This window comes from Lepidochelys kempii, chromosome 11 (genome assembly GCF_965140265.1).
Source record: "Lepidochelys kempii isolate rLepKem1 chromosome 11, rLepKem1.hap2, whole genome shotgun sequence".
Taxonomy (NCBI): domain Eukaryota; kingdom Metazoa; phylum Chordata; order Testudines; family Cheloniidae; genus Lepidochelys; species Lepidochelys kempii.
The window spans coordinates 75,900,807-75,970,617 of record NC_133266.1 but is presented as its reverse complement, the minus strand read 5'-3'; the positions used below and the strand labels follow the sequence as shown (position 1 = coordinate 75,970,617).

The 69,811-nt window shown below is 52.7% G+C and overlaps 2 protein-coding genes, 1 long non-coding RNA gene and 2 other non-coding genes across 5 annotated transcripts; all 5 read left to right on the top strand.

The window, feature by feature from the left end:
- The first annotated feature begins 967 nt into the window (after positions 1-967).
- TRNAL-CAA (transfer RNA leucine (anticodon CAA)) lies at positions 968-1,049 on the top strand. Its single transcript has one exon. It is a non-coding gene; the product is annotated as a tRNA-Leu (tRNA).
- Positions 1,050-8,288: 7,239 nt separating this feature from the next.
- LOC140895270 (small ribosomal subunit protein bS16m-like) lies at positions 8,289-16,368 on the top strand. Its single transcript, XM_073304716.1, has 5 exons — positions 8,289-8,388; positions 11,844-12,016; positions 14,608-14,638; positions 15,026-15,286; positions 16,106-16,368. Exons 1-5 carry the CDS (start codon positions 8,289-8,291, stop codon positions 16,219-16,221), a joined length of 681 nt encoding a protein of 226 aa, XP_073160817.1. The 3' UTR covers positions 16,222-16,368.
- Positions 16,369-23,153: 6,785 nt separating this feature from the next.
- Positions 23,154-23,235, top strand: TRNAS-CGA (transfer RNA serine (anticodon CGA)). Its single transcript has one exon. It is a non-coding gene; the product is annotated as a tRNA-Ser (tRNA).
- A 1,256-nt stretch (positions 23,236-24,491) lies between these two features.
- LOC140895344 (uncharacterized) lies at positions 24,492-25,935 on the top strand. Its single transcript, XR_012154175.1, has 2 exons — positions 24,492-24,570; positions 25,446-25,935. It is a non-coding gene; the product is annotated as an uncharacterized lncRNA (long non-coding RNA).
- A 6,024-nt stretch (positions 25,936-31,959) lies between these two features.
- LOC140895343 (uncharacterized) lies at positions 31,960-36,133 on the top strand. Its single transcript, XM_073304782.1, has 3 exons — positions 31,960-32,027; positions 33,846-34,321; positions 34,698-36,133. Exons 1-3 carry the CDS (start codon positions 31,969-31,971, stop codon positions 36,116-36,118), a joined length of 1,956 nt encoding a protein of 651 aa, XP_073160883.1. The 5' UTR covers positions 31,960-31,968; the 3' UTR covers positions 36,119-36,133.
- The last annotated feature ends 33,678 nt before the right edge of the window (positions 36,134-69,811 follow it).

Here is a 69,811-nt window from a genome sequence, read left to right as displayed (position 1 = left end):
GTAGCTATTCTGTGGCTGGCTACACAGAGATTCATTCTCCAGGCCCCTCAATTCAGCATTTTGCAGTGGCAAGAAATTCATAGTAAAATACAAAAATAAAATAAATCATGATTATTTGGGGAAAAAACCTGTTTCTTTCTTGATGTGAAAAAGGAAAGTTCCAGCAGCTGGAGGACACGTCTCCTGACCTGGAAATCAGACCTGGTTATTGGTGCCAACAAACCAGTGATCTGAAGGAGACTGTGAGGAAAATCAAAGGTACCGAGAAGGGAGCTAGGTGGGGAAACTGAGGCACGCGTCTGGGACTTTCGAAAGTGACAGGTTCTGACCAATTAGTTGCAAGAGACGCGAACATAAAAATGAAACAAATCAGAGTGAACCAATAAACCATAATTTCTGACTTAGGGGAAGAGGCTGGGGTGGGGGGGCTGGTGGGTGGGAGAGTAGTTTTCCAAGGCAACAAAAATAGCAAACGGTTCATAATCTGTAGTCATTTGAATGTGATTCATTTTTCCACTGAGAAGTTTCTCTGAAGGAATGAGAAATCCAGGGTCCAGGTGAAGGGAGCCGTGTCCCATTCTCCCTGCTGACAGTCCAGTCATGGCTTAGTCCTGTTTATAAAGAGAGACAAGAGACAATAAAAACAGGGGAATCGAGCAAGACAGTCAGGACAGGGGAGGATAAAGCAGGGAGGGGCAGAGCTGGGCTCTAACTCCCTGCGTGACCTTGGCCAGGTCAGTGAACCTCTCCCTGTCTCCCTTTACAGTGGGGATAGCAACAATTACAGGCCCCACAGGAGGGGGTTGGTTTGATGTTTAACCACATGGCTAAGCAATGAGAACCCCAAATCCCCTTGTGCTTTGGGAGCCAGGATTCCTGTTTGAATTCTGTGTTTCTGAAGACTTCAGGCCTGGGCACTGTGATTATTTACCAGTTTCTTGGGCCTTAGGGGGTCACGTCACTCACAGCTGTGAGGGCCGAGCGGTTAAGGCGTTGGACTCAAAATCCGACCGGGTTTCCCTGCGCAGGTTCAAATCCTGCTCACTGTGTTTTAGCCACACTTGCTCACCAGGGCAATACATCTCCACCGACCCTGGGACGCTCTCCATACACTCCCCACCCCAGGTAAACCCTGTTCTGCTCCTTTCAGGGGGATGCCTGGGATGGTGCCTCACGCTGTTTCCCTGCGGTCTCAGCTCCCGAGGCCTCTGCCCCTCACCCAGTGCCTCCCGACTCAGCCCCACCCCTGGGTGCTGCTCCTCTCCTGAGAGTGGAAGGAGCTGAGCACGGGCAGCCCGTATAAGAGGCCAGGGGAGGCTGAGCCTCCCCCAAAAGGCCGTCCATGCGGGGGGGAAACGCTGGGGATGTGGGGGGGGTCTCCCCGCCGGAGGCCCGTGGCCCGTGGTCAACTTACGAGCGCTGGAAGCGAAGCTCCAGAGAAGTGGGGGCCCCGCCTGCACCCCGCTCCCCTCTGCCTCTTAGCCCGATGCCCTGCTCTTGCTCTGCCTCTTCCCATCCCCCCTCCGCCTCTTCCCCCAAAACCTGCACCCCACCCCCCCTCGGCCTTTTCCCCCGCGGCCCCGTCTTCTCGTGCCTCTTCCTGTCCTGTTTCACCTCCTTCCCCAAGGACCCCACTGCCCCCCGCTCACCGAAGACAGAGAAAAGGGACGGGTGCCTGGCCCCATGGCCCCCGGTAGCCCCACTTCGGGGAAAGGGGTGGAGAGGAGCAAGCAGGGGGTGAGTGGAGTCCTGGGGGAAGAGGCGGAGAGGAGCGAGGGGCAGGTAGGGGGACCTCGGGGGCCAGAGGAGTGAACAGTGGGGGGACGGGGCCTCGGGGGAAGAGGATGACCGGGGGCGGGGCCTCTGTGGCAGAGCCATGCTCTAGGCCCCGGTGGCCCCCCAACTTCTCGGGGTCATCTGAAACCCAGGATGAAGGTGACACAGGGCCTGGTTCCTGATTGGGCTAAGATTCCATAACACCGCTCCCTTCCTGGCAGTGTGAAGGGGCTGGACAGGGGCATAAAGCCCTCCAGACATGGCCGGAGACAGGGAAAGGGCCGTCAATGCGGAAGAGAATCAGGCCCAGAGTTAGACAAGGGGTGCAGAGAATATTCTGGAATCAGGTCATTGCACTTCACCCTTGCTCGAAATGCTTCCTGTATTTTCTCCATTTCACTCCCTGACTCTCGATCTCTGCCCCTTTCCCCGTTTCGTCCTCAGAATTAGCACGTTCAGCCAGTTAATCGCAGCAATCCCGCCATAAGACGGCAGCCTGAAATCTCAGCTCTCCCCTGCCCCACGCACGAGACCTGCTGCCAGCTGAACTGGAGAAAGAATGGGGAACGTCTCTGGCAGAGGGTGTGAAACAGACACCCGGAAAAGGTGAGTTTTCACAGGGATTTCCTCAAATTAGGAGAAACTTGGGGTGCCAGTTAGTGTCCAGAAAACCCTTCAGGGATCAAACAAACCAAGGCCCAGCCCACCCCGATCTGGGCTCCACGTGGGAGTGAGCAGGGGGCTGCTGAGACACACACAGACTGCTGGGCATGCACGGACTGTGGCTGGGGAGGGGGCTGCCAGACCTCCCTCGGGTGACCAGACAGCAAGTGTGAAAAGTCGGGACGGGGGTGGGAGGTAATCGGAGCCTATATAAGAAAAAGACCCAAAAATCGGGACTGTCCCTCTAAAATCAGGACACCTGGCCACTCTAGACCTCCCCCACAGACTGCCACTGAGTGAGTGGGGGGCAGTTGCACAGACCTGCAGTGACCACACGGATTGTGAGGTTTGCTCCCCTCCTGTCTCCAGTGGGGCTGAGGTTTCTCCCTGAGCCTGCTGAGCCCTGTGGCCCTTCCCAGCCATGCCCGTGGGAGCAGAAAACACCGAGAGACCAGGCCGGGGAGGTCATATGGTTTATTGGACCCGCTTCTGTTGGGGAGAGAGACCAGGGCCTGAGGATGAGCTCTGAGGAGCTCGAAGGCTTGACTCTCCCCAGCAGAAGTTGGAGAATGAAAGAGATCCCCTCCCCGCCTTGTTTCTCTAATCTCCTGGCACCAACCTTGCAAACAGAGAACTCTGAGGCAGTTCAGTGCTTCCGACCGAGCCCCAGGAGCCCGTATGTAACACGGACGTTGCATTCATTCAAACAGTGCCTAGCGCAGCTGGGGGACGGGCTTCAAGCTGCTGCCAGCCACAGCCCCTTCTGTGCCCCAAACCGGGGGCGACTGCGCCTACCGGCCAGACCCCTCTGTTCCAGAACGGAGGTGCCCTTTGGTCTCTCAGCCCGGCGCTCTCACACAACCACAGCAGCTCCAGTCACCAGGTCCCCTCTTGGCGCAGTGGGAGGGGGCAGCAGGACAGAGCAGGCAGGCCACCGAGGGGGAACTGTACTCCGGGAAGCCGTGACTCTGTCAAGGATTTAGGTGTCATACCGGGCAAGCCACTCAACATCCGCTCCTGGTGCGATACTGTGGGGAACAGGGCCAAAGCCATCAGTGATGACGGGGGGATTTTCTTGGTTTTTCAATGGTTTGCGTGCCTCAGTTTCCCTGGGTGCTGTTTGTTTAACGAGGTGGCACTGGTGGGAGAGGTAGTTTGTTGTTACAGAGGACCAGCGGTGATCTCTCCTGTCAGTTGGGCCCTCAGGCAAAGGCCTGGAGAACGGATACCCCAGCGACTGGTGAGCGGGAGGCCCAGCTTGGAAGTCACAGCCAGGTCGGGCCAGTAGTAGGACAATGGGCTGAGGAGAGAAGACCCGGTGACTGCTTCCAGCCAGGGGGAAAGAAAAGAGGGAGGAGAGGAGAGGCTGAGATAGAGGAGACCCAGGCAGCCTGTTCACCTGGGACAGAAGACAAAGGACACAGGCTTGTGGGAAGGTGATATCGGACGCTTAGCTGGAAGGAGGGAGCTTCTGGACTGGGGAGAGAAAACAGCCAGAGCCCACACGGGTGCAGGAGAGACCTAGATGGACTGTGCAGAGGAAGATTAGGCCTGAGGCCCTGAGAGTTTCCTGTGCTGTGTTCAGACGCTCAATAAACCCCTCTCTTTTACGCTGGCTGAGAGTCACGGCAGTCTCGAGATCGGGGTTGCTTTCTTCCCTCTGGGAGTAGAGGCCCCAGGGGTCCAGAGTGAGGGGACTCCCTGAGGGGGCCGACGGCAGACAGGCATGCTCAAGGCTCAGAGAAGAGGGGTTGCAGGAGGCGGAAGGGCCTACGGCTTAACCCTCGAGAGAGTGGATCTCCGAGAAGGGCTGTCACACGGAAGGGGGTTCCTCCCAAGGACTGTACGAGGCTGAGAGAGAGCACAAGTCCTGTGAGTCCGTGACGCCATCCATGGATAGATAAAGAGAGGATGGAAAGGGAGCTGATTCAGCAGTGGGGAGACTGACACTGGAATATTGCATCCCGTTCTGGTGTCCACATTTCAAAAATAACGTTAAAAAAAACTGGAGAGGGTGCAAAAAAGAGCCATATTTGAGGGATGGAGAAGACTTATAAGGAGGGATTGAAAGACTCAGTCTGTTTAGTTTTTAAAAAGATGGAGAGGTGAGCTGATGGCAGCCTGCAGTGCCTTCGCTGAGAGAAAACACCAAGTATTTAAAGGGCTCTTTAGTCTTGCAAAGAAAGGCAGAACAAGAACCAATGGCTGGAAGCAGAAATCAGAAAAATACCATTAGAACAAGGCAGAGATTTGTAAGAGGGAGGGCGACTCATCACTGGAACAAACTGGCAAGAGAAGTGATGGATTCTCCATCTCTTGATGTCTTCCAGTGAAGACTAGATGCCCTTCGGGAAAGTGCTTTCATCAAAAAGCAGCTCTTGTGACACACGGGAGGGCTGGGAGATGCAGGGCGTCATATTAGATGCTCCAATGGTCCCTTCTGGCCTTAAGTCGACTAATTTATGAAAAACTGGTGGTTTATTGTATAGCCGGCTCCATCCCCCGACTCACCAGTCATTGAGTGCGGAGATCCAGGGGCAACAACTCCAAGCTCCAAGAGGCTGGGCAGGGGCAGGACATCAGCTGGGAGGGGAGGGGTGGGGGGGCAGTGACATCACTTTTGCAGGACCTCAGCCCATTGGGCAAAGGTGGTGGGGAGGGGGTGACCTCACAGAGAGACCCTGACATCAGCGGGGCAGGGCCGAGGTGCAGGGCCAGGGCAGTCGCTGAGACCCCCCCGGCTTTGCTGCCGCACGTCTCCTTCTCCGGGTCTCCCCACGAGGACGGGGAGAGAATTAGGATTCACGTCGTAGCATGAGGAGGAGCCTCTGTGGAGTTTTCTCCTTTCCTACCCCTGGTTGTGCCAGAAAACGAACGTCCCTTGGACAAGGTCGGAGGCTGCGAGAGGTTTCGAACCTGTTGGGTCTGATGCACCTGCTGCAGGCAGAATTCTCGGCACAGAAAACACTGGCTTAAGGGGGCAGAATGTGATTTCCTACCGAGCGCTTTGACGCTTGGAATCACTGGGGACCTTGGGGTTTATCCTTTTGTGTTTCCCTTTTCCTCTTTCCTCCCTCCTTTCTCCTCTTCTCTTGCTTCTTTTTTCCCTGTTTCCCTCTCTCTCCCAAGGAGGGGTGTCTGTGGAGGGTGGGCAAGTGGGGGTTGCTCTCATCGCGGGAGGTCCTCACAAAGAGGTGGGTCTGGATCTGAGAGCGATCCGCTCTGATGGTGACCTGGCCGTCCTGTGGGACCTCTGGTGAGACCTCTCAGCTGCCCGCCCCTCAGAGTCTCAGGGCTGGTTGGCCGAGCGGGGGCTATCGACAGCGAGGAGACTCAGGTCCTTTTGGTCTCGTTTCAAATCAGGCAAATAAGTCACAATCAATGCAACGTATGGGATTAATCTTGCTGCTTCAGGGGCGGAAGAAGGCAGGGTCTTGGGGGAAGGGGTGGAGTGGGGCGGGGTCTGGGGCGGAGGGGGGGTTGCCCCGGGCCCGCACCCCCCTCGGGGCGGCCTTGGCAGCAGTATTGGTCCCACCCCGCGGCAGTGTCTCTCTGAGGTGTCAGAAGTGCTGTGAGCAGATACATCCGGGCTCCGTCTGCCCCCAGGCCTCGTTGTGCTAGGAAAAGACTCAGGGTATGTCTACACTACGGAATTAGGTCGAATTTATAGAAGTCGTTTTTTTAGAAATCGGTTTTATATAGTCGAGTGTGTGCGTCCCCACAGAAAATGCTCTAAGGGCATTAAGTGCATTCACTCGGTGGAGCGCTTCCACAGGACCGAGGCAAGCATCGACTTCGGGAGCGTTGCACTGTGGGTAGCTACCCCACAGTTCCCGCAGTCTCCGCTGCCCATTGGAATTCTGGATTGAGATCCCAATTCCTGATGGGGCTAAAACATTGTCGCGGGTGGTTCTGGGCACATATCGTCAGGCCTCCGTTCCCTCCCTCCCTCCCTCCGTGAAAGGAAGGGCAGACAATCGTTTTGCGCCTTTTTTCCTGAGTTACCTGTGCAGATGCCATACCACGGCAAGCCTGGAGCCGCTCAGCTCACCGTCACCGTATGTCTCCTGGGTGCTGGCAGACGTGGTACTGCATTGCTACACAGCAGCAGCAACCCATTGCCTTGTGGCAGCAGACGGTGCAATAGGACTGGTAGCCGTCATCGTCATGTCCGAGGTGCTCCTGGTCGCCTGTGTGAGGTCGATCAGGAGCGCCTGGGCAGACATGGGCGCAGGGACTAAATTTGGAGTGACTTGATCCGGTCATTCTCTTTAATCCTGCAGTCAGTCCTATAGAACCATCTTATGGTGAGCAGGCAAGCGATACGTATTGCTCGCAGTCCTATTGCATCATCTTCTGCCAGGCAGGCAAGCGATGAGGATGGCTAGCAGTCCTATTGTACCATCTTCTGCCAAACAGCCATGAGAAGTGGATGGCATGCAGTCCTTCTGCACCATCTGCTGTCAGCCAAAGATGTAAAAGATAGATGGAGTGGATCAAAACAAGAAATAAACCAGATTTGTTTTGTACTCATTTGCTTCCCCCCCTGTCTAGGGGACTCATTCCTCTAGGTTACACTGCAGTCACTCACAGAGAAGGTGCAGCGAGGTAAATCTAGCCATGTATCAATCAGAGGCCAGACTAACCTCCTTGTTCCAATAAGAACAATAACTTAGGTGCACCATTTCTTATTGGAACCCTCCGTGAAGTCCTGCCTGAAATACTCCTTCATGTAAAGCCACCCCCTTTGTTGATTTTAGCTCCCTGAAGCCAACCCTGTAAGCCGTGTCCTCAGTCGCCCCTCCCTCCATCAGAGCAACAGCAAACAATCATGCATCTGAGTTGAGAGTGCTGTCCAGAGCAGTCACAATGGAGCACTCTGGGATAGCTCCCGGAGGCCAATACCTCGAATTGTGTCCACAGTACCCCAAATTCAACCCGGCAAGGCCGATTTAAGCGCTGATCCACTTGTCAGGGGTGGAGTAAGGAAATCGATTTTAAGAGCCCTTTAAGTCGAAATAAAGGGCTTCATCGTGTGGACAGGTGCAGGTTTACATCGATTTAAAGCTGCTAAATTCGACCTAAAGTCCTAGTATAAACCAGGGCTCAGAGCCCAGGCAGCAGACCCAGCATCCCGACCGTGGGACGGTCTCACCCTCTGGATCCAGCCCCCCTCCATCCCCATAGCCCTGGGGCTGCTGCCGCTGTGTCTGTGTGACCCACCCTGGGAAGGGGAGTGCCCCACAGCTCTGGGCTGGAGAACCCTCCCTGGGACCAGGCTGGCTTGGGGGATCATTAATGGGGCTGAGAGCCTGTCACCCCGAGGGCCCAGCTAGGACCTGGCCCCAGCTCTGACATGGCCCAAAGCCTGTCCCGTGTGAGGGGGGCCCAAGGGCCTGTGGGGAAAGAGCTGAGTGTCCCAGCCCAGGCCCTCGTGGGGCAGTGTCCCGGTCCCAGAACCCCCACCCCACGGGGAGTGACCAGGCCCCTTGGAGGCTGAGAGGAGAAGCTGAGAAGAAGCTGGGCCTGGAGAATGAGCCCCTCGCTCATCCCCGGGAGAAGCCCCTCCAGGCCCTTGTAGGGAACGTGGGGCTGGGCCAGGTGTGAGGGGAGCTGGCCCTGCCTGGGCTGGGTTTTCTCTCTGGATGGAGAGAGGCCCCCAGTCTCCAGGCTGGCCCCGGCAGATTGTGCAGGCAGTAAATTCCCTGGGCAGCAGAGGTCACGGCCCCGTTAGCCCTGCCTGTGGCCCAGCTGCCACCCACTCCCCATCTGGCTCTGGGGGGCAGGAACTTAGAGCAAAGGAATGGGAGGAATAAACACGCTCATGTCTCTGCAGGGATGAGAAGGCCATGTCTCCGCATCCGGTGCCCGAGTCCCCTGAGCTGGAAAAGAGAATCCGGGATTTCCCTCAAGAGAACAATCTCCAGGGGGCTGTGACGGGATTCCTGGGTAAGGGGCGCTGCTGGGGGTTTCTCTCATTGTATTTGAGCAGGGCAGGGGGAGGGATTTGGCCCAGCAGGTTGGGTTATTATCAGTTCCTGTGTGCCCCTATTACTCGTGGATCAGAGCTTCATTCAGAGCACTGTGACTGCCCAGCCCAGAGGGGCCCAGATCCTGGGAGAGCCCTTGGGGTCCCAGCTTCCCTGGCTGCTCAGAGCAGAGCCCAAAGGGGAAGATTTCAGGAGAGCAGATAATTCATAATCATGAATCTGTGCGCCCAGTGCTGTCTCCTGCTCTCTCCCTGGCTATCTGAGCGCAGGGGCGGGTGCTCTTGGTTAACAGGAGATGTTATCACGGATTCTCATCCTCCCTGACTGACACCAGCTGAGCATCAGGGCCCTAGTGTTTAAGCACTTTGGGCCACACTTTCAATGGTATTTAGGTGTCTGGTGGGAACCTCCAAAGCACCTAACTCCTATGGACTTGCCTAACCTGCTTCAGCCCTTTTGAAAATCCCATTCTCCGGGCTGTTTCCCTGCCATAGGTCTGGTGCTCTTGAACAGTCCCTGGGAGGAGCTCTTTAGTGTGGCAACCCCTTAAGGTCACACCTTGATTATCATGCACATTGTCACTTTGGATGAGCTATTACCAGCAGGATAGTGAGTTTGTGTGTGTGTGGTTTTTGGGAGGGGGGTGAGGGGGTGAGAGAACCTGGATTTGTGCAGGAAATGGCCCAACTTGATTATCATGCACATTGTGTAGAGAGTTGTCACTTTGGATGGGCTATCACCAGCAGGAGAGTGAATTTGTGTGTGGGGGGGTGGAGGGTGAGAAAACCTGGATTTGTGCTGGAAATGGCCCAACTTGATGATCACTTTAGATAAGCTATTACCAGCAGGACAGTGGGGTGGGAGGAGATATTGTTTCATATTCTCTGTGTGTATATAAAGTCTGCTGCAGTTTCCACGGTATGCATCCGATGAAGTGAGCTGTAGCTCACGAAAGCTCATGCTCAAATAAATTGGTTAGTCTCTAAGGTGCCACAAGTCCTCCTTTTCTTTTTGCGAATACAGACTAACTCGGCTGTTACTCTGAAACCTGTCATTATGCAAGGCACTGCATTTAGCCGTATGGAGTGGAAATCTATCAACTGCATGAAAAAACTTGTACAGATACAGACAGACATCATCTTCCTTTCCAAATGCAAACAGATGGACATCGTACCAAAAGGACTGAAGGTAAAAAATCCATTACAATCTACATACCACACAGACTATGCCGACAGCTTGTGCCCCACGCTCTCAAAGAAACTGCGGAATCACCTGATCAACATCCTCTACAGCAAACAGGGAAAGATTAAGAATGAGCTCTCAAAAATGGATACTCTCATAAAAAACCAACCTTCCACACAAACTTCCTTGTGGCTGGATTTTACTAAAACTAGACAAGCCATTTACAAGGCACACTTTGCTTCTCTACAAAAGAAAAAGGACACTAAACTTTCTAAACTACTACATGCTACAAGGGGCCACAGCAATGGTTCCCTCAACCCACCTAGCAATATTGTTAATCTATCCAACTATACTCTCAGCCCAGCAGAAGCAGCTGTCCTATCTCGGGGCCTCTCCTTCTGCCCCTCCACCCCCACGAACATGATACAGTTCGGTGGTGACCTTGAATCCTATTTTCGACGTCTCCGACTCAAGGAATATTTCCAAAATACCTCTGAACAACATACTAATCCACAGAGGTCTCCCTACCAACACTACAGAAAGAGGGATTCTCGGTGGACTCCTCCTGAAAGTCGAAACAGCAGACTGGACTTCTACATAGAGTGCTTCCGCCGACATGCACGGGCTGAAATTGTGGAAAAGCAGCATCACTTGCCCCATAACCTCAGCCATGCGGAACGCAATGCCATCCACAGCCTCAGAAACAACTCTGACATCATAATCAAAAAGGCTGACAAAGGAGGTGCTGTTGTCATCATGAATAGGTCGGAATATGAACAAGAGGCTGCTCGGCAGCTCTCCAACACGAGTTTCTACAAGCCATTACCCTATGATGGCACTGAGAGTTACCAAAAGCAACTACAGCATTTGCTCAAGAAACTTCCTGAAAAAGCACAAGATCAAATCCGCACAGACACTCCCCTGGAACCCCGACCTGGGATATTCTATCTACTACCCAAGATCCATAAACCTGGAAATCCTGGCAACAAAGCCCGTTGCCAACTGTGCCCACATATCTATTCAGGGGACACCATCACAGGGCCTAATCACATCAGCCACACTATCAGAGGCTCGTTCACCTGCACATCCACCAATGTGACATATGCCATCATGTGCCAGCAATGCCCCTCTGCCATGTACATTGGTCAAACTGGACAGTCTCTACGTAAAAGAATATATGGACACAAATCAGATGTCAAGAATTATAACATTCATAAACCAGTCGGAGAACACTTCAATCTCTCTGGTCACGCAATCACAGACATGAAGGTCGCTATCTTAAAACAAAAAAACTTCAAATCCAGACTCCAGCGAGAAACTGCTGAATTGGAATTCATTTGCAAATTGGATACTATTAATTTAGGCTTAAATAGAGACTGGGAGTGGCTAAGTCATTATGCAAGGTAGCCTATTTCCCCTTGTTTTTTCCTATCCCCCTCCCCCCCAGATGTTCTGGTTTAACTTGGATTTAAACTTGGAGAGTGGTCAGTTTGGATGAGCTATTACCAGCAGGAGAGTGAGTTTGTGTGTGTATGGGGGTGGGGGGGTGAGAAAACCTGGATTTGTGCTGGAAATGGCCCACCTTGATTGTCATGCACATTGTGTAAAGAGTTGTCACTTTGGATGGGCGATCACCAGCAGGAGAGTGAATTTGTGGGGGTGGGGGGGTGGAGGGTGAGAGAACCTGGATTTGTGCTGGAAATGGCCGAACTTGATGATCACTTTAGATCAGCTATTACCAGCAGGACCGTGGGGTGGGAGGAGGTATTGTTTCATATTCTCTGTGTGTATATAAAGTCTGCTGCAGTTTCCACGGTATGCATCCGATGAAGTGAGCTGTAGCTCACGAAAGCTCATGCTCAAATAAATGGGTGAGTCTCTAAGGTGCCACAAGTCCTCCTTTTCTTTTTCCAGGGAGGAAAGTCACCTGGCGTCACCGCCTCCTGACTCTGAGTCTCAGAGCCTTCAGCACCCCTGCTTCACGTCAGCAAGTCCACCTGAGCTGGACACCCAAGGGCGACTTGTCGGCCCCCAGGGAGCCATGTCCCCCCACTCCCTTCCCCCGAGTGACTCCCCACCAGCACTGTGAAAGCAGGGGGGTTATTACAGGGCAGCCAACAGGCAGACGCGGGCCAAAGCGGGGCCACCCGCTGCTTTCCAGCAGACCCTGAAATCTTTTGATTGTTTCATTACGAGCAGGATTGTTCCTAGTTTTTATTGTTTTCTCCGAAGTCTGGACCTTGACGGTGCCTCGGCCGAGGCCGAGTGGTCCCCAGGCAGCGACTTCCCGCGGGGGCCGACGGGAAAAGCGGCCGCGAGACGCGGGCGCGCACGGTGCAGGCGCGCTACGGCTCGGTCCCGACAGCGCCGGCGGGACTCGACCCGCTGCCGCGCTACGGCGGCCCGTGAGGCCCGGATCCGGGGGGTTCAGCCGGCGTGCGCGGGAGCGGGGGGAGGAGCCCAGCCGGGCCTGGGAGCGCCACCCCTCCGCCACGTAGCCGCGCGCCGGCCACGAGAGGGGGCCGGGGTCGAGGCCGCCCTGATCCGGCGGCGGGAGCGGGGCCAGCCACGGGGCGGGCCGCAGCATAAAACCAGCGGCTTTGAGTTCCCGACCCCCCCCACACCCAGACACCCACAGAGAGACCCCCCACACCCCCTACACACAGAGACCGAGACCCCCCACACACAGAGACCCTGAGACAGAGACCCCCCCCCCACACACACCCCCACAGACCCAGAGACCCCCCCACACACAGAGACCCAGAGACAGAGACCCCCCCACACACACCCCCCACACAGACCCAGAGACCCCCCCACACACAGAGACCCAGAGACCGAGACCCCCCCCACCCCCCCCACACAGACCCAGAGACCTCCCCACACACAGAGACCCAGAGACAGAGACACCCCCACACACACCCCCATACAGACCCAGAGACTCCCCCACACACAGAGACCCAGAGACAGAGACACCCCCCCACACACCCCCATACAGACCCAGAGACTCCCCCACACACAGAGAGACACCCCCCCACACACAGAGACCCGCACACACGTCCTGTGAACCGGGAGTTCTCGGCTATTTCTTAAACCACGGGCAATTAGCAGCAAGATTTGAGGAGTCCCTGAACTAGTTAATATCCAAGAATAACAATTACTGCAACCCAATCAAGGAATTTTCATAGTGTGTGTACATATAGACACACACACACACATATATTGGGGCTGTCAAGCGATTAAAAAAAATCACGATTAACTGTGCGGTTGTACAACAATAGAATACCATTTACTTTAAATATTTGGCATGCTTACATTTTCAAATATATTAATTTTAATTACAACACAATACGAAGTGTACAGTCCTCAATTTATATTTATTTTTGATTACAAATATTTGCTCTGTAAAAAACAAAAAAATTGTAAAGATTCTTAAACCTTGGGCCGAGCGCTGTTGCTGTTTTTAGAAATCTCACATTGGTACCTTCTTTGCGTTTTGTCAAATCTGCTGTGAAAGTGTTCTTAAAACGAATATGTGCTGGGTCATCTTCCAAGACTGCAGTAACATGAAACATATGCAGAATGCAGGTAAAATAGAGCAGGAGACCTACAATTCTCCCCCCAAGGAGTACAGTCACAAATTTAATTGATGTCTTATTTTTTTAACGAGCATCATCAGCATGGAAATATGTCCTCTGGAATGGTGGCCGAAGCATGAAGGGGCATACGAATGTTTAGCATATCTGGCATATCTTGCAACGCCGGCTACAAAAGTGCCATGGGAACGCCTGTTCTCACTTTCAGGTGACATTGTAAATAAGAAGCAGGCAACAGTATCTCCTGTCAGTTGTAAACAAACTTTTGTCTTAGCGATTGGCAGAATAAGAAGTAGGACTGAGTGGACTTGTAGGCGCTAAAGTTTTAAACTGTTTTGTTTTTGAGTGCAGTGATGCAATCAGAAAAAACCCAACTGCATTTGTTACACTTTCACAATAAAGAGTTTGCACTTCAGTACTTGTATGAGGTGAATTGAAAAATACTATTTTTTTGGTTTTATCATTTTTACAGAGCATATATTTGTAATAAAAAAATAATAATATAAAGTGAGCACTCTGCACTTTGTGTTCTGTGTTGTAATTGAAATCAGTATTGAAAATGGATCAAAAAATATATAATAAATTGCAACTGGTATTCTATTGTTATAAGCGTGATTAATCGCGATTGATTTTTTTGAGTTAATCGTGTGAGACAACTGTGATTGACAGCCTTACCGTACATATATAAAATAATACCAAATCCTCAGAACACCAATATAATGGGGAAACTAATTCTTACCTTAAAATGACAAGTGATTTTATGTACTCATGTGGCACTTGTTGGCATTGCCATAGCAACAAAGCTATTGAAACAGAAAAGCAGGCAGGGTGCGGCAGTGAGGCTGATGCCTAGCAGGGCTACCGGGGGGGAAAAAAATCTTTTCATTTTGCCTGTGCTCCTAAGAGGTTGAAAGTTACCTAAACCCCAAAGCATAAAAGTGGGAGTGGGGGCAGGTGCTTTGAAACTTCCATTCCCAGGATCGCCATGGCACATGGGTCATGAGAGACAGAGTCTACAGGCGCCAGGGCAGGGCTTGCAACTAAACTCCCATGTTTCCCTCAGGATTTTCAAACTACACTGGACCCTCACTAGAATGTGGGATTTGGGATCCATGCCAAATCCCCCATTCTAGCGCGTACTGCATTACAGTGGGGACCACGTTACAATGAAAGTTAATGACGGTTACTAAATTTGGGATCCGCAACCACGTTCTATCAGAATTTGTGTTCTATAGACGCGTGTTCTAGCGAGGGTCCGGTGTATAACTTGCAGGTTCTCGTCTCTGTCAACTCAGGCTATGTCTACCCTATAGCACTTACAGCGGCACAGCTGCAGTGGGCTAGCCCCTTGTTCTGTGTTCGGGAGTGGCAGGGATTCCTTCATGGTCTTCTTCCTCTTTCAGGTGCTTTCAAGGGTCATCATGGTGCACCTTGGTAAGTGCAGACAGGGCTTGTTAAGGGTTGCGTGCACACCATGTTGTACTGACAGACCCCAGTTTCTGCATCCCTCTAAATCAATCACAGTTAGTGGAGAATGTGCAGCCTTCACCGCTGAACTCTCTTAAGGGTTGGTAGAGCAAATCTGTCATCTTTATTGTAAATAAATTGCTGTAAGACCTCAATGTCCTGGCAAGGTACAGACTTCGATTCCATCATGAAGAATAATCTATTGTTGCTGCGTAAGGGAAGGTTACAGCAGTTTTCTTGATTTTTAAATGAAACCAAGCTTTTCTCTAAGGCCTTTGGAATTTTTTGGCTCGACGTCTATAGGCATCTGTTTATAATCAAATCGATTGTGACACCTGTTGATCTTCCCTTCAGCTCATCTCCTTATGAAGAATTATCATGGAGGACACGTAGCTATCCGATTGGCTCTTGGTGGTTGTGCCAACAGACCCTTCTTCCGTATAGTGGCCGCATATAACAAGCGAGCACGGGACAGCAAGTATTTGGAGCAAGTGGGCTGCTATGACCCACTCCCAAATAGCCACAATGAAAAGCTTGTTGGCTTGAACATCGAGAGAATCAAACACTGGATTGGTTGTGGAGCACATGTCACAAAACCGGTTGAAAAACTTCTAGGTAACTCAGTGTGTTTTCCAATCTGAACTATTTGCTTATGTCTCTTAAAAGACAATAGGTTTTCCTTGGTGATCCTCCGCATACTTGGAGTACCAAAGACTCTTTCTTCATTTCTTTGCATGAATCCTTGAGAATATGTATATATGCAGTCACCCTTCTTTTGGCCACAGGAAATGGGATGTTTCAGAGTCGCAGCCTTGTTAGTCTGTATCCGGAAAAAGAACGGGAGGACTTGCGGCACCTTAGAGACTAACAAATTCATTTGAGCATAAGCTTTCGTGGGCTACAGCTCACTTCATCAGATGAATAGAATGGAACATATAGTAAGAAGATCTATCTACACATACAGAGAATCATGAAAAGGTGGGAGTTGCCATACAAACTGTAAAAGGCTAATTAAGATGAGCTATAATTTGTTAGTCTCTAAGGTGTCACAAGTACTCCTGTTCTTTTTGAGGAAATGGGAACGGGTCTCATTTATGGAGAGGCTGAGCTGGCCAAGACAGCAGTAAAAGGCACTTCAAGCCACTAGAGGGTTAGTGAGACAGACAATTACTCTCACTTCTTAAAAGTCTCATTAACTATTGGAACAGTTGACCGAGGGTTGTCGTGAATTCTCCATCACTGACAATTTAACTTGAGATTGCATGTTTTTCTGAAATATATATGCTAAGAATTATTTTGGGGAAGTTCTATAACATGTGTTATATAGGATGTCAGACGAGATAATCACAGCGCTCCCTTTTAGCCTTTGAATCTGTGCGTCTAGAACAGTCATATTGCAACTCCAGCTATAAATATCAATAATCTTTCTTTCAGGTCTTTCTGGATTTTTCCCATTGCATCCTATGACAATCACAAATGCAGAAAGATTAAGGAAGCGAAGAGCCTTGAAAGCCATAACAGCTTCTGAGGAAGAAACTCCAGGTGACTGATAACATCTAACTGAACTGAATTACTCAAAAGATTACTGTACAGACAATGATCAGAACAGTGTGCCAACTAAAAAGGACAATATATTTACTACAGGCAAAGAAATGATAGTGGATGTCAATTATTTCATAAGAACATTAAAGTATTTTGAAGCTTTAGGAGTCCTCAGACAAGGATTCTGATTGTCCTCATTTGTTAATTACTTCTTATTTTTCACAAATTATTAATCTTTCATGTTTGTCAAACTGCAATTACTTAGGCCCAGATCCACCAAGGTAAAATTTAGGCTCCTAAATTCCACTGAACTCCAATGGAATCCAAGAACCAAAATACCTTTGTGCATCTGGGCCTTCCAGATTACAGCATTCATACAAACTGAATACAAACTCCCGTTTTCTAAATAGCTCTATTGTGGAGGTAGAGAGAACGTTACTGACTGTCGTAAGAGTCTAATGTATAGGAAGTTGTGCTGGATCAATGAACAGGTGAGGATGCACCTGGAGGCTTCCTTCTAAATGTCACCTTACCATTACTTAAGACAAGCCACAGTTGGTTTTTAATTTTACAGTGAACTATTTCAAGATTTTTGTTAGAGGAGGGACACTCAGACCTGGCCACTGTTGCTTCTTTATTTTCACCCAGTGAAGCTGCAAATAGTGTAAGCGGCAGAAAATCCTTTTTTCGGTGCAGGGGTGCAGCACAGAATGTGACACGAATTACTTAACCACACTACTGTTCTTCCAGAAGGTATCCCACAGAACATGACCACTCTACACATAGCAAATACTTGGATGGTTTTATACCTTTCTCCCTGAACAGTATTTGATCAAACATTATACATGCGTCCAGCTAAAACAATAATTTAAAAAACCAGGAATTACTACATGATGTTCATAGATGATCAGCCACCCATAGCAGCCATTCATATTCCAGCGTGTTAAGCACAATAAGAATTGAGCTATGTTCAGAGGCAGACGGCTATCCCTGTTACTGGGAGGAACTCGCACATCATTCATTCTAGAGTCTTCCATCCACATTCTAACTCGCTGAAATGTCTTAGGTAAGGCTTGTACCATCCCCGAAGATCACCAGCCTCAGACTCTGGTAGACCAAACAAAGCCACTGAGTTTGAGTCATAGAACCATCACCCCACAAGCCTTAATGCCAATCAGTGCAAATCTCAGAATTGATGATGGGGAGCACATGAGATCTTTCTCAGCCCACACAGTGCAGCGCATCACCCCTTTTAAAGCACTCGACGTAACAAAGCTGAGACACGCTCACTGGACGATCACAGTATCCTGCTTATTTAAGAAGAGCACAATACAATAGACCACTCTAGTGCTGACAGAAAAGTCGCCTTCCTCAGCTGTTGCTCCAAGATGGCAATCTGCTGCTGTTCCTGCATGTGAGGAAGTTGGTGGGGCTCAAAAGGAGGGCAGCTCACAGCAAGAGAAATGGCTGAGAAGAGCTAGGCAAGTTAGAGGCACTTGAGATTCATTGCCGGCCTGTGTGTTGCTCCCTTTGGCAGCACACCCATGAGGGTGCGGGGAGAACCATGGAAACTCAGCCAGCTCTCACTTGCCAGGCAGCTGGGAATTGGTTACATTTTTAATGGAGAAGTAAAATCTGAGCAAATGTATACATGGAACCAAAGAAAAATAAGATCTTTTGGGTGATACCTGAAGTCCTGCCTGAAAAGGTTCAGGCAGACATGGCTGGTTTGGATTTTGCCTATTAGTACATTTAAACCAGGGGTTCTCCGAACACATTTTTGGTGGCCTCGGACTGTGACCCACCAATTCTTCCTGGTGGCCGCATTGACACTTTTCCCTAAAATACGTAACTGTAGGAAAAACAAATAAATATGCACAGACACGTGTCCAAATCCTTGTAATTGATTGATGTAGGGTTTTTTCAGACTCACAAATAATATGAAAAATTATATTTGTATGTTGAATATTGCTTTTCGCAGCACACTCAGTAGCTAGCTGGGAGTTTGTGAAAAGTGATATGAACAAACATACAAGTATCACTTTTCACAGCCTCCCAGGTGGCTAGTCAGTGTGCTGTGAAAAGTGATACTTGCATGTTTCTTTGTTTCGCTTTTCTCAGCAAGCCCCAGGTTTGGAGAGGGAGGCAGCAGGGGTCTGGGGCAATGGGGGGGATAGAGGTGGAACCAGGGAAGGCAGTGGGGGCTGGGGGCGATAAATGGGGGTTCGGGGAGGCGTCGGGGAGAATGGTGAGCCCTGCTACCATATGGCTGGATAAAATCATATTGTTGGTGTAATGCAGGAAGTCAGATTAAAAAACTCACATTAGTCCTGTCCATGGAATCACTGCACTGGAAGGCCCGTCCTAGTCCCGTCCCCTGCACTCAAGGCAGGACTAAGTACAGTAGAACCTCAAAAATACGAACACCAGAGTTACAGACGGACCCGTCAGCCAGACACCACGTGGCCCCAGAAGTACGCAGTCAGGAAGCAGCGGAGACGAAAAACAAAAAACCCAACAAATACTGAGCTGTGCCGGCATGGCATCGTCCAGTTCGGCACATCGGGGCTGCCTTTCCCCACCCCCACCCACGACTTGCCACGCGGAAGGCCAGCCACGTACAGGTGAAGACGCTGAGGTTCACAGGCACAGCTGTGAGCTCCCGAGAAGGAGTGCTGGGGTCTGCACTAGCCACAGGGGCTGTTTCCCGCCTCTGGCTGGGAGGGGGACAAGCCTGCAACCTTAGTCTCAGTCCAGGAAAGAAGCTCCCTGAGGTGCTGCTGGAACCTGGCCGCGAGCGTCAGCTGCTGGAGCCCGGACTCCTGCCCGCCTGCCGCGCTCTGGAGGAGCGGCTGCGTTTGAAAGGGCCCCGGCCTGCACTGCGCACCCACTGGTGCCAAAGCGCCCCTGGGTGCCTCACGCATCACCCTTGCAGTCAGGGGGCGAGAATCAGAAACTTGCCGGGCAGCCGCTGCAGAGTGTGAGCCCCCGTTCCGAGCACTCCGCCCTGAGGAGCAGCCCATAACGGCTTGGGCAAAGTTACCAACAACCTCCATTCCCGAGGTCTCCGTAATTCTCCTGTATTATCTAGACCAGGGGCTGTCAACAGGCGAACCACGGGCCAAATCCGGGTTGCCAGATGCTTTTGAACGGACCCCACAAACTTGTTATTTACATATTATCGTTATTATTATTTTTTTTAATGATTTTCTCTGCAGTCTGGCCCCTGACTGTACATTGATGAAGAATTTGGACTTGACAAAAAATAATTGACTACCCCTCATCTAGACCATCCCTGAGCGGTGACTGTCGATCCTGCTAAGAACCTACAATGACAGAGATTCCACAACCTCCCTAGGTAATTTGTTCCAGTGCTTAACTATGCTGGCAGGAAGTTTTTCCTAACGTCCAACCTAAACCTCCCTCGCTGCAATTTCAGCCCATTGCTTCTTGTCCTGTCCTCAGAGATTCACAAGAACAATTTTTCTCCCTCCTCCTTGTAACAACCTTTTATGTACTTGAAAACTGTTCTCATGTCCCCTCTCAGTCTTCTCTTCTCCAGACTAAACAAACCCAGTTCTTTCAACCTTTTCTCGTCGATCATGTTTTCTAGACCAGCGGTTCTCAACAGGGGGTTCGTGGCCCACTGGGGGTCCATGAACCCTTTCAGGGGGGCTGCAGGGCCCCGTGGCTAAAATCCAAAGCCCGAACCCCAGCACCTCCCGCAGGGCTGAAGCCGGGAGCAGCAGGGCTGAATTCTGGAGCCCCGAGCCCCGGTGCTCCCCAAGGGACAGAAGCCCTGAGCCCATGGGCAGAGTTGGGGGAACACAGGGGTGTTACCCCCCCCCCAAACTACAGTGCAAGAGCAGGGCAGTCCTGGGGTAGCTCCACACACCCCCTCCACCACCTCCTCTCTCCACCCCCTGGCTAGGTCGGAGGTGGGAAGCCAGAGTCCGGCAGCGTGGGACAGCTGCTGCTCTGACTGGTGCCATGGAGCAGGCAGCCCCGTCTCCTGCTGCTGCAGGGGGTTGAAGCTGCTCCCCTTTGCTCATGCAGCTGGTAAGAGCTGCCTGGGCGGGGGAACCCGGCTGCTTTGTGGCTGGCAGAGCCCTCAGGGTACAGGGAGCGCAGGGGAGCCCTGAGAGCACACAGCCCCTAGCTACCTCCTCCCTGCACCCTGAGCTACCCTCTGCCCACACACAGCCCCTAGCTACCTCCTCCTTGCACCCTGAGCTACCCTCTGCCCACACACAGCCCTGAGCTACCTCCTCCCTGCACCCTGAGCTACCCTCTGCCCACACACAGCCCCTAGCTACCTCCTCACTGCACCCTGAGCTACTCTCTGCCCACACACAGCCCCTAGCTACCTCCTCCCTGCACCCTGAGCTACCCTCTGCCCACACACAGCCCCTAGCTACCTCCTCCCTGCACCCTGAGCTACCCTCTGCCCACACACAGCCCCTAGCTACCTCCTCCCTGCACCCTGAGCTACCCTCTGCCCACACACAGCCCCTAGCTACCCCCCTCACTGCACCCTGAGCTACCCCCCTGCACACAGCCCCTAGCTATCCCGTTCCCTGCACCTCAAACTTTTTGAGCTGAGCCCCCCCACCTTTGAGTTATAATTTTTGGTTGTAGGCCCCCCCCAAGTCCAGACAGGCGGGTGGCCTGCTGAGTTGAGTCAGGCAGTGGATGTAGCATACCCTTCCCAGACCCCGACGTTGGAGCTGGCTTGAGCCTCACTGGCCCCTGCCCACCCAAAACAGAAGTCAAACTATACCTATGCAAACTTGTTTTCCCCCCTTTCCCCGGCCCAGAGCCTCCCCCTCCCACACTGGGCCCTGGAGATTTTAATGGCATGTTGTGGGTGGCCTCAGAAAGAAAAAGGTTGAGAACCCCTGTTCTAGACCTTTAACCATTTTTGTTACTCTCCTCTGGACCTTCTCCAATTTGTCCACATCCTTCCCGAAATGTGGCGCCCCGACTTAGACACAATACTTTAGCTGAGGCCACATCAGCATGGAGTAGAGCAGAAGAATTACGTCTCGTATCTTGCTTACAACACTCCTGCTAATCCTGCCCAGGATGAGGTTTGCTTTTTTTGCAAGTGTTACACTGTTGACTCATATTTAGCTTGTGGTCCACTCTGACCCCCAGATCCCCTTCCGCAGTACTCCTTCCTAGGCTGTCACGTCCTGCTCTGTATGTGTGCAGCTGACTGTTCTGTCCTAAGGGGAGTACTTTGCATTTGTCCGTATTGAATTTCAGCCTGTGAACTTCAGACCATTTCTCCAGTTTGTGCAGATCATTTTGAATTTTAATCCTATCCTCCAGAGCACTTGCAACCCCTCCCATCTTGGTATCATCCGCAAACTTTATCAGTAAAAAGAAAAGGAGGTTTTGTGGCACCTTAGAGACAAACCAATTTATTTGAGCATAAGCTTTCGTGAGCTACAGCTCACTTCATCGGATGCATACTGTGGAAAGTACACAAGATCTTTTTATACACACAAAGCATGAAAAAATGGGTGTTTTCCACTACAAAAGGTTTTCTCTCCCCCCACCCCACTCTCCTGCAGGTAATAGCTTATCTAAAGTGATCACTCTCCTTACAATGTGTATGATAATCAAGGTGGGCCATTTCCAGCACAAATCCAGGGTTTAACAAGAAAGTCTGAGGCGGGGGTGGTGGGGGATAGGAAAAAACAAGGGGAAATAGGTTACCTTGCAGAATGACTTAGCCACTCCCAGTCTCTATTCAAGCCTAAGTTAATTGTATCCAATTTGCAAATGAATTCCAGTTCAACAGTCTCTCGCTGGAGTCTGGATTTGAAGTATTTTTGTTGAAATATCGCAACTTTCATGTCTGTAATCGCGTGACCAGAGAGATTGAAGTGTTCTCCGACTGGTTTATGAATGTTATAATTCTTGACATCTGATTTGGGTTCATATATTCTTTTACGTAGAGGCTGTCCAGTTTGACCAATGTACATGGCAGAGGGGCATTGCTGGCACATGATGGCATATATCACATTGGCGGATGTGCAGGTGAACGAGCCTCTGATAGTGTGGCTGATGTGATTAGGCCCTGTGATGGTGTCCCCTGAATAGATATGTGGGCACAGTTGGCAACGGGCTTTGTTGCAAGGATAGGTTCCTGGGTTAGTGGTTCTGTTGTGTGGTGTGTGGTTGTTGGTGAGTATTTGCTTCAGGTTGGGGGGCTGTCTGTAGGCAAGGACTGGCCTGTCTCCCAAGATTTGTGAGAGTGTTGGGTCATCCTTCAGGATAGGTTGTAGATCCTGAATAATGCATTGGAGGGGTTTTAGTTGGGGGCTGAAGGTGACGGCTAGTGGCGTTCTGTTATTTTCTTTGTTAGTCCTGTCCTGTAGTAGGTGACTTTTGGGTGCTCTTCTGGCTCTGTCAATCTGTTTCTTCACTTCCGCAGGTGGCTTTGTAGTTGTAAGAAGGCTTGATAGAGATCTTATAGGTGTTTGTCTCTGTCAGAGGGGTTGGAGCCAATGCGGTTGTATCGCAGAGCTCGGCTGTAGACGATGGATCGTGTGGTGTGGTCAGGGTGAAAGCTGGAGGCATGTAGGTAGGAACAGCGGTCAGTAGGTTTCCGGTATAGGGTGGTGTTTATGTGACCATCGTTTATTAGCACAGTAGTGTCCAGGAAGTGGATCTTAATCGCGTCTCTGCTAAGGCTGCGTCTACACTCCCCCTTGTGTCGGTAGAACGTATGTGGCTCGGGGAGTGAATAAGCCACCCCCCGAGTGACACAAGTTACACGGACCTAAGCGCCGGTGTGGACAGTGCTATGGTGCTGGGAGAGCTTCTCCTGCCAACATGGCTACGGCTGCTCGTTGAGGGTGGAGAGCTCCCTCCCGTCAGCTTCCAGCCGCTCCAGTAGAGACTGCCACTGGGGGCCACGTCACTCACAGCTGTGAGGGCCGAGCGGTTAAGGCGTTGGACTCGAAATCCAATTGGGTTTCTCTGCGCAGGTTCAAATCCTGCTCACAGCGAGGCCTGTGTTTTAGCCACACTTGCTCACCAGGGCAATACATCTCCACCGGCCCTGAGACGCTCTCCATACACTCCCCACCCCAGGTAAACCCTGTTCTGCTCCTTTCAGGGGGATGCCTGGGATGGTGCCTCACGCTGTGTCCCTGCGGTCTCAGGCCTCTGCCCCTCACCCAGCGCCCCCCGGCTCAGCCCCACCCCTGGGTGCTGCTCCTCTCCAGAACGTGGAAGGAACTGAGCACGGGCAGCCCGTAGAAGAGGCCACAGGAGCCTGAGCCTCCCCCAAAAGGCCGTTCATGCGGGGGGGAAACGCTGGGGATGTGGGGCGGGTCTCCCCTCCGGAGGCCCGTGGGCCCGTGGTCATCTTTCGAGCACTGGAAGCGAAGCTCCAGAGAAGTGGGGGCCCCGCCTGCACCCCGCTCCCCTCTGCCTCTTAGCCCGATGCCCTGCTCTTCCTCTGCCTCTTCCCATCCCCCCTCCGCCTCCTCCCCCAAAACCTGCGCCCCACCCCCCCTCGGCCTTTTCCCCCGCGGCCCCGTCTTCTCGTGCCTCTTCCTGTCCTGCTCCACCTCCTTCCCCAAGGACCCCCCTGCCCCCCGCTCACCAAAGACAGAGAAAAGGGACGGGTGCCTGGCCCCATGGCCCCCGGTAGCCCCCGTTCGGGGAAAGAGGCGGAGAGGAGCAAGCAGGGGGTGAGTGGAGTCCTGGGGGAAGAGGCGGAGAGGAGCGAGGGGCAGGTAGGGGGACCTCGGGGGCCAGAGGAGTGAACAGTGGGGGGACGGGGCCTCGGGGGAAGAGGATGACCGGGGGCGGGGCCGCTGTGGCAGGGCCATGCTCTAGGCCCCGGTGGCCCCCCAACTTATCGGGGTCATCTGAAACCCAGGATGAAGGTGACACAGGGCCTGGTTCTTCTTTGGGCTAAGATTCCATAACACCGCTCCCTTCCTGGCAGTGTGAAGGGGCTGGACAGGGGCATAAAGCCCTCCAGACACGGCCGGAGACAGGGAAAGGGCCGTCAATGCGGAAGAGAATCAGGCCCAGAGTTAGACAAGGGGTGCAGAGAATATTCTGGATTCAGGTCATTGCACTTCGCCCTTGCTCGAAATGCTTCCTGTATTTTCTCCATTTCACTCCCTGACTCTCGATCTCTGCCCCTTTCCCCGTTTCGTCCTCAGAATTAGCACGTTCAGCCAGTTAATCGCAGCAATCCCGCCATAAGATGGCAGCCTGAAATCTCAGCTCTCCCCCGCCCCACGCACGAGACCTGCTGCCAGCTGAACTGGAGAAAGAATGGGGAACGTCTCTGGCAGAGGGTGTGAAACAGACACCCGGAAAAGGTGAGTTTTCACAGGGATTTCCTCAAATTAGGAGAAACTTGGAGTGCCAGTTAGTGTCCAGAAAACCCTTCAGGGATCAAACAAACCAAGGCCCAGCCCACCCCGATCTGGGCTCCACGTGGGAGTGAGCAGGGGGCTGCTGAGACACACACAGACTGCTGGGCACGCACGGACTGTGGCAGGGGAGGGGGCTGCCAGACCTCCCTCGGGTGACCCGACGGAAAGTGTGAAAAATCGGGACGGGGGTGGGAGGTAATTGGAGCCTATATAAGAAAAAGACCCAAAAATCGGGACTGTCCCTCTAAAATCGGGACACCTGGCCACTCTAGACCTCCGCCACAGACTGCCACTGAGTGAGTGGGGGGCAGTTGCACAGACCTGCAGTGACCACACGGATTGTGAGGTTTGCTCCCCTCCTGTCTCCAGTGGGGCTGAGGTTTCTCCCTGAGCCTGCTGAGCCCTGTGGCCCTTCCCAGCCACGCCCGTGGGAGCAGAAAACACCGAGAGACCAGGCCGGGGAGGTCATATGGTTTATTGGACCCGGTTCTGTTGGGGAGAGTGTAGCCAGACAGACAGCCCCCCCCTGCTCAGACCAGCATTGCTGGAAACACAGGAGGAAGCCGGAACAGGGCACTTAACATATATTCCAGCACAGCCTTTGAAGCTGTGAAAGCACAGGTGTGCTGCTACAATGTGCCTCTGGGAACAGATACAAGGATTAAGCTCACAGCAGGCAGAGGCCCTGTGACAGACATGGCTCTTCGCCCCTACTAAATAGAGTGATGCACTCACACCAACATCCTAGGTGGGAAAATATTTACCCTGATAAAAGAAATGTCCAGTAGTCGACACTTATTGTTTCTCTCCCTTGCAAGTGTAAACTACTCTTGCGAAAGCTGGCGTCACCCCGACAGACCAGCCTCAATTTGGCATAAGAAAGGAGAAAGAGAATAAAGGAGTACAGAGGTATAAGTAGGGGACCTACAGCACCATGATTTTTGAGTGCTTTTCACTATCTATCTGCTGGTCAGATAAGTGACAGCCTCCCAAGGCTTCTGCAGCTAAGAGGGTCCCTACGCCTTGTCCCTTATTCGTCTTTCCGCGGAATTGAGTGACCGATCCTGGCTTGGCACCGCTGGAATCGAGAGACGCAAGGAGGGTAAGAAGCACCCACACCTGATCTCCTATCTTTAGTGTACACATATTTTGAAATAGAGCTCTATACTTTGTTTTCTTTCTTTGGGATTGTGGCTTCAGTTTTGTAACTTGTTTGTGTGTGTAACATCTCTACATTTAAATAAGTAGGCACTAGCAATTTTGTAACCACATGATTAGAATGTAGCTTAATAAATTTTGGTAACCATTTATGCATAAGCCTGACTTGTTTTCTCTGGTTTACTGTAAAGCAGCCAACACAATTAAAGAACCTCAGCCGTTTTGGCTCTAAAGCCTGGCCATTAGGTGAGAGTACTAAGAGCCTAGCGTTGAGTTGTGCCGCCTCCACGGGGCAAACTCTTGGGGCACCTGTCAGTCAATCCTGGCTGCCCGCTGCGAAGGAGCTCTGAGCTCTAGCAGTTAAAGTCACGGGTGTGGAGAGGCTCTTAGTGCTGCCATTGGGGCACCTGTCAGTCAGTATTGACTGCTCGCTGCGAAGGAGCTCTGAGCTCTAGCAGTTAAAGTCACGGGTGGTTAGGACCTTGGGGCATCCGTCAGCCTAGCCCGGGCTGCCCGCCGCGAAGGGACAGTGCGTCCTAGCGGTTAAAGTCACGGATGGTATAAACGGGCATAGCTGGCACCTCACCAAACATCCTTGGCCGTCGGCTAACAGAGAGAGACCAGGGCCTGAGGACGAGATCTGCGGAGCTCGAAGGCTTGTCTCTCCCCAGCAGAAGTTGGAGAATGAAAGAGATCCCCTCCCTGCCTTGTCTCTCTAATCTCCTGGGACCGACCTTGCAAACAGAGAACTCTGAGGCAGTTCAGTGCTTCCCACCGAGCCCCAGGAGCCCGTATGTAACACGGACGTTGCACTCATTCAAACAGTGCCTAGCGCAGGTGGGGGACGGGCTTCAAGCTGCTGCCAGCCACAGCCCCTTCTGTGCCCCAAACCGGGGGCGACTGCGCCTACCGGCCAGACCCCTCTGTTCCAGAACGGAGGTGCCCTTTGGTCTCTCAGCCCGGCGCTCTCACACAACCACAGCAGCTCCAGTCACCAGGTCCCCTCTTGGCGCAGTGGGAGGGGGCAGCAGGACAGAGCAGGCAGGCCACCGAGGGGGAACTGTACTCCGGGAAGCCGTGACTCTGTCAAGGATTTAGGTGTCATACCGGGCAAGCCACTCAACATCCGCTCCTGGTGCGATACTGTGGGGAACAGGGCCAAAGCCATCAGTGATGACGGGGGGATTTTCTTGGTTTTTCAATGGTTTGCATGCCTCAGTTTCCCTGGGTGCTGTTTGTTTAACGAGGTGGGAGAGGTAGTTTGCTGTTACAGAGGACCAGTGGTGATCTCTCCTGTCAGTTGGGCCCTCAGGCAAAGGCCTGGAGAGCGGATACCCCAGCGACTGGTGAGCGGGAGGCCCAGCTTGGAAGTCACAGCCAGGTCGGGCCAGTAGTAGGACAATGGGCTGAGGAGAGAAGACCCGGTGACTGCTTCCAGCCAGGGGGAAAGAAAAGAGGGAGGAGAGGAGAGGCTGAGATAGAGGAGACCCAGGCAGCCTGTTCACCTGGGACAGAAGACAAAGGACACAGGCTTGTGGGAAGGTGATATCGGACGCTTAGCTGGAAGGAGGGGGCTTCTGGACTGGGGAGAGAAAACAGCCAGAGCCCACACGGGTGCAGGAGAGACCTAGATGGACTGTGCAGAGGGAGATTAGGCCTGAGGCCCTGAGAGTTTCCTGTGCTGTGTTCAGATGCTCAGTAAACCCCTCTCTTTTACGCTGGCTGAGAGTCACAGCAGTCTCGGGATCGGGGTTGCTTTCTTCCCTCTGGGAGTAGAGGCCCCAGGGGTCCAGAGTGAGGGGACTCCCTGAGGGGGCCGACGGCAGACAGTCATGCTCAAGGCTCAGAGAAGAGGGGTTGCAGGAGGCGGAAGGGCCTACGGCTTAACCCTCGAGAGAGTGGATCTCCGAGAAAGGCTGTCACACGGAAGGGGGTTCCTCCCAAGGACTGTAGGAGGCTGAGAGAGAGCACAAGTCCTGTGAGTCCGTGACGCCATCCATGGATAGATAAAGAGAGGATGGAAAGGGAGGTGATTCAGCAGCGGGGAGACTGACACTGGAATACTGCATCCCGTTCTGGTGTCCACATTTCAAAAATAACGTTAAAACAACTGGAGAGGGTGCAGAAAAGAGCCATATTTGAGGGATGGAGAAGACTTATAAGGAGGGATTGAAAAACTCAGTCTGTTTAGTTTTTAAAAAGATGGAGAGGTGAGCTGATGGCAGCCTGCAAGTGCCTTCGCTGAGAGAAAACACCAAGTATTTAAAGGGCTCTTTAGTCTTGCAAAGAAAGGCAGAACAAGAACCAATGGCTGGAAGCAGAAATCAGAAAAATACCATTAGAACAAGGCAGAGATTTGTAAGAGGGAGGGCGACTCATCACTGGAACAAACTGGCAAGAGAAGTGATGGATTCTCCATCTCTTGATGTCTTCCAGTGAAGACTAGATGCCCTTCGGGAAAGTGCTTTCATCAAAAAGCAGCTCTTGTGACACACGGGAGGGCTGGGAGATGCAGGGCGTCATATTAGATGCTCCAATGGTCCCTTCTGGCCTTAAGTCGACTAATTTATGAAAAACTGGTGGTTTATTGTATAGCCGGCTCCATCCCCCGACTCACCAGTCATTGAGTGCGGAGATCCGGGGGCAACAACTCCAAGCTCCAAGAGGCTGGGCAGGGGCAGGACATCAGCTGGGAGGGGAGGGGTGGGGGGGCAGTGACATCACAAAGGCCTTTTGCAGGACCTCAGCCCATTGGGCAAAGGTGGTGGGGAGGGGGTGACCTCACAGAGAGACCCCGACATCAGCGGGGCAGGGCTGAGGGGCAGGGCCAGGGCAGTCGCTGAGACCCCCCCGGCTTTGCTGCCGCACGTCTCCTTCTCCCGGTCTCCCCTCGAGGACGGGGAGAGAATTAGGATTCACGTCGTAGCATGAGGAGGAGCCTCTGTGGAGTTTTCTCCTTTCCGACCCCTGGTTGTGCCAGAAAACGAACGTCCCTTGGACAAGGTCGGAGGCTGCGAGAGGTTTGGAACCTGTTGGGTCTGATGCACCTGCTGCAGGCAGGATTCTCGGCACAGAAAACACTGGCTTAAGGGGGCAGAATGTGATTTCCTTCCGAGCGCTTTGACGCTTGGAATCACTGGGGACCTTGGGGTTTATCCTTTTTGGTTTCCCTTTTCCTCTTTCCTCCCTCCTTTCTCCTCTTCTCCTCTTCAGCAATAAGATTCACAGATCCATTTGTGCACCAAAGTCCACATAGCAGCATGTAGATGTGTGTAGTTTGGTTATGGGCTGGTATAATTGTGCCCCCAGTAATATGTACATTCCCAGCAAAACCCCTTATACACAGTACACCCAATTGTCCGCCCCTTGCATAGGCCATTGATTCTGCTCCTCCATAGGCATAGAAGGGCACATCCAAACATCGTCTGTTGATTTACACTATTTTACACACCCCTCCATTGATTCCCAGTGAGCTCCTCCCCTTCTCATTATTTCCATAGGGCTTGTGGGGACCACCTTAGTTGCCATTCCATTTCCAGGTACCACAGTAGCTATTACACAGGTGCTGGCCTCCTAGTTGAGCATTTGCGTTCCCATACACATCTCCCCCCCCCCCCCCCCCCCAGGTCAGCCTTTTGAAGCCATCCCTGTTAGGGGGCTTATTCCTTCACCCACTTACTTCCCTGGTCCTTCTCACATGAACAGAGAGCAACAATACCCGAAGTCCAAAGGTGCAAACAATTCGATGTTTATTGGGGTGAACTTCCAGCAAGCATGATTTCCTTCCTTAGTATCCTCCTTCCCAGCTCTGACACCACAGAGCCTTACACCTGTGTCCCTGTTCCCATTCCTACCCTTAGCCAAACATGATTCCAACTTCCTTACTCCCATTCCCTGTTCCCATTTCCCCCTTTAGCAAAACATGATTCCAATTTTCTTACCCCCATTCCCTGTTCCCATCTCACACACCCACATGCCCACCCACACCCACACCCCAGTCACTTCCTCATTGACTACAGATTATATAGTAAAACTTGAGTTCTGCTTAGCTATACCTTAACCAATCATTTTCCTGAAATTTAACTAACCAATCCTAACATATTGTAACATGATTATGTAACCAATTATATCCCACCACCTCAATTAGTTTACACCCAGCAAAATTAATTATACAGCAGACAGGAGCAATCACAGAACCAGACAGAGATTATACAGACAAACAATAGCAAAGTGGGAACTACAATGACAAGACAACACAGAAGTGTTGATGAAGTGAGCTGTAGCTCACGAAAGCTCATGCTCAAATAAATTGGTTAGTCTCTAAGGTGCCACAAGTCCTCCTTTTCTTTTTACAGAAGTGAGGATTTCACATCGCAGCTATTGATAAGTGAGTTCTTGCCAGACAGGATGCTATCAAACTAAGTTTCCTTTTACATTTTCTAGGCACTTCCCTTTCTCTGGAGGTGTTAGGAATACAATCCTGTCCTGATAGTGCCTAACAGCCCAATAGCACCTTATTTCAATGTGACTAGTTTGGAATGTGAGGATGTGACCGGTCGCTTCCCAGCTTATGGCTGCCTCTGCTGCTTAGCCAAAGGCCTTAGCCTAAGCACAGGGCCACAAACTGTCACAGTAAGAGAAGGCCCTTACACCGGCAGACAGTGATTTTGATTCTTTCTTTTATACCTCTATCACTAGCCAAGTGATAAGAATACACCTAAATTCTTAGAGTCTAGGCCTTCACAGACAGGCCTGAATATCTATATCCTAACAATCCCCCACCCACATCATGAGATTTTCTGTTCATTCAAACACAGCAATGCTAGCAACAAGACAAACACCACCAGACAAACAACACAAAACATAGATCCATGGTATTCTGAGTTATTCTTCCGCGGGCGCCAGCTTGCTTGTAGAGTGTCTGAAAAACAAAAGAAACAATTTCCACCCCCCTGGTGGGGACAGATTATTGCTTATTAATGATAATACCACTTTCTTTTACAAATGTCCTTGCTAATTGCAGGAAAAACAGAAGAATTACCTCCAGGCTGTCCTTATTTTGTTCTATAGTCAGGCTAGTGAATTACCCCACTCACTGGTCATTTATGAAATTCATGAGGTGGTGTACCTCAGTTTCCCCTCTTGTACAACAGTCCATGTTTGCAATAGTTTCTCTGCTGTACCAAGCTTTAAGTTTATTCTCAGGTAACAGCTGAGACACAGTTTCAGATTTTAGCACTGTACACATCCTGGGAAAATGCAAACATTCCTTCCAGATAGTTTAACCTCCATAATATTATATTAGCCATACTAATTTTACACAAGGTGTAACTGCCTCCCATGCCCACAGAGTTTTCATGCACACCCACCAGAGCAACAATCTGATCCCCCAGAGCCACCCCAAGGCTCAGTGTTCCCATCATTCCTCCCCTTTTCCTTTTCTTTTACCTGTGCGCACACAGAAAATTCTCTTTTGCCTAACATTTCTTGCACTCTGATTACTCTTTTCTACACAACTGTACCCCGACTACACTTCCATCTTGTACAACTAGACACAACCAGGGGCAGCCAAGTTAAGTTCCAATAGAAACCCCTTACGTCCTTTAGTGATTTTGATTGCATTACCCAATAGTCAAATAATTTTGCTCAGATTCTCTCTGCCTGCTGCCTGCAGCAGTCCCTTATAGACCATTTCTGTGGGAAAAGGGCCCATTTTCCCTCAGAATAGCTGTAAAGGCTTCTGGGGACAGAAGCGTAGTGGTGGTAGTAGCCACTCGACCTGACCCCTTTGGATAATTTAATGACCAAGCTTCCATCCAATGTGACTGCACAGAGTTGCACATACAGTTACATTTATATAACTGGGTTTTATCATTAAACAAAAACTTCCTTCTTGACATCTCACATACGTATCCAAAGTACCCTCTATTAAAACTTCAGAAAAACAAAAGTGTGGAAAGGCAGGTTGCACTTTGAAACTTTTTTTTTTCTTCCCCTTCCTTCTCTCCACTCCCCCAGGACCAAGTCCCAGCTCCAGTCTCTAAAGGTAGTCTGTTAACTCTGCTTTGGACTTTAAACCCTGTTTTGCCAAATCATCTTTCACTCCCCTAACTAATTTACAACCCTTCGGCAGCCCTTGCTGAAGCAGCACCAAACCTGAAAGATTCTTGGCAGCTTCCCGTAATGCTGCCCTTATGTCAAACCTCTCATAAGCGGACTGAAGTGCCTCCTTTCCCTGAAAGGTATTCAGTCCCCATGGGCAGAGACCTTCTTCCACTACCCATATACCAAGGAGGGTGGGCTCCTCAACCATCCCCCATCCCTCTGGGTTCCCTAACATTGCCTCCATTTCCTTTTTAATCTCATCCCAGGGTGACCCCTGCACCTGGTATGGGCCCTGGCTCTTCCTTATCCATTTATCCAAAAAATCCTTTACCCTGGCTTGCCAGAACCCGCAACTACCATCACGAGAGTTCGTGACACCCCCTCCAAGCAGCTGTGCGGACTGTTGGGGAGGGGGACTTACAGGCTGCCACTCGCCTATCCAATCTCTTCAATGAAGGGATAGACACTTCTCAAACTCCTGGCAGTAGTGAGTCCTGATCAGACAAGGTACATTAAACCCTCTGAGCTCAGAAGGCCAGTGGGTGAGTGTTTGGGAAAGAATTCCTACTGATTTTCTGCTGGGCTCCATCCAAAGCCAATAAGTAGGGCTGTCAATTAACCACAGTTTTGATTGCACTCTTAAACAATAATAGAATACCAAGTGCAACGTATTATCAATCTTTTGGGATTTTTTAATATTTTCAAATATATTGATTTGAAATTACAACACAGAATACAAAAACAAGGAGGAGTTTTTGTGGCACCTAAGAGACTAACAAATTTTGGGGGCATAAGCTTTCGTGGGCTATGCCCAAATAAATTGGTTAGTCTCTAAGGTGCCACAAGGACTCGTTATTTTTGCTGATTCAGACTAACACGGCCACCCGTCTGGAACAGAATACAAAGTGTACAGTGCTCCCTGTATATGATTATTTTTGATTATACCATAAAAAAGATAAAAGAAATAGTGCTTTTCAATTCACCTCGTACAAGTACAGTAGTGCACTCTCTTTCTCGTGAAAGTGCAACTTACAAATGTAGTGGGTTTTTACGTAACTGCACTCCTAAACAACCCAACGTAAACCTTTAGCGCCTACAAGTGCAGTCAGTCTTGCTTCTTGTTCAGCCAATCGCAAAGACAAACAAGTTGGTTGACATTTTCAGGAGATAATGCTGCCCACTTCTTATTTCCAAGATCACCTGAACGTGAGAACAGGCATTTGCATGGCACTATTTTATCTTTTTTACAGTGCAAATATTTGTAATCGAAACTAATTTTTGGGACTGTCAATTAATTGCAGTTAATGCATGTGATGAACTCAAACCAAATTACTGCATTATTTTTTGTCATGAGAATTAATAGCACACCAGGCCACTGTGCTTGGGGGCGCCGTTGTGTGCCTTCGAGGCAAGGGTGCCCCTCCTCCCAGCACACTGCTCCACTGCAGCTCCCACCTCCTTGCCCCCCGCCCCCTGGAGCCATCCCTGACCCAGCTGCTCCGTACTGGGGGCCTGCCCACGGTCTGCTGCGCAGAGCGGGGATAGGAGTGGGGGGCTGAAGTTGGGATGTCCACTAGCTGGTAGCTGCTGAGCTGGGGTTGGGGAACAGGGGGCACCTGTCTGCTGTTGCCAGTGGCTCAGGAGTGAAGCCTGGACACCCGGGTTCTCTGCCTTCTCAGGCCAGGGAGGGAGTGTGGCCTGGGGATGCAGACAGACTGACTACAGGTCTCTGTCAGTGACCCCACTGCTCTAAAGGGATGAGATTCCCTGGGGGTTCCAACACTGGGGGAGCTTTGGGAGCAGCCTGCAGGGTTAGCCCTGCCAGTGTGCGCAGATCCCAGTCCAGATGCCCCCTGGGAGGCATGGGATGACAGGGAGTCACCCCAGCTGGGGGGCAGACAGGCCCATTGGCGAGAGGCTGTGTTGCCCCAGACTCACAGCTGCTCCCTGCTCAGTTCCAGGATGGAGGTGCTCAGGAGGCTTCTTGGGAGGAAGACTCCACGGGTGGCCCCAGAGCCAGAGGGGGGCAGCTGCCAGCATCCCCAGACAGAGAGCTGCCCCTCCATCCCCATGGAATGGGAAGCAGCTCCCGGACAGCCCAGGAGATGGACCTGCTCGGCCCTGCTCACCAGGAGGAAACCAGCTCCCAGGGCTGGTGCTGAACAGAGGAACACAACAGCCAGGCCAAGATGGAGGTGGCCCAAGTTCAGTCTGGGCAGGCAGGACCCAGGCCACGAGAGGAGCCAGGCAATGCAGCTCTGGGTTTGCTTCTGCTGGAAGGCCAGCCCTCAGGAGCCCAGCCCCGTGGACCAGCAGGAGGCATCCCCAGGGCAGGATCGCTGCCCCAGCAGCTCAACTGGTGCTGGAGGGGAGAGCGGCCACTCCCTGGAGGCTCCCTGGAGCATGGAAGCTGAGTGCTCCTCCACTGCAGGTGAGGAGACGCCCTGGGGACGGGGAGGAGCACGGGGCCATTAACACCCAATCACTCTCTGAGTCATTGGGAGGACCCCAACCCAGGGCTCTGGCCTGAGCCACTTGAGCCCAATGACGTCAGCGGGAGTCGCAGAGCCACCCCTTGCAGCGGGAAATGGGGGGAGCTACTGGGAAGTGGGATCCTGATGCTTTGGGGCAAGTCCCAGGGAGGATGGGACAGTGAAGGGCCCCATCTGCCATGGGGCCATGGTGCTGAGGGGTCTGTGGGAGGGGTAGTGTGGGGAACTCTCTGCCACGTGGTGCTTACATTGGAGGGGGAAACATTAAATCTTCTCTCCCCACCACACCCCTGTCCTTCCTCTTCTTCCCCCCAGCTGCAGCAAGAGTCCCCCTCTGCCCTTGTCTCTCTGATGCAGAGACCCCCATGGACCAGTTGGAGAAGAAGGACCTTGCCACTGAGGAAAAGGCAGAGGAGGATGAAGACCCAGCCACAGAAGGCGAGGAAGAGGAGGAAGAGCTAGAGACAGAGGAGGAGGAGAAGCAGGAGGAGGAAGTCCTGACCACAGAAAAAGAGGAGGAGGAGGACCTAGCCATAGAAGAGGACAAGGACATGACTAAAGAGGAAGTCCTGGACACAGAGGAGAAGTTGGAGGAGGAGGACATATCCGTAAAAGAGGAAAAGGAGGAGGAGGAGAAGCTGTCTGCAGAAGAGGAAGAAGAGGAAGAGGAGAAGGAGAAGAACATGTCTGCAGAAGAGATAGGAGAGGAGAAGGAGGATGAGAACCTGTCTGCAGAAGAGGAAAAAGAGGAGGAGGAGGAGAAGCTGTCTGCAGAAGAGGAGGAGGAGAACTTTCCTCCAGAGGAGGAGGAGGACCTCTCCGTAGAAGAGGAAGCTGATTTGACTGCAGAGAAGGAGGAGGAAGAAGAAGGTAAAGGAAGAGGAGGATGTGGCCCTGGTGGAGGAACACCTGATCATGGAGCAAAAGGAAGAAGAGAAGGATCTGGCCATGGAGCAGGAAGAGGAGCACCTGCCTCTGGAGGAAGAGTAGGAGGACCCGGCCACGGGAATGGAGCACCTGGCCATGGAGCAGGTGTAAGAGGAGGACCACGTGGCTGCAGAGGAGGAAGAGGAGGACCTGGCCAAGGAGAAGGACCAGGCCACAGAGGAGGACAAGGAGGACCTGGACCAGGAGGAAGAGAAGGAAAAGGACCTGGCAATGGAGGAGGACGAGGATGTGTCCATGCAAGAAAAAGAAGAGGCAGAAGAGGAGGTAGAAGACATGGCTATAGACTAGGAGGACCCAAGAATGGAGGAGGACGAGGATGTGTGGATGCAGGGGGAAGAAGAAGAGAAGGAGGTGGAGCTGGCCACGGAGGAGGAGGAGGATCAAGAGGACCTGGCCAGAGAGGAGGACGAGAAGGAGGAAAAGGAGGAGGAGAACCTGGCCATGGAGAAGGAGCAGGAGGAAGAGGACCTGGCCAGAGGGGAGAAGAAGCAGGATGTAGCCATGCAGGGGGAAGAAGAGGGAGAAGAGGAAATAGAGGATCTGGCTACAGACTAGGAGGAAGAGAATGTGCAGATGTAGGGGGAAGAAGTAGAAAAGGAGGTGGATCTGGCCATGGAGGAGGAGGAGCAAGAGGACCTGGCCAGAGAGGAGGACGAGAAGGAGGAAAATCTGGCCATGGAGAAGGAGCAGGAGGAAGAGGACCTGGCCACAGAGGAGAAGGAGGAGAATGTGGCCATGCAGGGGGGAGAAGAAGAGGCAGAAGAGGAGATAAGAGGATCTGGCAATAGACTAGGAGGACCCAGGAATGGAATAGGATGAGGATGTGCCGATGCAGGGGGAAGAAGAAGAGAAGGAGGTGGATTTGGCCATGGAGGAGGAGGAGCAAGAGGACCTGGCCAGAGAGGAGGACGAGAAGGAGGAAAAGGAGGAGGAGAAGCTGGCCACGGAGAAGGGGAGGGAGGACCTGTCCATAGAGGAGGAAGTGGAAGAGGGGGAGAATCTGGCCATGGGATTGGAGCATGTGGTCATAGAGAAGAAAGCGGAAGAGGACGACTTGGATGAAGAGGAGGAGGGCAAGACAAAGTCCTCCTCCACCTCCATGGCCAGGTCCCCCTTGCTCAGGTTGTTGTCTTCCTCCTCCATGACCTTGTCCTCCATGGCCATTTCCTCCTCCTCTTTGGCCAGGTGGCAAGAGGAGGACATGGGCATGGAAGAGGAGAAAGAAGAGGAAGACCTGGCTGCAGAGGAGGAGGATGATGAAGACTTGTCTATCAATTAGGTGGAGAACTTGACAAGAGAGGAAGAGGAGGAACTGGAGGAGTAGGATGATCTGGCCACAGAAGAGGAGCAGGAGGATCTGGCCATGGAGGAGGAGGATATAGCCATGCAGCAAGAGGAAGAGGAAGAGGACCAGGCCAGAGAGGAGGAGATTGTGGATGAGGCCATAGAGGAAGGTGAAGAGGAGGAGCAGGAGAACCTGGCCACAGAGGAAAACGAGAAGGAGGAAGGGACCTTGCCCCGGAGGAGGAGGAGGACCTGGACATGGAGGAGGGGGAGGACTTGGCCACGGAGAAAGAAGTGGGGGAGGGGGAGGGCCTGGACATGGAGGAGGGGGAAACCTGGACACGGAAGAGGAAGTGGAGGAGGGGGAAGATCTGGACATGGAAGAAGCTGCCCAGAGGTTGTCATGGAACATCTCCAGGGTGGTGACAAGGTACAAACGTTACCTATCTTAGTAGGAAATAAGTCCATCCTGCCCCTTGCCCATCCCAGCTCCCTGCAGAGGGGGTTGTCCAGGACGATTCACAGCACCTCATGGGGACACTTACCCTCTAGGACAGGGGTGGGCAACCTTTTTGGTCTGAGGGCCAGGTAGGGAAGGTGGTGCCTCCCAAAACAGCCTGGCCCCTGCCCCCTATCTGCCCCCTCCCACTTCCCACCCCCTGACTGCCCCACCCAGAACCCCCAACCCATCAATTCCCCCCCCCCCGATCCTTGTCCCCTGACTACCCCCTCTCGGGATCCCACCCCCTCTCCAACCCCCCTTGCTCCCTGTCTTCTGACCACCCCCCACAGAACCTCTGCCCCATCCAACAGCTCCCTGTCCTCTGACTGCCCCTGGGACCTCCTGCCCCTATCCAACAGCAGAGAGCAGGGATTCCTGGGGCTGAGGTCTGGGCAGCAGCCAAGAGGAAATTCTGGGTGTAAGCGCTAGGAGGCAGGTGGGGAATCATGGGAGTGGAGGGTAAGCTGAGGCTGGGGATAGAAAGGTAGGGGGCAGCTGAGAGAGGCTGGGGGTGGGCCAAGAGAAGGAAGGAATCGGGAGAGCAGGGCCCAGCTGTGTTGCCAGAGGATCCTGCTGGCTGTGTCTGGCCAGCCTCTCTGGGAAATGCCCAGGGCTCTGTGGGGCCTGAATCTGACATTTTCCTTTGTGTCTCACAGGAACTGACTGAGGAGCTGCCCCAGGACTCTGGGCCCAGCTCTGTCCTCTCCAGCTGCATGGACCCCACGTGAAACCTCCCATACCAGAAGCTCCCATCCGGCTCCGGTGCTGCTTAGACCCAGAGAGGCTGCCTCCTCCATGGCCAGGTTCTCCTCCTCCTCCTGAAAAGCCTGCACTGATGGGTAAGGGAAGCCATGGCCACTCAGAGACACCATGGGCACGGGTGGGGATTCAATCTTGGCCCGTCTCCACCAAGGGCACAAGCCCTGTCAGGCTCTCATTCTGGAAGCCATGGAAAGCTCTGCCTGTAGCCACCCCCTCTCCACTCCCACTGCCAGACTGTTGCCCGTGGTGACAATGAAGAAGCAGGAGAACTCCTGCGAGAGATCCCCAGGGCTGCACAGTCGGGTGTCACTGGGACGTTTCTGGGAGCCATTTACAGAGTGTTCTGTTGGGGACATTTTCCTTCTCTAACCCAGGGTTTCGCTGCTCCCAGTTTCTCAGCCAGGGAGGCCACCCTGCGGAATATGGCCCAGCAGCTTGGCGATGGGCTGCAGGAGTCACCGCATAGGTCTACAGCAGCCATCGCATGTGCATTGACCATGGGCCAAAACCTGCAGCCCTCACAGCCCAGGATACCCCCACGGATGGCAATGGGAGTGTAGCCTGGGTAACTAGCTGCTGGAGCCAGGGCGTACAGAGGGAGGGTTCAGAGATACAGCAAACCAATGGCCAGAGAAGTGAAGGATGTGAGGGAAAGAGGAGAGCTAGGACATATGGGGAGTTGCTGCAGTCAAGGGATCCCAGCTGGACGAGAGAAGATGGGTGGTTTAGACACACAAAGTCCTGCCTCTTGGTAGGGGTTAGACCAGATGAACCTTGCCAGGGGCAGTGAGTTACATGAGCCGGCAAATTCAGGGCCTGGGGGGCCCGGCTCCACCAATGTTCAGGGCCAGGTTTCTCCCCCAGCCCTGCCTGCTGCCCCCGTGCCTCCCCCGAGCGTACCTGCCTTCCTGCTGCAGCTCCGCGCTGCGCTCCCTCGATGGCCGCTGCCACTGCGGGCTACAAGGGAGTGGCGCCGGGGGCAGCTGCTGCGGCTGCAGAGGGAGGAGGTGCATGGCAGCCTCCCCCGCCCCCCCGGCAGGTGACTCCGAGTCGAATCTGGGGGTGGGGCTTATCCTGCAGGACCTCCGATCAGCAGCCTGGCGGGGCTTGGGTGAGTCTCTTGTCCCTGGTGGGAATGCTCCCCTCTGGCCCCCCACCGCAGCCCCAGGGCAGCCAACCTGCAGCACCCCAAACTCCTCATCCTTGGCCCAGCCCCACACCCTACACCCCCTCCTGCACCCCAACCCCCTGGCCCAGCCCAGAGCCCACACTCAGCACCCAAAACCCCTCTCGCACCCAGCACCCAAAGCCCCCTTCCACACCCCTTCCTGCACCCCAACCCCATGCTCCGGCCCAGAGCCTGCACTCAGCACCCAAACTTCCTCCCAGAGCCTGCACCCAAACTCTCTCCCAGAGCCTACACCCCAAACCCCCTCCTGCACCCAAACTCCCTCCCTGAACCTTGCAGTCCCTTCTAACCCCACGGTTCTATTGTTCTTTGATTCTAGCATCTGTCACCGAAAAGAAGGGCTGGTGTGTATGGATTTCCTCCACATCCTCTGCAGTGAAGACAGAAGCAAGGAATTTATTTCGCTTCTCCGCATCGGCCTTCTCTTCCTGGAGTGCACCTTTCGCACCTCGATCGCCTAGTGACTTTGCTGACTGTTTGGCGACTTCCTGCCCCTGGACTTAAAAAATAATTTGCTGGTAGTTGTTGTGCCTTAGCTAGTTGCTCTTCGCACTCTTTTTTGGCCGGCTGTTTTCTACTTTTCACTGGGCTTGCCAGTGTTTCTGCTTCTTTGTATTTTTCTCATTAGGATTTGACTGCCAGTTTTGAAAGGAGAACTTTTTGCCACTGAGGGCCTCTTTTACTCGGCTATTTAGCCATGGTGGCATTTTTTTGATCCTCATGCTGGTTTTGGTATTTATATTTTTGGTATAGGTTTAGTGCGAGCCTCTAGTACGGTGTTTTTAAATAGTCTCTTTGCCGTTTGCTGGCATTTCACCCTGGCATGTTGCTTTCAATTTCCATTTCACTCCTCCCATTTCTGTGCAGTTCCCCTTTTTGAGGTTCGATGCTCCCGCTCCAGGGTGTGACATGTAATTCCATTCGGGCTGCGAGGACGGAGAGTAACGACTCCAGCGTGGAGGCTGCACAGCGCGCACACAGTGAACTGTCCTGAGCAGGGCGGGTGCAAGGAGGTTTCACACCCAAGGGGACACTTCCACCTTGCGCCACCTCCTCCCCGCGGCTGCTCCCCACCCCCCCCACCCTGAGGCACCCCCCCCTGCGACAGCTCCCCACCGCCCCCTCCCTCCCTCCCCTCAGCCCGGGCAGCCCCCCTTGCGGCACCTCCCCACTGCCCCCTCCTTCCCCTCGGCAGCCACATGCAGCAGCTCCCCGCCCCAGCTCACCTCTGCTCCGCCTCCTCCCCGATCACGCCACCGCCACCGCTTCTCCCGCCTCCCAGGCTCGCGGCGCCAATCAGCTCTTTGTAACCCCTCCCACCGTTACTTGCTGCAGGCGGCCCTCCCCCACCCCCCTGCCCCAGCTCACCTCCGCTCCACGGCTGCCCCCAACCACTTGGCGCCTTAGGCGACCGCCTCGTTCGCCTAGTGCTTGCACCGGCCCTGGTCCTAGGCAGAGAACGTCTCCAGGAGCCGGCGCTGCGGTCCCCCTCCTCGCCAACGCCGCCCGGCTCGGCTGCATGTGCCCCGTCAGCCAGCAGGGGTTGGGGTCTCCATTGCCACGAAGGGTGAGAGAAGGACTCTCCTTATCTGTGTGCGGGACCGTTCCCAGCATTCAGCCGGGATTCACGGAGGCGCTGGGCTTCATCTGGCCCCTTGGCAGCTGGGGCACAGTGCAGAAAGTGAACTCTCAGCCTGCGCTGATTCAAGGTCCTGCCCACCCGTGGCTGCCCTCCCCCACACTGCCCATTCCCCTTCCCCTCCCTCGCCTGCCCCCAGCCCACCGGGCCTCTTTGCAACAGCCGCAGGGGCAGGGTCAGAGGGGCAGGAACAATGCTGACCCACTTATGTCACGGAGTTTGCATAACCTCCGACGAAAGGCCCCTGGAAGCACATGCCCCCATTACTCTCTGGGAGGGGCCGGCAGGGGTCGGTCAGTGGCAGCAGGGGGTGGGCACAGGGTCTCCTTCGCGCTAGCTCAGGGGCTGTGCGGGTCACATGACACTTGTTTTGCCTGGCATTGTCTAGCCGTTCGCCCGTGACACTCCTCGGTGCAGCGGGGATCTGTCCCTGCACCAGTGAACTAAGCCAGGCCGCGCTGCAGGGACGGCACGAGGAGGGTGGGCCGGGCAGCTTCCCCTCAGCAATCAGAAGAGATCGACCCCTGGCCATCGAGATGCTCTTTTAAAGTCACTTTCCCAGTCAGGAAGCTGCAGAGGGGCCTGAGTGAGAGACAGAGCAGCCCACCTGCCCCCACAGGCCAGCCCCTGCCATGCTGGCAGCTCAGTGCAGGGCACATTCCTGGTCACCGAGCTCAAGGCCCATCACCTCACCTGGATGGCCGTGTCCCCCCTGCCTAGGACGGGAGATCAGCCCCTTAGCATGGGGCTCTGGAGACCCCGCCCGCGAGAGGGGTCCCACAGGACAGAGAGCGGCACACGCTAGCTCAGGGGCATCAGCTGGCGACCGGAGGGGAGCACCGAGATGAAATCTCCAGCCGCCTTAGAGAGGACTGAGGAATTTGTCCCATGGAATTGTGGGATACTTCCAGCTGACTCCTGGGACCCAGTCAAGCGGGACTGCATCTACACTGCAAAGCAATGGGGCTCAGCCTTGGAGCTCAGCTTAACTTGAGCTTGGGCCCTCCAGCCCTGCAGGGTCCTGGGACCCTGGGTCCAAGCTCTGGATTTGCACAATTGCAGTGTAAATGCAAAGGGCTTTAGGCTTGAGCCTGGACTCAATCACGGTCTCCTGTTGCAGTGTAGACCTCCCCCTGGAGACAAATGAACTCACAGAAATGGAAGGCACCTATGTTAGTGGAGAACAGAGCATTACATAGAGCTCATTGGGTGGAAATGAGGATTGAGAGAAAACTAACCCATATGTTAAGTTTTTGTAATGTTTGAATATGTTGTTGTTACCAGTGATAATGGAATTAAACACGAAGTTCATCATTCCAGAATAAGAGACTCATTCTGTGATAAGCTGATTGTATTGTAATACTGTAAATTATCTATTATTTCACATCAGTATTATAGGAAATGGTGGCTGATTCTGAAAAGTTATTTGACGTAATTCAGCCTCTTTGGATTAAGCAGTGGTGAAGTAAAACCTCACTCCAAAGGGTTGAGAGAAGTAGCGTATTGGAGAATAGACACCCAAGATAGACTCTAATTATTTCTATTTCAAATGGAATTCATGTTGCTCCGCTTTAAAATAAACTTTCTGTGAAGAGGAAGGTTCCTGAGGGAGACAAGTTGTGTAACCGTCTCCCTGTCAGACTGTAACAGTCACTGCAATGTGAGCCGGGGTGTGCGGGACTCGCGTTGCAGGCTCAGTGTGTCTAAGCCTGTGCTGGAGAGTCCACACTGAACGGTGACCCAGGGTTGAGCATGTCAAGACCCGAGTCTCACCCCAGCGCTCCTCCTGCAATCCCCCCTGCACAGACTCTGCCCACCCCCCTGCAGGTTTGCCCCCTGGGGCCCCAGGCCAACAGGGTTATGATATTTTCCGTCTTATTTTCTATTCCTTTCCTAATGTTACCCTTCTGCCAGGTGGAGTCAGCAGCAAGAAGGTCTGGGTTCAATATCTAGGGGTTCCTCTTAACAACACAAAACAAGTGTTTTGAGCCACAACAAGTAATCTAGACGATCATCTGGTTATACCTTACTAACTGTTTGCTGCCCTGCTCTGACCAAGGGCCTGGGGCTCAGAGACTGCTTAACTGCTCTACCCGGCCAGTGGGCCTGAATACTAGCTGCAGCTAATTCCCTGCTTTTGAGCTCACCTGTACAGGTGGGTGACAGCGCGGAGGCATGGCCTCTCTCTGAGGTTGACAGGGAGGGACGGCCATACAGACTACAAGCCCCCAACCAGTAATCTGGGAAAATTTACCACCCCCATGGGCAAATCAAAGAGGCAATACTCCCCCTCTTGCCAGCACTGAGTGTGTAGCAAAAGACACTTTTACTAATAGGGAAATGGCGACCCGGCACACATTTGGGAAGACACCACAACCACAGTTCAAAAGCATGTGACTATAAGCAAACACCCGCCCTGCAACACGTCAGACAGTGTCCTTTGCCTCAGTTTCCCACCTTGCAGTGTGAAAGGCTGACAAATAAATGCTTCTTTAACACACCACTCCCCTCTCCTGCACTGCAACCGATTCACAGTTTGCCAGCCAAGGACAGCCAAGACCCAGAGTGCAGAGGTGCATTCATGTGGGTTCAGTACCAGCCCCTGAGGGGAGCAGCAACCAATGCAACTCGCTCACAGAGGTGGGTCTGGGTCACTGGAATCTCTGTGCTAACCTTATGTCCTGGGGTGGGCAGTGGAAAGGGGAACTCTTAGAGCTCAGCCCTGTGGGTGCCCCCACAGTTCATTGACACCCAGTGACTGTGAGAGCTGCAAACTGCGGAGCCTGGAGTTCAGGGCAGGCTGTGGCTGGGGGGCTAGGATGCAGGGCCCTGTGTACTGGCTCCCTGGAGGGAGAGAATGCAAGCCCTGTCCTGGAGTTGCTGTAGGGGTTGGGGTTGGGGAGGCTGCAGTGGAGGGTCAGATTATGGCAATCTCCCCAGGACTGCTGAACCCCCTCTGCCAGTGACCCCGCAGGAGGACAGCATGCTTCCAAACTCCAACGAGCTCCAGCTTGGGGTCTCCGCCTCTGTGATCTCAGGAGGAGCTTTACTCCTGTCCTGGGCAGGTGGCTGCGCTTGGAATGCCCAACCCAGCCAAAGCACTCAGTTGGTGGAAGTGCTTTATTCCCTGTTAGCCCCAGCTGCCCCAGGGCACTGACGGGCCCTTTTACCTGAGTAGCTGTTCCCACTGGGGCAGTGCTGTGTAATCATCACCTCATTTAACTAGAGTCTCAAAGCACAGGATAGTCTCCATGTGGAGCCCGAGGGCTTGGCTACACTTGCAGATGTAGAGCTCTGTGAGTTAAACCCGCCTTTGGAGAGCGCAGCAGGGAAAGCTCGGCCGTCTGCCCACTCTGAGAGCTGCAAGCGCCCTGGCGTGGCCACATTTGTGGCACTTGCAGCGGCATTGGGAGCGGTACATTATGGGCAGCTGTCCCACAGAGCCCGTCCTCCCATTCTGGTGCTGTGGCTTGTGGGAAGGGGGCGGGGTATTCTGGGTCCCGTCCCAATGCCCCATGATGCATCACTTCGCATCCCAGCAATCCCTGTGCTTCCCTCCACATTTGGCGCCATCCTTCAACGTTTTTTGTACTGTGCGCTCTGTCTTCCCTTTCGGTCTGCGGGAATGGAGCCCGAACCGCTGAGGAGTCTGCTGACGAGTCTTGCCAGCACGTCACGTTTGGCAGTCACGTTACTCCTTAAGATCCAAACTGACAGTGAGGACTCCAACGATGATATTGACGTGAGTAACGCATACGACAAGAGACTGCTTGTGGCATTCACAGACATGCTCACCACTGTGGAACGCCGCTTTTGGGCTCGGGAAACAAGCACTGAGTGGTGGGATCACATCGTCATGCGAGTCTGGGATGATGAGCTGTGGCTGCAGAACTTTCGGATGAGAAAAGCCACTTCCATGGAACTGTGTGTGAAGCTCGCCCCCCACCCTGCAGCACAAGGACACGAGATTGAGAGCTGCCCTGACAGGGGAGAAGCGGGTGGCTATTGCAGTCTGGAAGCTGGCAACTCCAGACAGCTACCGATCGGTCGCTAACCAGTTTGGAGTGGGAAAGTCGACCATTGGAATCGTGTTGATGCAAGTTTGCAGGGCCATTAATCGCATCCTGCTCAGAAGAACCGTGACTCCGGGTAACTTGCGTGACATTGTGGCTGGCTTGCACAAATGGGTTTCCCTAACTGCGGAGGGGAGATAGATGGGACGCATTTTCCAATTCCAGCACCAGCCCACCTAGCCTCTGAGTACGTTAATCAGAAGGGGTATTTCTCTATGGTTCTCCAGGCGCTTGTGGATCACTGTGGGCATTTCATTGACATTAACGCAGGCTGGCCCCTTTCTATCATGACCCTTGATATCTGCCTGAAGGTATCTTAATTCCTACGGCTGGAGCACAGCTGGGACTGGACAGCTTCCTCCCCACAAACACTGATGAAGTCCAGGAACCCACTCTGACTCCTGTTCTCACAGCCCCCAAAAGCCTAGTGCACAAGGGTGCTATCTGCGGAGGAGGGAGGGGGGCTCACTTGTGACAACAGTCGCACTGCACAAGGCACCTGTGAGGTCAGAGGAGCAGAGCACCCAGCAATCCCGAGACCCGAACTGCCCTCCGCACCAACCACATCACTCCTCCAAAATCCCAACCCGGCCTGGCCTCTCCCCACTCCTCTCTGGGACACTCAGTGCTGGGCTAGAGCGCTGGCAGCCACCGAGCGAGGAGATCATCTGCACACAAGGGTGTCACTCACCATCCTCCCTCACCCTCCGGAGAGGACATAGCACAGACCCGCCGAACCCCATCGCCCCTCAGAAGCGGGCTCAGGCCCAGCCAGGAGATGTTCCCACGGAAGACCAGCCAGGTAGCATAGAGTCAGGCTTTGCTCTTGGGAGCTGAAGCCAATAAGAATCTAGACTATCCCTGATAGATGTTTGTCCAACCTGTTCTTAAAAACCTCTAATGAGAGGGATTCCACAACTCCCCTTGGAAGCCTGTTCGAGAGCTTACCTACCTTTATAGTTTGAAAGTTTTTCCTAATATCTAACCTAAACCTCCCTTGCTGCAGATTATCCCCAATACTTCTTGTCCTACCTTCAGGGGACATGGAGGCCAATTGATCACCATCCTCTGGATAACACCCCTTCGTACATTTGCATAATGTTCTCAGGTCCCCTCTCAGACTTCTTTTCTCAAGACTCACGATGCCCTGTTTTTTTTAACCTTTCCTCATAGGTCAGATTTTCTAAACCTTTTCTCATTTTTGTTGCTCTCCTCCCCTGGACTTTTCAATTTATCCACATCTTTCCTAAAGTGTGACACCCAGAATTTAATAGGGCCAAGCTACTGAACCAACAACTTTGGCATAACTGTATGTAACTGATTCCATTTAACCAATTCTAGCTCTCATCTATATCTTTTTCCTTTTATGAATAATTCTGTAGATTTTAGATTCTAAAGGATGGGCAACAGTGTGATTTGTGGGTAAGATCTAACTTGTATATTGACCTTGGTCTGGGGCTGGGTCCTTTGGGATCGAGAGAACCTTTTTTCTTTTACTGGGGTATTGGTTTTCATAACCATTCTTCCCCATAACGAGTGGCCCTGGTGGTGATCCTGGGAAAGTGGAGTGTCTAAGGGAATTGCTTGTGTGACTTGTGGTTATCCAGTGGTGTAAAACCAAAGTCCTCTCTGTTTGGCCGGTTTGGTTGGCCTTGCTGTGCAATGGAACCCCAGCCTTGGGCTGTAACTGCCCTGCTCCCAGCAATTTGTCCTGAATTGGTACTCTCAGAAGGGTCCCACCAAAGGCAGCATCGTGACACTAACCATCACTTTGTGATGGGGGAATGACATCCACATGATGCTGGGGTTTGTCTAGACTAGGAACAATGATGGCGGTGAGCTCAGGTCCAGGGGAAAGCTAACCCCAGCCACTGCACCCGGGTGACGTGTGCATTACAAATGTAGCTGTAGTTCTTACAAGAAGATCGCTAAGATGAGCGGCTACCTCCACGCACAATCCCAGTGGGGACAAGGCACAAGCCGTTTGTACCTCCCTGTAGCTAGTCAAGGTCAACCCCATCTCCCCACCTGGTGCTGATGGATATTTCTGGCAGGACAAGGAGACACTCCCAGGAGATATAAGACAAAGAAGTTGACAAAGGATGATGAGACTCCCCCCAAAGAAGGGGAAGGGGCAAAAGACAGAGACAAGGTAGCTCACGTTGAGCTGAGAGACCACACTGAAGAAAATGGTACAAACTAGGTGGGAATTTGCGAATGTATTTTACAAAAAATATTTGGCCAGCCCTAGTCACGATATTTATGGCGTTACTCGCCTGTGTGGGTTCTCTTATGTCGGATAAAACTTGAGCTCCAACGAAAGCTTTTCCCGCACTCAAGGCATCTCTGGGCCTCTCTCCAGTGTGGACTCGCCGATGTCTGATGAGGTACGCACTGACTTTGGAGCTTTTCCCGCACTCAGGGCATCTCTGGGTCTCTCTCCAGTGTGGACTCGCCAATGTCTGATGAGGTACGCACTGACTTTGGAGCTTTTCCCGCACTCAGGGCACCTCTGGGTCTCTCTCCAGTGTGGACTCGCCGATGTCTGATGAGGTACGCACGGACTTTGGAGCTTTTCCCGCACTCAGGGCACCTCTGGGTCTCTCTCCAGTGTGGACTCGCCGATGTCTGATGAGGTACGCACTGACTTTGGAGCTTTTCCTGCACTCAGGGCACCTCTGGGCCTCTCTCCAGTGTGGACTCGCCGATGTCTGATGAGGTACGCACTGACTTTGGAGCTTTTCCCGCACTCAGGGCATCTCTGGGTCTCTCTCCAGTGTGGACTCGCCGATGTCTGATGAGGTACGCACTGACTTTGGAGCTTTTCCCGCACTCAGGGCACCTCTGGGTCTCTCTCCAGTGTGGACTCGCCGATGTCTGATGAGGTACGCACGGACTTTGGAGCTTTTCCCGCACTCAGGGCACCTCTGGGTCTCTCTCCAGTGTGGACTCGCCGATGTCTGATGAGGTACGCACTGACTTTGGAGCTTTTCCTGCACTCAGGGCACCTCTGGGCCTCTCTCCAGTGTGGACTCGCCGATGTCTGATGAGGTACGCACTGACTTTGGAGCTTTTCCCGCACTCAGGGCATCTCTGGGTCTCTCTCCAGTGTGGACTCGCCGATGTCTGATGAGGTACGCACTGACTTTGGAGCTTTTCCTGCACTCAGGGCACCTCTGGGCCTCTCTCCAGTGTGGACTCGCCGATGTCTGATGAGGTACGCACTGACTTTGGAGCTTTTCCCGCACTCAGGGCATCTCTGGGCCTCTCTCCAGTGTGGACTCGCCGATGTCTGATGAGGTACGCACTGACTTTGGAGCTTTTCCCGCACTCAGGGCACCTCTGGGTCTCTCTCCAGTGTGGACTCGCCGATGTCTGATGAGGTACGCACTGACTTTGGAGCTTTTCCTGCACTCAGGGCACCTCTGGGCCTCTCTCCAGTGTGGACTCGCCGATGTCTGATGAGGTACGCACTGACTTTGAAGCTTTTCCTGTACTCAGGGCATGTGAAGGAGCCCTCTCCTGTGTGGATTCTCTGATGTATGATAAGGTGTGAACGCTTGAGGAAGCTTTTCTCAAGCTCCGAACACTTGTGGGATGTTTCTCCTGTGTGAACTCCAAGAAACTTTCCCTTTGGATCTTCCTCCTAATGTCCTATATGGTTCTACTTGCTCACCATCGTCCTGCTGTGGAGTCTGCTCCACAGTCTCACTCACCATCTGATCATCTGGAAGGACAGAGAGAGAATCCAGACATAGGTTTTGGTCCCCCCAATACAGAAGAGATGTGGACAAATTGGAGAGAGTCAAGCGGAGGGCAACGAAAATGATCAGGGGGCTGGAGTTGACTTACAAGGAGAGGCTGAGGGAACTGGGCTTATTTAGTCTGCAGAAGATTAGAGTGAGGGGGGATTTGATAGCAGCCTTCAACTACCTGAAGGGGGGTTCCAAAGAGGGTGGAGCTCGGCTGTTCTCAGTGGTGGCAGGTGACAGAACGAGGAGCGATGGTCTCAAGTTGCAGTGGGGGAGGTCTAGGTTGGATATTAGGAAACACTATTTCACTAGGAGGGTGGTGAAGCACTGGAATAGGTTACCTAGGGAGGTGGTGGAATCTCCATCCTTAGAGGTTTTTAAGGGCCGGCTTGACAAAGCCCTGGCTGGGATGATTTAGTTGGTGTTGGCCCTGCTTTGAGCAGGGGGTTGGACTAGATGACCTCCTGAGGTCTCTTCCAACCCTGATATTCTATGATTCTATGGGGGTAGCTCAGAGTGGAGGGAGGGAGTAGCTAGGGGCGGTGCACAGGCAGGAGAGTAGCTGAGGGTGCAGGCAGGAAAGCAGCTAGTGGCTGTGGGCAGGCAGGGGGGTAGTTCAGGGTGCAGGCAGGGGGAGCTAGAGGCTGGGTACGGGAAGGAGGGTAGGTCAGGGTGCAGGGAGGGGGTAACTCAGGGTGCATGGACGGGGGGGCAGCAAGGGGCTGTGTGTGGGCAGAGGGTAGCTCAGGGTGCAGGGAGGAGGTAGCTAGGGGCTGTGTTTGGGAGGGGGTAGCTCATGGTGCAGGGAGGGAGTAGCTGGAGGCTGTGTGAGGACAGGGGGTAGCTCAGGGTGCAGGGAGGGAGTAGCTGGAGGCTGTGTGAGGACAGGGGGTAGCTCAGGGTGCAGGGAGGGGGGTAGCTAGGGGCTGTGTGCAGGGGGGTAGCACAGGGTGCAGGGAGGGAGTAGCTGGAGGCTGTGTGAGGACAGGGGGTAGCTCAGGGTGCAGGGAGGAAGTAGCTAGGGGCTGTGTGCAGGGGGGTAGCACAAGGTGCAGGGAGGGAGTAGCTGGAGGCTGTGTGAGGACAGGGGGTAGCTCAGGGTGCAGGGAGGAGGTAGCTAGGGGCTGTGTGAGGACAGGGGGTAGCACAGGGTGCAGGGAGGGAGTAGCTGGAGGCTGTGTGAGGACAGGGGGTAGCTCAGGGTGCAGGGAGGAGGTAGCTAGGGGCTGTGTTTGGGAGGGGGTAGCTCATGGTGCAGAGAGGGAGTAGCACAGGGTGCAGGGAGGGAGTAGCTGGAGGCTGTGTGAGGACAGGGGGTAGCTCATGGTGCAGGGAGGAGGTAGCTAGGGGCTGTGTGCAGGGGGGTAGCTCAGGGTGCAGGGAGGGAGTAGCTGGAGGCTGTGTGAGGACAGGGGGTAGCACAGGGTGCAGGGAGGGAGTTGCTGGAGGCTGTGTGAGGACAGGGGGTAGCTCAGGGTGCAGGGAGGGAGTAGCTGGAGGCTGTGTGAGGACAGGGGGTAGCTCAGGGTGCAGGGAGGAGGTAGCTAGGGGCTGTGTTTGGGAGGGGGTAGCTCATGGTGCAGGGAGGGAGTAGCACAGGGTGCAGGGAGGGAGTAGCTGGAGGCTGTGTGAGGACAGGGGGTAGCTCAGGGTGCAGGGAGGAGGTAGCTTGGGGCTGTGTGCAGGGGGGTAGCTCAGGGTGCAGGGAGGGAGTAGCACAGGGTGCAGTGAGGGGGGTAGCTAGGGGCTGTGTGAGGACAGGGGGTAGCTCAGGGTGCAGGGAGGAGGTAGCTAGGGGCTGTGTGCAGGGGGGTAGCTCAGGGTGCAGGGAGGGAGTAGCACAGGGTGCAGTGAGGGGGGTAGCTAGGGGCTGTGTGAGGACAGGGGGTAGCTCAGGGTGCAGGGAGGAGGTAGCTAGGGGCTGTGTGCAGGGGGGTAGCTCAGGGTGCAGGGAGGGAGTAGCACAGGGTGCAGGGAGGGAGTAGCTGGAGGCTGTGTGAGGACAGGGGGTAGCTCAGGGTGCAGGGAGGAGGTAGCTAGGGGCTGTGTGCAGGGAGGGAGTAGCACAGGGTGCAGGGAGGGAGTAGCACAGGGTGCAGGGAGGGAGTAGCTGGAGGCTGTGTGAGGACAGGGGGGTAGCTCAGGGTGCAGGGAGGGGGGTAGCTAGGGGCTGTGTGCCCAGAGGGCTCCTCTGTGGTACCCGTTCCCGGAGGCCTCTGCCAGCCACAGAGCCGGGTCCCCTCGCCCAGGCAGCTCTGACCAGCTGCCTCTGTGGGAGCAAAGGGGGCTGGGAGCTGAGGAGCAGCTTCAACCCCGGGCATCAGCAACAGCAGCAGATGGGGGAATGCCAGGGCTGCCTGCTCCATGGCACCAGGCAGAGCAGCAGCTGCCCCGCAGTGCCCAGCTCTGGCTTCCCACCTCTGACCTGGCCGGGGGTGGGGAGCGAAGGAAGTGGGGAGGGGTGTGGAGCTGCCCTCAGGACTGACCTGCTCTTTCACTGCAGTTTGGGGGGGCAACACCCCCGTGCACCCAATTCTGCCCATGGGCTCAGGGCTTCTGCCCCATGGGGAACACCGGAGAGCAGGACTTCAGTCCTGCAAGTCCTGGCTTCAGCGCGGGGGTGTGTGTGTCAGGAATGGGGGCTTCAACAGGAGGGGGGGCGCCATGGACTGGGGCTTCAGCCCCACAGGGGTGTTGGGGCTCAGGCTCTGGGTTTGAGCTGCAGGGCCCCACGGACCCCCTGAAAGGGCTTGTGGACCCCCATGGAGAACTGCTGTATTCCAGTACCCGTAGCTCCTGTGGGGCACTAGACCTGTTCTTTGTCAACAGTAAACCTGGCCGAGCGCCTTGGCCACCGAACCGAGCCTGTGGTCCTTCTGAACAACATCGAGGTCTGCTGAACCCACACGCTGCCCTTTCTGCTACTGCACCCAACGCTGAGCTCCAAGAGCAGTGACACTCGCACCTCTAGCTCCCCCCCGCAGCAGGAACCCCACATACTACTCGGGTAACAGGGCTCCCGACAGCTGCAGCTCAGACTCAAACACCTCCCCTTTGCGGAGACAGAATCTGGTTTTAGGCGAGCGGCACGGAGCAGGACCTACCTACAGCTCTTCTACACTCAGACACGGAGCCTGCTCCCCAGAAACAATCCCACCCTTGCTACACTCACCAGCCCCATCTCCATTAGTCACTGGATTTCCCTCCAAAATCTTTCACTTATCCATCATTAAACACACAGACAGCTCTCCTATCCCACCCCACGGCTGACAATCCCCATGGCAGGGAGAACCCTGTGCTGACACAAAGTACACAACTCAGCGTGCAAATGATATAGACTGGATGCTCAAGGTACACATGCACCTCTTCCCCTCGATCAGGCCGGGGGGACTCAGACCCACAGCTCCTCATTCACAACCACAGCTCTGCGCCAATCCTCAAATTAATCCCCAGATTTTCTCACCTCACAATCACACCTCTACCCAGCTGCTCCAACTCATGCCTCTGCCATTCACTACAGCTTCACGTAGCCCAGTGAATGCAGCTGGAGTACATGTGGATAACGCCCAGTGGTTACTGCCAACTCCAAGGGGGCAGAGTTAAGGTTGCACAGGCAGGGACCTTCACTCTGGATTTCCTACTTTTGAGAGGTTTGAGTGTTGCTGAACTCGACCTGCTGGAAGGGCTCAGAACAGCACTGGGCACCCTTAGCGCTGCATTAATGAAGTTGTCAGGGAATATGGATGTTCAATAAACAAACAGAAAAGGATGGTTCCCCGCCCCACCTGCCATTCACAGGCCCAGACAAGGCAACTTGAAAGGGGAAAGGAAGGGGGATGGAGCTGAGAGGTTCCCTGGCAGTGGGAGGGGGTAGCAGCAGGGGTGACTGGCAGTGAGGATGGGGGGAGCAGGGTTGGGTCATGGTGAGGGGCAGCAGCTGGGACTGGGTAACCTGGGGCTGGGAGGTCTCCATGTGGGAGATTTGTTTCTCCCTTCCATGCCCTGTTGCCAGCAGAGAATGGGCACCCTGGGGAATGGCTCAGGGCAACAATTCCCAACCAAACAAAGACAAAGCACTGCAGATCCAAGGGGTAGGAAACACCCCAAATCTGAGGAGATTTTAAATTGACACCAGAGAATTAGAGAGAAAATGAGACAAAAGCTGAATGGAGAAATTATAAATAATTTGAGAGAAAAGGAGGAAAAAATGACCTAGATTTTACATCCATATTTGATAATTACGACGGAATCCGAGAGAATTTTATAAATCTTTCAGAGGGAAGTGGCAAAATCACAGGGGATTTCATGCTCCCCTCCCCCCGCCATAATTTCCTGACTGCTCCCAACTCACGCTGTCTCTCCCTCCATCTCTGTCCTTCCCCCACCCTTCTCTGCCTGGCACCTCCACACCCCACACACGCGAAGGGGAACCCCACGGAGCTGGTCTCTTCCCCTCCTCAATCCCCAGTTTTGCCACTGGGCAGATCCTGGCAGGAGATCAATGGCTCAGTGCTGTTAAGGCAGCTCGGATCCCGCCCACAGGTGCATTAACAACAAGTAGCAGATTCCCAGGGGCTGGGAGATCCCAGGCTCCTGGTGACATTTGTGCAGAGTCACTTTTCTGACCATCCCCGGGTCTCTCTCAGTCACCTGGAGCCTCTGGCTCAGCAGTTGGAGTTGGCAGAGCCCCGGGGCTGCCTTAGGGGGCTAGTTCCAGCCACTAGAGGAAGTCCCCGCCTGGGCTGGGCAGGGAGGAGCCTTTCATGAAGGTCTCTCCACAGCACAGACCCTGCTGAGGAGCAGCAGCGGCTCAGCCTGGGCTCCCAGAGCACAGGGGAGGCAGCACCATCCCACCTGAGAAACTCAACCCTGATACCTTGAGTAAAGAGAGACAGAGAGAGCAGCCTCCCCTCCCTTAGCAACAGCCAGAGCCCTCTGGTGACAGCAGCTAAAGACACCACTTCCCGGATCTTATCCGCTCCCATGTTAATCCAGAGCCACTCCTTTTCCTTCCTTGCAGCGACTCTGGAGTCAATGAAACCAGAATTGTGACATTCGGGAGGGGAAGACACCAAAATCTGTTTAATCACATCCCCGGAGGGGAGGTTCCAGGCCTTCCCCCCTCCTCCGCTCCTCACATCTGGGGCAAGGACTCAGGGCAACTATCTTCCCTCCAAACCCTGAACATCCTACAGTTCTGAAGGGGAGAGACACAAAATTTGTGGTGATTTTATATTAGTATTTGATAAATGGAGAGAAAGTTATCACCGCCCCCGACCAGCCGTTCACACAGCCCTGGCCAATGCTGCTTTAACAGGAGATGGGAGGGGATGGAGGAGCCAGGCCATTCAATAAACTTCCACGCCCTGTCACTGGCTAATAATGGCCACCATGGACCCACCCAAGAGGTGGCTGGGTCTCAGCACTGCAGGAAGAGACCCCTCATGGGGACCGTTCACCACCGGCTCTGGGGACCCTTCTGGTGAAAGCAGCTATCGGAACATGAGGCCAAATTTAGGCTTCCAGGTAAGGGATTCATGTCCAGGACCTCCATGGTAGCATTCTCTGAAATGCTCCCAGTTCCACGCGCAGGGCCAGTTAGACAGGCAGAACGATGGATGAGACAATGGTGTAGGGAGGAGGGGGTTAGATTTATTAGGAACTGGGGAAGCTTTTGGGAAAGGGGGAGCTGTACAGGAAGGATGGGCTCCACCTAAACCAAAATGGAACCAGATTGCTGGTACTGAAAATTAAAAAGGTCACAGAGCAGTTTTTAAACTCAGGGCTGGGGGAGAGCCAACAGGTGCAGAGCAGCACGTGGTTCGGACAGAGACATCCTTTAGGGGAGAATCTACTGTAAGCAGTGTCAGGATGAGCTCCACCCTGACATCTGGTGGTGAGGTGTGGCAAGTTGTGGAAAAGAACTTCAGGGGCTGATCTCATTTGCATAGGCACACCCACCCCACCTAGAATGAGGCCATAGCTGCCCAAATGGTCACTTTGGCTGCTGTGGGATCCCCAGTGTCTCTGTTATTGGGGCAGGAAGAATAAATTCTTATTACCCTGAATATGGGAACTGTGCTGGGAACTGTACTTGGCCTTTTGTTATGATGGAGGGATTCACCATCAACTAAGTGGCACTCGCTAGGCAAGGGTCATGGGTTCCAAAACTCTGTGAATGGAGAGAGGTTGGGGACAAGTATTAATACTTAGTGGCATGGGCCCCTTGGTGAGGGCCTTACATGCTAATTGCACGTCCTCCTCTCTCCACTGCGGACTCTCAGAGCTGATTTTGATTCCATTAGGAGTCTAGTTACAGGCTGCTGAGCTCACTTTGGGCTAAGGGTGCACCAGCACTGGGGCTCCCCTACTATAAGCTGAATTCACCAAAGAGCTGAACTGACTAAGAGCTGAAATCACTGAGCGTTGGGTTAAGGAGCGGGGGAGCCGGAAGATCTATGGTGGAGCAGTTTGCCGGACGGCTGGAGCGCCTTGTGGACAGGCTGGTGGAGCAGTTGGTGGGATGGCGGGAGCTGCTGGTGGGCCGTGGAGCGGAGCAGTTCGTGGGCCGGCTGGTGGAGCAGTGGAGCCGAGCGAAGCAGTTTGTGGGGCGGCTGGCGGAGCAAAGGCCTATGGAGCTGTGGAGTGGTCAGCTTCAGATCATGTAAGGTGCCCCTTACCTCTCTTCCTCCCCCCCCATCTCCACCCAGGTTGGGAGGTAAAGCTCTGCAGATAAACTTTTGAACTCTGGGGCTCCCCTGACCAGGGAAAGAGACTTTTGGGTCATTGGACTTTTGGGACTTTGGGTGATTTGGGGTTGCTGGACTCAAGAACCAAAGGGAAAGGGGCATGCCCCAATTTGCTTGGGGTGGGTTTTTGCTCGTGGGTTGTATTATGAATCCTGTTGGTGGTGTTTCCCCAACATAATGCCACATTGTTTCTCTCTGTTATTAAAAGGCTTTTGCTACACTCAGACTATGTGCTTGCGAGAAGGGAAGTATTGCCCCTTGGAGGCGCCCAGCGGGGGTGGTATATATTTGTCCCAGGTCACTGGGTGGGGGCTCGAGCCAGTTTGCATTGTGTTATTGGAATGGATCCCCTAGATATTGAACCCGGCCCTTGTTGCTGCCAACTCTGATGGGCAGAAGGGTTACACTATTAATGGAGATTCTCTATGTCCTAGTAAGGACGAGAGGATGAAAGGTAAAATACAGGTAGGATCTGATGAGAAAGTCAAATGAAAAAAAGTCCCATTCAATTACATCATGTAATGGCAGACAGCTAAAAAGTGACAAGTTTTTAAAGTGTTTATATACCAATGCTAGGAGTCTAAATAATAAGATGGGTGAACTAGAGTGCCTCGTATTAAATGAGGATATTGATATAACAGGCATCACAGAAACTTGGTGGAATGAGGATAATCAATGGGACACAGTAATACTAGGGTACAAAGTATATCGGAAGGAGAAACCAGGTCGTGCTGGTGAGGGAGTGGCTCTATATGTGAAAGAAAGTGTAGAATCAAATGAAGTAAAAATCTTAAATGAACTAAACTGTACCAGAGAATCTCTCTGGATAGAAATTCCATGCTCGAATAATAAGAATATAGCAGTAGGGATATATTACTGATCACCTGATCAGGATGGTGATAGTGCCTGGGAGATTAGAGAGGCTATTAAAATAAAAAACTCAATAATAATGGGGGATTTCAATTATCCTCATATTGACGGGGTACATGTCACCTCAGGATGGGATGTAGAGATCAAGTTTCTTGACAACTTAAGGCTATGTCTACACTACCGCAGTAAGTCGACCTATGCTACGCAACTCCAGCTATGTGAATAATGTAGCTGGAGTCAACGTACCTTAGGTCAAGTTATCGTGGGGTTTACTCCGCGGTGGGTCGACGGGAGAAAATCTCCCGTCGACTTACCTTACTCTTCTCGTCAGGGGTAGAGTACAGGGGTCGACAGGGGAGCGATCTGCAGTCAATTTGGCGGGTCTTTACTAGACCTGCTAAAATGACCATCGGTGAATTGATCTCAGAGTATCGATCCCGGCTGTAGTGCAGACCTGCCCTATATGACTGCTTCATGGAGCATCTAGTCCTGCAACCCACCAGAGGAGAGGCAATTCTTGATTTAGTCCTAAATGGAGCACAGGATCTGGTCCAAGAGGTGAATATAGCTGAACCGCTTCATAATAGTGACCATAATATAATTAAATTTAACATCCCCGTGGTGGGAAAAACACCACAGTAGCCCAACACTGTAGCATTTAATTTCAGAAAGGGGGACTACATAAAAATGAGGATGTTAGTGAAACAAATTAAAAGGTACAGTGCAAAAAGTGAAATCCCTGCAAGCTGCACGGAAACTTTTTAAAGACACTTAATAGAGGCTCAACTTAAAGGTATACCCCAAATTAAAAAACATAGTAAGAAAACCAAAAAAGTGCCACCGTGGCTAAACAACAAAGTAAAAGAAGCAGTGAGAGGCAAAAAGGTATCCTTTAAACAGTGGAAGTTAAATCCTAGTGAGGAAAACAGAAAGGAGCATAAATTCTGGCGAATGAAGTGTAAAAATATAATTAGGAAGGCCAAAAAAGAACTTGAAGAACAGCTAGCCAAACAATCAAAAAGTAATAGCAAAAATTTTTTAACTACATCAGAAGCAGGAAGCCTGCTGAACAACCAGTGGGGCCACTGGACAATCTAGATGCTAAAGAAGCACTCAAGGACGATAAGGCCACTGTGGAGAAACTTAATGAATTCTTTGCATCAGTCTTCACGGCTGAGGATGTGAGTGAGATACCCAGACCTGAGCCGTTCTTTTTGGTGACGAATCTGAGGAACTGTCCCAGATTGAGGTGTCATTAGAGGAGGTTTGGGAACAAATTGATAAACTGAACAGTAATAAGTCATCAGGAGCAGATGGGATTCACCCAAGAATCCTGAAGGAACTCAAATGTGAAATTGCAGAACTACTAACTGTAGTCTGTAACCTATCATTTAAATCAGCTTCTGTACCAAATGACTGGAGGATAGCTAACTGGATGGGCAATTTTTAAAACGGGCTCCAGAGGTGATCGCAGCAATTACAGGCTGGTAAGCCTGACTTCAGTACTGGGCAAATTGGTTGAAACTATAGTAAAGAATAAGATTGTCAGACACACAGATGAACATAATTTGTTGGGGAAGAGTCAACATGGTGTTTGTAAAAGGAAATCATGCCTCACCAATCTACTAGAATTCTTTGAGGGGGTGAACAAGCATGTGGACAAGGGTGATCCAGGGGATATAGTGTACTTAGATTTTCAGAAAGCCTTTCACAAGGTCCCTCACCAAAGGCTCTTAAGCAAAGTAAGCTGTCATGGGATAAGAGGGAAGGTCCTCTCATGGATTGGTAACTGGTTAAAAGATAGGAACCAAAGGGTAGGAATAAATTGTAAATAAGTTTTCAGAATGGAGAGAGATAAGTAGTTGTATTTCCCCACAGGGGTCTGTACTGGGACCAGTCCTATTCAACATATTAATAAATGATCTGGAAAAAAGGGGTAAACAGTGAGGTGGCAAAATTTGCAGATGATAAAAATACTACTCAAGATAGTTAAGTTCTAGGCAGACTGTGAAGAGCTACAAAAGGATCTCTCAAAATTAGGTGACTGAAAGTAATGCACACTGGAAAACATACTCCCAACTATACATATAAAATGATGGGGTCTAAATTAGCTCTTACCACTCAAGAAAGAGATCTTGGTGTCATTATGGATAGTTCTCTGAAAACTTCCATTCAATGTGTAACTGCAATCAAAAAGGCAAACAGAATGTTGGGAATCCTTAAGAAGGGGATAGATAATAAGACAGAAAATATCATATTCCCTCTATATAAATCCACGGTAAGCCCACATCTTGAATACTGTGTGGAGATGTGGTCACCCCATCTCAAAAAAGATATATTGGAACTGGAAAAGGTTCAGAAAAGAGCATCAAAAATGATGAGGGGTCTGGCATGGCTGCCGTATGAGGAGAGATTAAAAAGACTGGGACTGTTCAACTTGGACAAGAGACAACTCAGGGAGGATATGATAGAGGTCTATAAAATCATGACCGGTGTGGAAAAAGTAAATCAGGAAGTGTTATTCACTCCTTCTCATAATGCAAGAACTAGAAGTCACCAAATGAAATTAATAGGCAGCAGGTTTAAGACAAACAAAAGGAAGTATTTCTTCACACAGCGCACAGTCAACTTGTGGAACTCCTTGCCAGGGATGTTGTGAAGGCCAAGACTATAACAGGGTTCCAAAAAGAACTAGATAAATTCATAGAAGATAGGTCTCTCAATGGCTATTAGCCAGGATGGGCAGGGATGGTGTCCCTAACCTCTGTTTGCCAGAAGCTGGGAATGAGCAACAGGGAAAGGATCACTTGATGATTACCTATTCTGTTCATTCCCTCTGGGGCACCTGGCATTGGCCACTGTCAGAAGACAGGTTACTGGGCTAGACAGACATTTGGTCTGACCCTGCACGGCCATTCTTATGTTCTTATATTTTAAAATCAACAATTGATAATTATCTGGAAATGACAAAATCTGAAATGTGACATTAGTGTTCAGTAATTAAAAAGAAAAGGGAGCAAATATAAGAAATTTGTCACAAATTAAAGGAAAGTGGAAAAGTTTGAGGGATTTTATATCAATAGTTGGCACAAGGTAAAGAGGTAATATCTGAGTGGATTTCATATCAATATCTGATATTTTGTGAAAAAAGGGGCGAAATGTGGAAGGATTTTGCATCAACCAATATTTAAGGATTTAAGACAAGGACAATGTTGGAGATTTGATGTTGATATCAGATGATTAGATGGGGAGAATCTCAGGGGATAATAAATCATAGATAACTCGAGAGAAAATGGGGTAAAAGAACCTGAGGATGGCGCCCCTGCGATAGGGCTGCAGATAGAAGGGGTCAGGTAGGAAGAGGCCCAGGGAAATAGCAGTGATGGATTGGAGCGAGCAGTACATGGCTGCTGTGCATAGGGTCCTTGGGTTGGAACTAGGGTTGCCAACTTTCTAATCCCTGAAAACCGAATACCCCAGCCCCACCATTTCCTCCAAGGCCCCGCCACCTGTCCCCCGCGTCGCTCGCTCCCCCATCCCCCGAGATTCACTTGCCACCCGCAGAACCAGGCTATGACGAGCTGACGTGGAGCCTGCTTGCCTGTGCAATGAAGGCATGGTGGGGCAGGTACGGGTCCCCGTAGCAAGGGGCCAGGGAAATCAGGGCATACCAGGGGGGTCGGTCCCCAGAGCAAGGGGTTGGGGAAATTGGGGCACAGCAGGGGGCAAACAGGTTAGCTCTCCCCTCACCCGGACGGCACTGGTACCTCCTTTGGAGCCCGGTCCAGGAGCAGCCATTTCTCTGGCTCAGGCTCGGGGGCGGGAACAGCAGCAGCTGCTAAGCAGAGCCCCCAGGCTCCCCCCACCCATGGCGGAGGCCGGCTACTGCAGCTAACAGGACTTTTAGTGTCCAGTTAGCTGTGATGTAAAATAGTAAACGGTTAACCAGTAAGCATTAGTCTTACTGGTTAACCTGCCCTGATCGTTAACCCCAGCCACACTAGCCGGCCAGAGCAACCCCAAACCCAGCCCCAGCTGCGCTAGCCGGAGTAACCCCGGCCCCAGCCATGCTGGCCGGTCAGAGCAATCCCAACCGCAGCCACGCCGGGCGGCCAGAGCAACCCCAACCCCAGCCACGCCGGCTGGCCAGAGTGACTCGAGCCCCAGCCACGCCGGCTGGCTGACCAAAGCAACCCCAGGCATAGCTACGCCGGCTGGCCAGAGCGACCACAGCCCCAGCCACACAGGCTGACCGACTGGAGCAACCCCAGCCCCAGCCACGCCGGCCGGAGCAACCCCAGGCTCAGCTACGCCAGCCGGCCGGAGCGACCCCAGCCCCAGCCACGCCAGCTTGTTATACCAATAAAATAAAAACCAGCAGGATCCTATTAAAGGGAAAAAGGCAAAATACCACATTTATTGTGAATACAGAAAGAATCATAGTAAGCAGTTAGTTATAGTTATAACATTCCATTCAATCTCATATTTAGTCACACATTCATTCCTACAAACATACACACATACAGGTTCTGCAAGGTTGTTATCATAGTTACCAGCCTTAGAGTTGCTCATGCCAAGCCACTGGCCAGGTGGCCTGGACATGAGGAGGGAGCAGGGCCTTGTCAGATGCTCATCTGATGCTCCTGGAAGTTGGTTTGCAGAATCAGACCCCAAAATTCTCACTTTTTAGAGTCTATTTTTATAGGAATTTCTTCCTATGCCAGTCTATGGGAATTGCTTCATCATGCTGTTGCTGAATCAATCAGCAGATAGCACATTCCTGACGGCTCCAAGATGTTATCTTGTTCTTTGGTTCTCCCATCCTTGAGGCTGTTGGGTGGATTCCAGTCTGCCCTCTGGGGGGTCCTCTGGTTATTTCCACTTGACGCCTTCTTCAGCCGATGGACACTGGATTCTTAGGCTGGCACCTCCCTGATCATTCAGTTATTATCCACACCAAGCATCCATCCACATACATCCTCTATCTCTATTTTAATCACAATTGTTAATACAACAAAAGGGCAGGGAGTCTCTGGGTGCTGTTTCTGTTGTTACAGAGTATTGCTTTGAGTCTCTCTCTCTGTGAACTGCTTTGAGAACAGACTCTGTCTTAGAATGTACTAACACAATTAGCAGCTTGCAAGTTTCACACATAGAGGGAGAGAAACAGCACCAAAAACCAAGAGAGCTCTTAATTAGTAATACCCTGGAATTGAAACTCTGGGGAATCAAACTCATTTGTGATTGTAATACAGAACTTCTTTAATATGATCCAACAAGCTGTCTGGCAGGAGCAGCCCCAGCTGTTAACCGAATAAACGATATAATTTTAATCGTTTAATTAGTTAACTCTTTAACAATATTTACATCCCTATGGCCTATGCTAGTTTCCCTTTTTGACTGGACATTCTGGTCGAAAACCGGCCACCTGGCAACCCTATGAGAGTGGGCAGGCCTGGATTTCCCTGGCAACAGGGAAAATGGTGTTAACCCCCAAAAGGGGACAGGCCTCATTTGGAAGCCTGAACAAAGGGCTGAAGGTAAAGGGCCGGGAGCTGGGGCTGAAGGCCCTAGCCGGGAGAAGCAGACTGCTTCTTGGGGGGACTCTAATACCCCGGCAGGTTCACTGGGACTTTGGGCCTCGGCCAGGCGGCCGACCAAGGAATTCCCCCCAAGCCGGCCGTCGGCCTGCAGGGGACGCCGGGAGAGACAAGGTCTGGGATGCTGCACCCCGCTGCTCCGAGATGCTCCCGAGGCGAGTGCCCCACCAGGCCATTATCCAGCCACGTACAACGAACAACACAACGCGATGGGTCCCCCTTGCCTGACAGTCACGGGGTGGCAGGGAGCCCTGGGCCATGCTGCCTTACCAGGAGCAGGGAGTGTGGAGGAGCCAGAAGGCCCTGGGGGATGGGCAGTGGGGTCTGGCAATGGGACTGGCAGTTCGTGGCTGAAGGGGCCCGGGGTAGAGGAGACGGGGAAGCAGCGGGGCTGGGCAGCCTCTGCTTCCCCACCCTGCTGCTGGCTCCCACCCTAGAGGCAGCTGTGCCTCCCGGCGCCCCCAACCTGCACCCATCGCCCCATTCCTACTGGCGAATGACTCGTGGCAATAATTTCCCCCCAACACAAGGACAAATCACTGCAGATAACATGGGCGGGAACCCCCCAGATCTGAGGCGATTGTAAAGTCTCCACTGGGGAGAGAATGGGGCAAAAGCAGTGGCCGAGACGAGAGGAACTCAATCATGGGAGAGAGAAGGGAAAGCAACAGGGGTTTTACACCCCTATTTGCTAATTCTGGAGCAGTGGGGCAGAGCTGGGAAGATTGTGTCAGTCTGGGAGTGGGAAGAGGTAAAATCGGAGGGGATTTCATTCCCCCCCACCCCCCGGTGTGGGCCCCTGCTCTTCTCCTCTCCCTGTAATGTCCTGGCTGCGCAGAGATGGGTAAATCTACCACACATCACATGGTCTCTCTGCTCCCCACCCTCCTTCTCCCTTTGTCCTGCCATATTGTCCCCCCCCCACCCCAAGCCTTGTCCCTGGGACAGCCCCTGGCCGGCACAGTCCTGGCATGGGAGCAGATCCCGGGGTGGGGAGATCCCGGGCTCCCAGGGACATGGTGCTGAGTCACTTTCCTGCTGAGCCCAACCCTGTCCTAGGCCCCTCGGTTCCCTGCCGTCTCCAGCCCGGACCTGGTGCCAGCAGAGCTGGGGGGCCCTGGGCTTAGGCACCAACTCCGGGGCTGGAGCACCCTCAGAAAAAAAATAGTGGGGTGCTCTGCACCCACCAGCAGCCCCCGCCCCCCCAATCAGCGTCTCCCCCCAGTGTCTCCGGCTTACGAACATGCCCTACAGATCAGTCCCCTCCCCCAACTCCCACCCGCGATCAGCCGCTCAGCAGCATGCAGGAGGTGCTGGGGGGGAGGGGGAGGGCGCGTTGAGGGAGGGGACAGAACGGGGCGGGATGGGAAGAAGCGGAGCACAGTGGGGGCCTTGACGCCCCATGGGGAGACGGTGCCTCTGGCCCTGGGTGGCTAGTACTCCCAGCCCCGCAGCGGAAGCCCCGCTCTGGGCCAGGCACAGAAGCAGCTTTAGCAAAAGTCTCCTCATCTGGGGTGACAGATTCTTCCGAAAAGTGTGTGTGTGCGGGGGGGGGGGGGGCATGAGGCCCCACCCCTGCGCCTCCTCTTCTCTCCAAGCCCCACGCCCCAGCCAAGCCAGAAGCCACAGCCAGGCTGGGAAGCCCCAGGCCCCTCCACCTGCCTGGGGTGGAAGGGCCCAAAAGCAGCCCCCAGCCCATGTCCCTGCCCTCCCCTGACCTCTGGGCCCCCCGCCCAGTGCAGGTGGAGGTTCTGCAGCTCCTCACAGCTGCCCGCACGGCTCTTACCCCAACCCGGCTCCGGCTTCCAGCCTGGCCATGGGAACTTGGGGGCTGAAGGGCCCAGCCGGGCCATGGTAAGAGCTGCCTGGGTAGCTGTGGGGAGCCCCGGACCCTCCACCTGCCCTGGGTGGGAGGCCCAGGGAGTGGGGACATGGGCCGGGGGCTGCTCTTGGCCACCCCCACCCCGGGCAGGTGGAGGGTCCGTGGCTCCGCAGGCTTCGTTTACCTGCTGGGCTCCAGCTTCAGGCCTGGCTGGTGTGATGGGGCCTCGGGGGGAAGGGGAGCTGGGCCAGGCAAAAAGAGGACAGGACAGGCCCCTCAATTTTCAAAAGTGGGAGGGCCATGGCCCCCCCTCTTCTGGCCCCCCTGCTCCCCAGGGCACAGGGGTGCTGCTGCTCGGCCCAGGTTCCTGGATCACAGGGGAGCCAGCAGCGCCCTGTAATGTCACAGTGCTCCCAGCCTGGGGCCGCACAGAAAAGTGTTGCCAAGTCTCTCAAGAAAAAGAAACGGCACGGCTTCCCAAAACAGCCTTTTGAACAAGCCTGATACAAGCCCAAGCCCATTTCCAAGGGAGGGAAGCGTGAGCGTTTATACAAATTCCATCATTGTGTTCAGTAGTTCTAGTTTTCCTGCACACAACATTGATACACGTTAAAAATATTAAAATAATAAATGTGTATGTACGTTATTTAAAAAGGTCATCCTGGCTCTCTCCAGCCTCCTGCGTGCAGCATCTAGCCCAGGGGTGGGCAAACTACGGCCCGGGGGCTGGATCCGGCCCATGGGACTGCCAGTCCCGTGGCGCCGTGGACCCCACGCCACTCCCGGAAGCGGCCAGCACCACGTCCCTGAGGCCCTGGGGAGCAGGGGGGAAGGCAGAGGGCTCTGCACGCTACCCTCACCTATGGGTACCTCCCCCGCCCCCCGCAGCTCCCATTGCCCGGGAACGGGGAACCGCAGCCAATGGGAGCTTCGGGGGAGGTACCCGCGAGGGCAGTGCGCGAGCCCTCTGCCCTCCCCTCCCGCCCCAGGGACAGGTACCGGCCGCTTTCGGGAGCAGAGCGGGGCCAGGGCAGGTGGGGAACCTGCCTTAGCCCTGCAGTGTGCCGCTGCCACCCCGGAGCCACTCCAGGTAAGCAGCGCCGGGCTGGAGCCCACACCCCGAACCCCTCCTGCACCTCAACTCCCTGCCCTGAGCCCCCTGTCCCACGCCCACCCTCCTGCACCTCAACCCTCTGCCCTGAGCACCCCAAACTTATGCCGCACCCCTCTGACGCCTCAACCCCCTGCCCTGAGCCCTCTTGTACTCCCCGCACTCCTCTGCCCCAACCCCTTGCCCTGAGCCCCTCCCACTCCCCACTCCCCTGCTCCAGCCCTATATCCATGGCCCTGCCTGCAATCTCCCCACCCAGATGTGGCCCTCAGGCCAAAAAGTTTGCCCGCCCCTGCTCTAGCCCCCTCACCTTGCAAACACGCACCCTGCAAGGAGCTGGGGGACTTGCCTGCCAGCCCAGCCGCCTCCTCTGCCTCCCCTTTACCTGCGCCCCGCCCCCCCCGCTCCCGCTCCCTGGCGGGCCCCATGGGACACCCGACGAGTGAGCAGGGCCAGGCCGCAGAGAGACGAGGAGCCGGCCGCGCCCCCTGGGACCCTGCGGGGCGAACGCTTCCTCCCCCGGCCCCCACTCTGCGGATGTGCCCCCGGGCGGCTCCAGCCCCTCCCCGCCCCCCCGGCTGCCTGCCGCGCCCCCCCGGACCCTGCCCGCAGCAGCTCCCGCGCCGGGCACGGTGGGGTGGGGAGAGCTCGGGGTGGGGCCGGGCAGGAAAGTGCCTCTGCTCGCCCGTCCCGTCCCCGCCCCAGCCCCGCTCCCCAGCCGGGGCCGCCGGTCCGAGCGCTGCTGCCGGCGCCCGAAACGCGGGGCCGGGCCGGCTCCTCCGGCTGCTCGGTCCCGTCGGCTGAGGCGCCGGCCCGGGGCTGGGCACGTGCCCTGCTGGCCTGGGGCCCCGGGGAAGCCCGGCTGGGGCGGGCAGACTGGGTCCCAGGAGGGGCAAACAGCTGGGGCGGGGCAGGAGAGGGGCCGGGGGCAGGAGCCGGGGTGAGCATGGGGCACAGGCACCGTCAGAGTGGGGAAGGGGGAAAGCTGGGGGGGGGGCGGCATTTTCCCTCTCCCAGGACGGGTTTCAGAGTAACAGCCGTGTTAGTCTGTATTCGCAAAAAGAACAGGAGGACTTGTGGCACCTTAGAGACGAACCCATTTATTTGAGCGTAAGCTTTCGTGAGCCACAAGTGCTCCTTCTCCCAGGATGGTACGTTTCAGCACCGGCTTCCCAGGGCTGCCTTCTCAAAGGCCCAGCGTGTCCCAGCGCCCTGGCCTGGCTGCTCTGCCCTGTCTGACTTCATGTATTCAGCTACCAGAGGAGCGTGGAGTCAGGGAAATATTTTACATACACCCCTCAAGTTACAATGGCCATACATATTTTTAGTGTTTAAAAGAATCCTTCCTCAGCCACGTGTCCACATAAAGCCGCATAACAGTTTACAAATCTGTCTTATCTACCCTTCTGATTCCCCGAATCGGTCTCCTTTTCTTGTTAGCCGCTGTCAATGTAGTTTCACTCCATTAAATAATTTACTTAGTTCTTCATCATTTACCTTTGATAATATTGTGAAGATGGATGCCCTTGTGCGATTTATATTTTATTAGCAAACAGGTATTGAAAATATTAATAGTTGCTAGGATCTCCAGCAATCACATCTGTTTTTAGTGTATTATTTCCTGTTCGTAATTGCAATACAGTCATTTACAGTTTTTAATTCTAATGGTTTGTTCTTTTTATAACACAAGTTTATTCTCTGGGATCATGTTACTTCAAGGTTAACTGATTTCCTGGGTTGCTGACAAAACTGCTTCAGTTTCCTTTGATGCACCACTGGGATTACCTTTGTCAACCATTGTTTTGCCTCTCTGTCCAGCACCCTGGTGAGTGAGGATGTCACCCCTTGTGTGTAGAACTTGGTTCCCAAATGTTCACTCAAGGTCAGATTTTTCAAGGCTTTTGAAAACCCTGTAGTCATCTTTTTAAAATCTGGCCCTAACAGCGCTATCCTACCTTATCTGAAATCCTTCTCAAAGGCAAATTTCTACTAAACCTTTTCTACGTATAGATATACAACCCCATGATAAATTGACAGCCAAGAATTCAAAAATCGTGAAATAAACACCAAAAGACATTACATTAAAACCCACACACACTGGTTCTTTTTATTTGCCCTCTTGCTTCTGAGACTCTAGGATGCGCTAGCTCCATATAGAAAAGGAGGACTTGTGGCACCTTAGAGACTAACCAATTTATTTGAGCATGAGCTTTCGTGAGCTACAGCTCACTTCATCGGATGCATGCCGTGGAAACTGCAGCAGACTTTATATATACACAGAGAATATGAAACAATACCTCCTCCCACCCCACTGTCCTGCTGGTAATAGCTTATCTAAAGTGATCATCAGGTGGGCCATTTCCAGCACAAATCCAGGTTTTCTCACCCTCCATCCCCCACACAAATTCACTCTCCTGCTGGTGATAGCCCATCCAAAGTGACAACTCTTTACACAATGTGCATGATAATAAAGTTGGGCCATTTCCTGCACAAATCCAGGTTCTCTCACCCCCTCACCCCCCTCCCAAAAACCGCTCACACAAACTCACTATCCTGCTGGTAATAGCTCATCCAAAGTGACCATTCTCCCTACAATGTGCATAATTACGGTGGCCATTTTCAGCACAAATCCAGGTTTTCTCACATCCCCCCCACCCCCATACACACACAAACTCACTCTCCTGCTGGTAATAGCTCATCCAAACTGACCACTCTCCAAGTTTAAATCCAAGTTAAACCAGAACATCTGGGGGGGCGGGAATAGGAAAAAACAAGAGGAAATAGGCTACCTTGCATAATGACTTAGCCACTCCCTGTCTCTATTTAAGCCTAAATTAATAGTATCCAATTTGCAAATGAATTTCAATTCAGTAGTTTCTCGCTGGAGTCTGGATTTGAAGTTTTTTTTGTTTTAAGATAGCGACCTTCATGTCTGTGATTGCGTGACCAGAGAGATTGAAGTGTTCTCCGACTGGTTTATGAATGTTATAATTCTTGACATCTGATTTGTGTCCATTTATTCTTTTATGTAGAGACTGTCCAGTTTGACCAATGTACATGGCAGACATGACCAATGTACATGTCTCCCAAGATTTGTGAGAGTGTTGGGTCATCCTTTAGGATAGGTTGTAGATCCTTAATAATGCGTTGGAGGGGTTTTAGTTGGGGGCTGAAGGTGACGGCTAGTGGCGTTCTGTTATTTTCTTTGTTAGGCCTGACCTGTAGTAGGTAACTTCTGGGAACTCTTCTGGCTCTATCAATCTGTTTCTTTACTTCTGCAGGTGGGTATTGTAGTTGTAAGTGCGTTGGAGGGGTTTTAGGGGTCTCACAAATCTTGGGAGATAGGCCAGTCCTTGCCTACAGACAGCCCCCCAACCTGAAGCAAATACTCACCAACAACCACATACCACACAACAGAACCACTAACCCAGGAACTTATCCTTGCAACAAAGCCCGTTGCCAATTGTGCCCACATATCTATTCAGGGGACACCATCACAGGGCCTAATAACATCAGCCACACTATCAGAGGCTCGTATACCTGCACATCCACCAATGTGATATATGCCATCATGTGCCAGCAATGCCCCTCTGCCATGTACATTGGTCAAACTGGACAGCCTCTACGTAAAAGAATAAATGGACACAAATCAGAAGTCAAGAATTATAACATTCATAAACCAGTCGGAGAACACTTCAATCTCTCTGGTCACGCAATCACAGACATGAAGGTCGCTATCTTAAAACAAAAAAACTTCAAATCCAGAGTCCAGCGAGAAACTGCTGAATTGGAATTCATTTGCAAATTGGATACTATTAATTTAGGCTTAAATAGAGACAGGGAGTGGCTAAGTCATTATGCAAGGAAGCCTATTTCCCCTAGTTTTTTCCTATCCCCCTCCCCCCCAGATGTTCTGGTTTAACTTGGATTTAAACTTGGAGAGTGGTCAGTTTGGATGAGCTATTACCAGCAGGAGAGTGAGTTTGTGTGTGTATGGGGGTGGGGGGGATGTGAGAAAACCTGGATTTGTGCTGGAAATGGCCCACCTTAATTATGCACATTGTAGGGAGAGTGGTCACTTTGGATGAGCTATTACCAGCAGGATAGTGAGTTTGTGTGTGCGGTTTTTGGGAGGGGGGTGAGGGTGTGAGAGAACCTGGATTTGTGCAGGAAATGGCCCAACTTTATTATCATGCACTTTGTGTACAGAGTTGTCACTTTGGATGGGCTATCACCAGCAGGAGAGTGAATTTGTGTGGGGGGTGGAGGGTGAGAAAACCTGGATTTGTGCTGGAAATGGCCCACCTGATGATCACTTTAGATAAGCTATTACCAGCAGGACAGTGGGGTGGGAGGAGGTATTGTTTCATATTCTCTGAGTATATATAAAGTCTGCTGCAGTTTCCACGGCATGCATCCGATGAAGTGAGCTGTAGCTCACGAAAGCTTATGCTCAAATAAATTGGTTAGTCTCTAAGGTGCCACAAGTACTCCTTTTCTTTTTGCGAATACAGACTAACGCGGCTGTTACTCTGAAACCTAGCTCCATATACACACTTTTGCTGTTACCTCTCTCAAAGAATCCATGTCCCCAAAATGATCTTACGTTCTACAACATTCAGTATTGTTTTGGCCCTCCAGTAACATGTGATTTCTTCCCCCTCTCCCCCCGCAACCTTGGAACTGAAAAACTATTAAAAATCCTTATTTTTTGTAAGTAATCCCCTATTCTGCAAACACTGAAGTTCACACTTTATTCTTCTGTAACTTCATTTGTGGCATACATAGTTATAGGATTTTTCTACTGAATTGTTTATACTTTATTTAATTTCATAGCCTTTTATGTGTGCTAGGTATTTTGTTATGATACAGTTTGGGGATGTTCTTCATTCTGACAAGCTTGCTGTTTTACACTGCTGAAATCAGTTTGTTTTGTTTTTGGTTTATAATGAAGTATCCTGTTACTCCTTTGCACTGGTTGTGAAGTTAATGCACATAAGTTGCAGCGCCTTAAATTCCTGTGTGGATGCTCTTATTCAAAAGTTTAAAGGTCTTAGTTTTGACAACAGCAGTCAGGGCAATCGTCAAACATTGCAGGAGTCCTTCCCACAAACGCTGTTGTGGCCTT

Excerpts from the sequence above, each read along its gene's own strand:
- LOC140895270 (XM_073304716.1), top strand. The coding sequence starts at position 8,289 with ATGTCTCCGCATCCGGTGCCCGAGTCCCCTGAGCTGGAAAAGAGAATC. Across the intron at positions 12,017-14,607 it reads CTGCCGCGCTACGGCGGCCC|GTGCTTTCAAGGGTCATCAT; the intron begins GTGAGGCCCGGA and ends TTCCTCTTTCAG. Across the intron at positions 14,639-15,025 it reads GGTCATCATGGTGCACCTTG|CTCATCTCCTTATGAAGAAT; the intron begins GTAAGTGCAGAC and ends TCTTCCCTTCAG.
- LOC140895343 (XM_073304782.1), top strand. The coding sequence starts at position 31,969 with ATGCTGCCCTTATGTCAAACCTCTCATAAGCGGACTGAAGTGCCTCCT. Across the intron at positions 32,028-33,845 it reads GTGCCTCCTTTCCCTGAAAG|TTCCAGGATGGAGGTGCTCA; the intron begins GTATTCAGTCCC and ends CTCCCTGCTCAG. Across the intron at positions 34,322-34,697 it reads TGAGTGCTCCTCCACTGCAG|CTGCAGCAAGAGTCCCCCTC; the intron begins GTGAGGAGACGC and ends TCTTCCCCCCAG.